The sequence below is a fragment of the Physcomitrium patens genome, chromosome 16, assembly GCF_059467195.1.
Source record: "Physcomitrium patens ecotype Gransden chromosome 16, ASM5946719v1, whole genome shotgun sequence".
Lineage (NCBI taxonomy): Eukaryota > Viridiplantae > Streptophyta > Bryopsida > Funariales > Funariaceae > Physcomitrium > Physcomitrium patens.
The window spans coordinates 6,505,046-6,575,634 of NC_143425.1; the positions used below are offsets into that span (position 1 = coordinate 6,505,046).

General features: G+C 36.1%; 7 protein-coding genes across 41 annotated transcripts; 3 read left to right on the forward strand and 4 right to left on the reverse strand.

Annotated features, from left to right (window-relative positions):
* Positions 1–12,374: 12,374 nt before the first annotated feature.
* Positions 12,375–15,906, forward strand: LOC112293513 (F-box/kelch-repeat protein At5g15710). Its single transcript, XM_024543011.3, has 2 exons — positions 12,375–13,937; positions 14,562–15,906. Exons 1-2 carry the CDS (start codon positions 13,538–13,540, stop codon positions 15,764–15,766), a joined length of 1,605 nt encoding a protein of 534 aa, XP_024398779.1. The 5' UTR covers positions 12,375–13,537; the 3' UTR covers positions 15,767–15,906.
* A 419-nt stretch (positions 15,907–16,325) lies between these two features.
* Positions 16,326–17,558, reverse strand: LOC112293515 (uncharacterized). Its single transcript, XM_024543015.2, has 3 exons — positions 17,316–17,558; positions 16,809–16,914; positions 16,326–16,662 (listed from the first exon to the last, which is right to left on the reverse strand). The coding sequence occupies exons 1-3, from the start codon at positions 17,389–17,391 to the stop codon at positions 16,590–16,592; spliced, it is 255 nt and encodes an 84-aa protein (XP_024398783.1). The 5' UTR covers positions 17,392–17,558; the 3' UTR covers positions 16,326–16,589.
* Positions 17,559–17,781: 223 nt separating this feature from the next.
* Positions 17,782–21,002, forward strand: LOC112293514 (uncharacterized). Of its 6 annotated transcripts, XR_002973048.3 has the most exons (4): positions 17,782–19,318; positions 19,411–19,547; positions 19,722–19,836; positions 20,621–21,002. XR_002973048.3 is itself a non-coding variant. In XM_073539669.2 (3 exons), exons 1-3 carry the CDS (start codon positions 19,126–19,128, stop codon positions 20,663–20,665), a joined length of 375 nt encoding a protein of 124 aa, XP_073395770.1. In that variant the 5' UTR covers positions 17,782–19,125; the 3' UTR covers positions 20,666–21,002. The 6 variants fall into 6 exon arrangements, 5 of the variants coding, with proteins under 5 accessions (XP_073395770.1, XP_073395771.1, XP_024398782.1 ...); XM_073539669.2 differs by lacking the exon at positions 19,722–19,836; XM_073539670.2 differs by lacking the exon at positions 19,722–19,836 and having other exon boundaries at positions 19,423–19,547.
* Positions 21,003–33,966: 12,964 nt separating this feature from the next.
* On the reverse strand, positions 33,967–36,955 carry LOC112293185 (ribosome biogenesis protein BRX1 homolog 1). Its single transcript, XM_024542352.3, has 8 exons — positions 36,635–36,955; positions 36,326–36,467; positions 35,929–36,007; positions 35,456–35,580; positions 35,167–35,268; positions 34,860–34,931; positions 34,597–34,695; positions 33,967–34,408 (listed from the first exon to the last, which is right to left on the reverse strand). Exons 1-8 carry the CDS (start codon positions 36,865–36,867, stop codon positions 34,271–34,273), a joined length of 990 nt encoding a protein of 329 aa, XP_024398120.1. The 5' UTR covers positions 36,868–36,955; the 3' UTR covers positions 33,967–34,270.
* A 2,733-nt stretch (positions 36,956–39,688) lies between these two features.
* On the reverse strand, positions 39,689–46,603 carry LOC112293579 (mediator of RNA polymerase II transcription subunit 33A). Of its 12 annotated transcripts, none has more exons than XM_024543186.3 (15): positions 46,498–46,603; positions 46,075–46,121; positions 45,619–45,907; positions 45,336–45,446; positions 44,924–45,253; positions 44,601–44,818; positions 44,404–44,508; positions 44,210–44,301; positions 43,591–43,933; positions 43,078–43,282; positions 42,775–42,889; positions 42,345–42,509; positions 41,526–42,147; positions 41,221–41,424; positions 39,689–40,993 (listed from the first exon to the last, which is right to left on the reverse strand). In XM_024543186.3, the coding sequence occupies exons 3-15, from the start codon at positions 45,888–45,890 to the stop codon at positions 39,879–39,881; spliced, it is 3,897 nt and encodes a 1,298-aa protein (XP_024398954.1). In that variant the 5' UTR covers positions 45,891–45,907; positions 46,075–46,121; positions 46,498–46,603; the 3' UTR covers positions 39,689–39,878. The 12 variants fall into 12 exon arrangements, with proteins under 12 accessions (XP_024398954.1, XP_024398958.1, XP_073395570.1 ...); XM_024543190.3 differs by having other exon boundaries at positions 45,619–45,920; XM_073539469.2 differs by lacking the exon at positions 46,498–46,603 and adding an exon at positions 46,270–46,407 and having other exon boundaries at positions 44,924–45,235.
* LOC112293582 (geranylgeranyl transferase type-1 subunit beta) lies at positions 46,320–50,543 on the forward strand. Of its 19 annotated transcripts, XM_090256830.1 has the most exons (8): positions 46,681–46,851; positions 47,500–47,587; positions 47,826–47,878; positions 48,094–48,238; positions 48,605–48,681; positions 48,830–48,875; positions 49,183–49,229; positions 49,654–49,795. In XM_090256830.1, exons 4-8 carry the CDS (start codon positions 48,214–48,216, stop codon positions 49,687–49,689), a joined length of 231 nt encoding a protein of 76 aa, XP_090112956.1. In that variant the 5' UTR covers positions 46,681–46,851; positions 47,500–47,587; positions 47,826–47,878; positions 48,094–48,213; the 3' UTR covers positions 49,690–49,795. The 19 variants fall into 19 exon arrangements, 15 of the variants coding, with proteins under 15 accessions (XP_024398968.1, XP_090112951.1, XP_090112949.1 ...); XR_016506984.1 differs by lacking the exons at positions 46,681–46,851; positions 47,826–47,878 and adding an exon at positions 46,326–46,455 and having other exon boundaries at positions 49,087–49,229; positions 49,654–50,543; XR_016506985.1 differs by lacking the exons at positions 46,681–46,851; positions 47,826–47,878 and adding an exon at positions 46,326–46,455.
* A 758-nt stretch (positions 50,544–51,301) lies between these two features.
* On the reverse strand, positions 51,302–52,814 carry LOC112293581 (uncharacterized). The gene is made up of 2 exons (XM_024543193.3): positions 52,275–52,814; positions 51,302–52,124 (listed from the first exon to the last, which is right to left on the reverse strand). Exons 1-2 carry the CDS (start codon positions 52,468–52,470, stop codon positions 51,790–51,792), a joined length of 531 nt encoding a protein of 176 aa, XP_024398961.1. The 5' UTR covers positions 52,471–52,814; the 3' UTR covers positions 51,302–51,789.
* Between the last annotated feature and the right edge of the window lie 17,775 nt (positions 52,815–70,589).

A 70,589-nucleotide genomic window follows, 5' to 3' on the forward strand; every position in this document is an offset into this window, starting at 1 on the left:
CGGATATTAGCAGATCGGATTGTTTGGGGTTCTTTGTAACGTCTAGAGACCTACCGGCTGGGGCAAAAAAGATTTTGGCGAGCAATCGAAGGACATCCGTATAGATTTACGATATATTCTTGCAATCGTTTGTATTCCAACAGTCAAAAAACCGATAGATTGCTTGAATATTAGCGAATCTCTATACTACCTTCTACATCCAGATGCCCGGTGCGTTCTCGAGTAGGAAAGTACATAATACGACACAAGTGGTGAACCCGACGTGAAAGCGTGAAATGAAAGGTTTTAGATTTTGTTTGATTTTATTTTTATTTTTATGGAAAACAAAAATAAAAATTTTGAAGGATCTTTGGGAGGAGTTTCTAGTAGAGGGTCTTCTAAAGGACAAGGTATGCACATGAATCCGTCTATTGCTACTATGTTTCAAGCCTTCTCATTATCAATGCAGCAACAGCAAAGCAATGATCGAAAGGAAGCTTTGGCAACCAAAGTATTGCAAGCAGTGGTCAATAAAATTGATCAATTTGATGGAAGGAATATTTCAAGGTATTTAAGATGTTATGTTCATGAAATGGAATTAAATCGAGTTTCTGAGAAGAGAATGGTTGAATTATTTGGACTTGCCACGATACCGGAGATAAGAGACTACATTACATCGATTATGGATCATTATCGGAATTCATGGGAGGTTTTTTTACATGCATTGAAAGACGAATATTTCTTGGAAGATGCAAATCACGTTACTAAGAAGCTGTTTTAGGAATGGATTGAACGGCCTAATAAGAATTTGCAAGCAACAGAGCTACTAAGGGAATTTGAGAGGCAGTACTCTCAATTGTCGAAGGTAGAAAAATTGACATTGGAGCCGAACAAAGTTGATCTATTTCTTCAAGCTGCTGATAGAAAATTGCAAGGAAAATTAGAATTCCTTCTTGAAGACAAAGAAGAAGATGAAGGATTGACAACAAAGTGGAAGAACGTTGAAGATGCGGTGGGGTTGCTTACAAAAAGAGAAAGGAGGAAGGATAGGAGCAATATTCCGAAAACAGTACAAGCACCCAAAGCTCCAGTACGTACAACACCACCAACAATGCCTACAATTCAACCTTCGACATCCTTATCAAAGAAAGCAGATATGGGGATGGAAGAAATTATACGAGGAATGCAAGATCTTCAAATCAAATTGGCAAGACTTGAAGAGAATACTTCTATAAATAATTCGAAGAATGTTTCAAAACAAGGATATGTACAAAGATGCATTTGGTGTAATGATGCTTCACACACTAGAAAAGATTGCAATGAATTTAATAATATGATACCGCAGGGAATTATTTGCTGGAAAGATGGGAAGATAGCATTGAAAGATAGGGATGATCTTCTTCAAATCAATTTTGGCAAGGGAGGAATGAGAGTATTGGTTCAAGATTATCTAAAAGAGCATGAAACAGCAGCACGAGAAAGTGCAAGTTATGGTGCTAGAGTAGACGATGAAATTGGTGGAAGTACGGAAACTAGTGAGTTTTGGGCTTCTGCCATTTCTACAATGCAAGAAGGAAAATTACCTCGAGAAGCATTATTGAGGACTGCAGCTACAATACGAGGTAGAACAGGTTGGGAGGATCCTGTCGAGTCTCTTTCAGTTCATGCATATATTGCTAAGAGCCAACATGAAGCTTTGATGGAAGAAAAGAGACGAGGAAATTTTGATGATACGAGAGAAGGAAATTCTTCTAAGAGGCAAACTCGAGGAGACAAGGCTCGGGATGCAGCTTCACAAGAATTACCTATAAAGGATACCTCAGCATCATTGGAAGAAAAAACAAAGGAGACAAAAGATAAAGGCAAATCAATTGCTTATAAGCTACTTTCTAACATTGAAGCGGCAACAAATTTGAAAGGGATGTTGGAAGAACGTATATTAAACGCTAAGGTGGAATTCACATTGAAAGAAGTCTTAGAAATTACAAAGAAGGAATTTCATGATGTTATCATTGACAGCATTAAGCGAAAGAGGCAATTAATAGGCGAAACTGGACTGAGTCATGCTATTGATGCAAGAATATATAAAGATGAAGAAGAGGTTGATATTGGTTTCAAGCAACCAACAAATGAAAAGAATGGGTATAATTAATGAGTACGTTTCGAAGATTATAGTGATAAGGAAATGGAAACTTTGAGCCATTATACTCGAAAGCATTGGGCAAGGGCAACTACTGAGGTATTGGTGAAAGTAGGAGATATAGAAGAACCAATTGTTGCTTTAGTCGACCATGGTTCTAAAATAAATCTCATGTCTAAAGATCTTTATAAGAAGCAAAAATGGCCAATTGATATGGAACATGGATGGGCAATACAAGCAGCTAATAACACACAAGGCAAATTATATGGAGCTTGTCCAGATGTCCAAATTCGGATTGGGGATGTTGCGACGGAGCAACATTTCTTCATTCAAGATACAACGTCTTATCCGTTGATTTTAGGACAACCTCATATTACGGCAACACGGATGAAAACAAAAGTACTTGACGATGGTTCTGCTTATGCAAGGGTACGGAGCGAGGATGGGAGGAAAGTTGTACAATTTCTAACAGTACCTCCTAACCATGAACGGAATCGAGATAGGTTGAGGGAGAAACCATTGCCAAAGATTGTTGAAGGATTTAAGGATTTTGGGGAGGTACCACTCTAAAGCAAGATTATGGAGGTACAAAAGAGGAGGTACTCTCGCGAGATGAAGGTGCCTTTGATGCGAGTTTTATTGGTATATTGGAGAATGGAAATATTATGTATAAGAAAGTTGATGATTTTAAAAGAAAAGAAAGAAAAGAGATTATATAATATTGAAGGAGAATTATGCAAGTTAGGTACACAGCAAGAAGATGAAAGTGATTTGGATAATAAAGGTGACGAAGACAAACTAGACAAAGACGTAGAGAATATATTATAAATCAAACAGTAATTGGGTAAATTGGTACATACCGGAGGATGCACAGGTTGAGAGGGGTGGATGTCGTGTTGTAACACGAGTATATCGTGAAAATATAAAGAAAGGGGACTTTTAATAATGTTCAGTTACCTCGAATATTGGGAGCAACGATCAATTCCAGTGCAAATACTGAGAGGCCAGGTTCAGTCACCCCGTTACAGTCAGTCGGGGCATACTGAAATGCTCCATTCAATTCCAATAACGGGAGTCAGCAGAAAGGAAAAGGACCAATTCAACGACGGGTGAGCCTGGTTCAAAGAGCCAATTAGATCTAATTTCAAGACATCCAATCCAGGTCCTATTACGGGCTTCTTACCCAATATGAGACGTGACTTGGTTGGGCAACCCAATGCGGTCCAATTATGGAAACATCTTGGTCTTACTACAGGCCTCTTAGCCAATATGAGACTTGAATTGGTCGGTCGACTCAATGTGGTCCCGATTACGGGGCTTCGATTCCGTTTCAGGCTGTTCCGTCCTTTGTGCCATTCCGAGAATGTGCTTTCGGTAAAAGGATCTCTTAAAGATAAAAACGGAGGAGAAAGCTCTGACGGCGGAGCCAATTCCAGATCCAAGACGGAAGATTGAAGAAATTCAGAGGCTACGGTTTGAAAGAGGGAAGAATTAAGGTTAAAGAGGAAGATAGGTTAAGAAAAAGAGGGAAGAGAATAAGTTTTTTAAAGGTCCGAGAACTAACTTCATGCTTCGGGAGGGAGAAAAAAGACAGAGAATTGAGATTTTTTTTCATAGGATTTTGGGAAGACTTCTAGCGATCAATGCCGAATAGTCGATGTATTGTACTGGTGAATTGGGATTTTAATGAAGTGGGTGTGATTACTCTTGATTGTTTTGTGAAATCAAAGTTACGTCTGTGATTGAAGAATTAAAAGGGTGTCTATAGGATTGAGTATGCGAATTGAATGAAATTTATTGGGTTAATCTAACGAGACAGTCAATGGATACAAGGTCGTGAGTATAAAGCGATATCGGAGATTAGTAGATCGGGTTGTTTGGGGTTCTTTGTAACGTCTAGAGACCTACCGGCTAGTGCAAAAAAGATTTTCGCGAGTAGTCGAAGAACATTCGTATAGATTTACGATATATTCTTACAATCATTTATATTCCAACAGTCAAAAAACCGATAGATTGCTTGAATATTAGCGAATCTTCATACTACCTTCTACAGCCAGACGCCCGATGCGTTCTCGAGCAGAAAAGTACGTAATCCGACACCGTGTATACAAATCATAAGAGTCTCGAATATTTTATGTCAGCACGCATATTAAATCGTCGCCAAGTTCGTTGTAGCATGGCTTTATCAAGATTCGAGTTCATCATCACTTATTGGCCAGGAAAACAACAAGGTTTGTTCGATGCCTTGTCTAGACATTCTTATCTTGCACCAAAAGAAGGAGATGCAGCTTTTGAGCAACAAAGAACGGTACTCTTGAAGCCGGAGCTATTTCATCTTCGAGCAATAAAATCAACATTGACTGTTGATTTAACTTTTCTTAAGCAAGTATAGTTAAGTATGTCTTGAGATCCTCTTGTTCATGATATCAAGAATAATTCTTCTAAATTTCATGATCCCTCTAAATTTGAATTCAAGAACAACCTACTCTATTTTGAAGGACGCCTATATGTTCCAGAAGGAGAAGCACGTTTACGTGTTCTTCAAGCTCGTCACAACTTCCTAGCAGCAGAAAATTTTGGATATAATAAGACTTTGGAGCTGATATTTAGGGATTTTTGGTGGCCTCAAATGTGGAAGGCAGTTAAAGATTTTGTACTATCATGTGATGTTTGCTCAAGATTAAAAACTCCTCGTCATCGACCTTTTGGACTTCTTCAGCCATTACCCATTCCAGAACAACCATGGTCTTCTGTTTCGATGGACTTCATCATGGATCTTCCAATCTTAGGTTCTTATGACTCTATATTCATGATAGTAGATCGTTTTACTAAGATGGCACATTTTGTACCATGTACAAAATCTATCACAGGTGAAGAAACAGCTAAGCTCTTTCTTGGCAATGTCTATCGCTATTATGGATTACCCAAGGATATTATATCACATAGGAGAACTCAATTTATATTAAGATTTTGGCGGACTCTTTTTAAGATTCTTAAAGTGGATATAAAACTATCTTCTGCATTCCATCCTCAAATTGATGGACAAACAGAGCGTGTTAATCAAGTTTTGGAGCAATATTTAAGATGTACCATTAATTACCAACGAGATGATTGGACAACTCTTTTGCCATTGGCAGAGTTTACTTACAATAACATGGTACATTCTTCAACAAAACAAACACCTTTCTTTGCTAATTATGGTTATCATCCATGACTTGATACTTTTGACTTTTCAAAAGTTGATAATCTTGCTACGAAAGATTTGGCAATTCATTTATCAGAGCTACATGCAACGATGAAGGCCCACTTAAATAAGGCTCAAGAACAACAAAAGGTCAATGTGGATGTCTATCGAAAGGAACAACCATCATTCGTCTTGGGTGATAAGGTATGGCTACTTCGTCACAATATCAAGACCACTCGTCCTTGTGACAAGTTGGATTATCGAAGGCTGGGACCATTTTCTATTTCTGTACAAATCAATCCAGTTGCATATCGTTTACATCTACCAGAGTCAATGAAAATCCATCCAGTATTCCACGTGTCTCTTTTTGAACCATACAAGATAGTAGACATACCAAGAAGACGACAAGCTCCACCTCCTCCTATAGAAATAGACAATAATGAAGAGTTTGAAGTAGAAGAAGTCTTAGATTCAAGGCGGCGTCAAAATAAATTAGAATATCTTGTCCATTGGTGCGGATATGGTATTAGTGAATGCACATGGGAGCCAATAAAGAATCTTACAAATGCAGCAAAGGCAATGGAGGCTTTTCATCGATGACATCCATCAAAATCAAGATGAAAACCTTCTTTATAAAAGAAACAACATCTAGGCAAGATAACATTTTACTTTCAATTCTTGTTCATAGCTTCTTTGTAGTAGTGACGCTCAGGAGATGGAGAACCAACAACCAGTAGATTCGACTCAAGAGCCTTTATTTGCTGACCTGCCGGATGAGACATTATGATTATCACAACCTTCAAGATGACGTAATCGAGATGAAGATCTTCAAGAACGACATGTTATTTCTTGAATAGATGGCGAGATACAACGCGTTTGGTATCACGATTTGGGAAGGAACTCCCGATGTTTGGTGATTCTGCTAGAGGTAGGAACAACTCCTGATGGTGTTCCAAATATTCTATTTGAAGGAAGTTACGAAGGCCTCAACAATGATCAAATAATTGGGTGGTCTTCTTACCCTGGTATGGGACACTACCGATGGTTGAGAGGTCCTATCAATCATCTTCGAAGAGAACAAAGATCAGAGTATGTGGCAAATATAATTTGTCGCATCATAGATTTCCACGACATATGATGACTGCTCCTCATGGAACTCATCCCTAGAAAGGGGGGATAATGTCACGGACATAATCATATGTCATGGACATAATCATATGTCAATGTAAGCTAGTAATTACATATACAAATAGATAGAAGTAAATAAAAATAGATAAAAGTAAGTAAATTCTATAGTATTTAATATAGAAGCTTCCTAGAAGCTTCATAGATACTGTTTTGACTTCATAGGTGTCTTTAATTGACTTTTTGGATTAGAAACGTGATCAACAAGTTGGCCATGTGCCACACATGTTGTTAGCTTGAAGATCAAGCTAACTATGTGGCCCACACGTAGAAGAACTTGCCTTATAAGTCAAGGCATGTATCCTACAAAGTCAACACATATTGGAGGTCCTATAGAATGTCGCCACATAGCTCCTAGTTAGATAGTATATATAGAGACAAGAGTGAAGGCTTCTTCACTCTTGTCAAGTCCTTTCTTGCTTCTAGTCTAGTTTCAAGGGTCTCTAGTTTTCTTGTCTTTTGGCAATAGCCATTCCAGTTTCTCTTTCAATATATATACTTGTTTATATATTTTTTTTACCTCTCTTTGAGTGAAGGCTCACTTGTCTGAATTATTTTTTTATCGAGTTCTTGTCCTTGACAAGATGTAGCATCCATAATCTTTTCTTCCATAGGCAACTCAAACAAATCCAAAAAGTTAAATTAGAGGAGGGTAATCCACAATCTCTAATAAAAATTTCCACAAAGAAGGATAGTCTACTTTCTTTAAAAAAAGATCACAGTTAAAAAATAAGATTTTTTTTGTTTAAAAGGTGGATAGTCCGCAACCTTCAAAATACAATAATGGAAGTAGAATAATCCACTTGCTTCTAAAACAAAACAAAAATAATATGTAAGCACTCTTCTCAAACTATCAGGGATATGAATCTCAAAGAAAGAGAATCTTCGATATACTCTTGTGTCATTGAAGAGAACTAAGAAGTCACTCAAAAGGTAATGTAATATTAACTAGAATGGCTATTGCCAAAAACAAGAAGACTCAAAAGTCTTAGACTTAGAACAACATTAACAAAAGTGAAAAAGGCTTCATTTTTGCCTCTATGTATATTCTTAACTAAGAGCTATGTGGCGATGTCTTACAGGACCTCTAAAATATGTTGACTTTACTAGCCACATGTCTTAACTTGCAAGGCAAGTTATCTATATATGCACCACATGGTTAGCTTATTTCACAAGCTATTAAGTAGAATTAACTTGTTCCATAAGCTACCAACATGTGATTAACTTGTTGGCCAAGTTTCTGACCTATAAACACATCTAAAGTCAAACTACGTCTACAAAGCTTCTAAGAAGCTTTACTAAAAAAAATTATGAAATTAATCTATATTTATCTACTTCTAACTAATTATATAAGTAATTATTGAAGTAAATGTATATATATGTGATACTTAGAAAATAACAAGGTTTCTCAAATATTCTTTTTAAATGCTCTTATCTTGTACCAAAAGAAGGAGACATATCTTTTGATCAACAACGAACAATCTTGTTGAATTTGAAGCATTTTCATCTTCAAGAAATGCAATCAATAATGATTGTTAATTTGATCTTTATCAAATAAATTCAATCAAGTATGTCTTCTAATCCTCTTCTTCATAATATCAAGAATCTTCCTTCTAAGTTTTATAATGGTTCAAAGTTTGAATTCAAGAACAACCTACTCTATTTTAAATTTTGCCTATATGTTCCATAAGAAGAAGTACATTTACGTTTTTTTCGAGAATGTCACAACTTTCTAACAACAGAACATTTTAGATACAATAAGACTTTATAGCTGTGAGATTTTTAGTGGCACAAATGTCGGAGGTAGTAAAAGACTTTGTATAATCATGTGACATTTGTTCAAGATCAAAAACTCCTTACCATTGACCTTATAGACTTCTCCAACTATTACTTATACCTGAACAATCATGGTCTTCCATTTCTATGGATTTTATTACAAATCTTCTAAGTTCAAGTTCATATGACTTTATATTTATAATTATAGATTTTTTCACCAAAATCACTTATTTTATACTATGTATAAAATCTATTTTAAGTAAAGAAATAACTAAGCTTTTTATTGAAAATATCTATTGCTATCATGGATTGCCAAAGAATATTTTATCAAATAAGGAGACTCAATTTGTATCAAGATTTTAGAAAATTCTATTTAAGATTTTCAAGGTGGATATAAAGCTCTCTTCAACTTTTAATCTTCAAATTGATGGACAAAAAAAATAAGTGAATTAAGTTTTGGAGCAGTATTTGAGGTATACCATCAATTATTATCAAGATGATTAGATAACTCTTTTGCTATTAGCAGAGTTTGCATATAATAATTCAATACATTCTTGTATTAAATAAATATCTTTTTTTCCAATTATAGTTATCATCTATGACTTGATACTTTTGAATTTTTAAAAGTTGATAATCCTACAGCAAAAGATTTTGTAAATTATTTATCAAAGCTACATGTAATAATAAAGTTACAATTAAAAGAAGCTCAAGAACAACAAAAGAAAAATGCAGATGCCTATCACAAGAAGCAACTATAATTTAATGTGGGTGATAAGATAAGATTATTTTGTAGCAATATCAAGACTACTTGTCCTTGTGATAAATTGAACTATTATAGGTTGTGATCTTTATATATTTGTAAACAAATCAATCATGTTGCTTATCAATCATATCTACCAAAGTCTATAAAGATCTACTTTATATTTCACATATCTCTTCTTGAGCCATATAAGATAGTGAATATATTTTGGAAAGAAAACAATTGTCATATCTTCTTATAGAAGTGAATAATGATCAAGAGTTCAAGATGGAAGAAGTCTTAGATTCAAGGTAGCTCCAAAATAGCTTAGAATATCTTGTTCATTAGCGTAGATATGATATTAGTGAATATACATAGGAATCAATAAAGAATCTTATAAATATAGCAAAGAGAGTTGAAACTTTTCATCGACAAGATCTATCAAAATCAAGATGAAGAATAGCAAATCTTTGTTATAAAAGAAACAAGATCAAAGAAAGATATCATTCTACTTTCTATCTTTTTTTTGTAGCTATTGTTTATTTATAATGATAAGGAGATGGAGAACCAATAATGTGAAGACTCAACTCAAGAGTTTTTTATTTGCGGACTTATCAGATGAGACATTGCAATTGTAACAACCTTCAAGATGACAAAATTAAAATGAATATCCTCAAGAACCACATGTCCTTCTTCAAATCGATGGCAAGTTATAATGTGTTTGGTATCCCAACCTTAGAAGAAAGTCCCAATATTTGATAATTTTATTAGAGGTAGAAACAACTTCTGATGGTGTTCTAAATGTTTTATTTAAAGGAAGTTATGAAGGCATCAACAATGATCAAATAACAAGTTTTTCTTCTTGCCCTGATATGAGACACTATTGATGGTTGCAAAGACCTATCAACTAATTTCAAAGAGAACAAATATTAGAGTATGTAGCAAATACAATTTGTCACATCTTAGATTTTCTTAATATATGAAGCCCGCTCTTCGTAGAACTTATTTCTAAAAAGAAGGATAATATCATGGATATATATATATATATATATATATATATATATATTTTAGTAAATATCTATATAATTAGATAGAAGTAGGTAAAAATAGATAAAAGTAGGTTAATTTAATAAAACCTTATAAAAAAGCTTCTTAAAAGCTTTATAGATGCTGATTTGAATTTATATATGTTTATAGTTGATTGATAGGTTAGAAACTTGGTCAAAAAGTTAACCATGTGTTGGTAGCTTACGGAACAAGTTAATTATATAGCATGCATATAAAAAAATTACCTTGCAAAATCAACTTATTTTAGAGGTCATGTATGACATTCCTACATAGTTCATAGTTAAGAGTATATATGGAGGTAAGAGTGAAGTCTTTTTCACTTTTGTCAATACCTTTCTAATCATTAGTCTTGTTCCAAGAATTTCTAGTTTTTTTGTTTTTGGCAATAGCCATTTTAGTTTAATATTATATCATCTTTGAGTGACCTTCCAATTCCTTTCAATGATACAAGAGTGTATTAAGGATTTTCTTTCTTTAAAATTCATATCCTTAACATTAGAGTGGAGATGCAAATGATAAAAGATCAACAACAAGATATGTGTTCTTTATTGGAATAGGAGCTATCTCATGGAATTTCAAGAAACAACCAACAATTTCAAAATTATCAATGGAGGTGGAGTACATGGCAGCAAGCAATGATGCAATGGAGGCAATATGGCTAAGATAATTTTTAGAAGACATTGGAGTATTTCAAATGAAAGTAATTCGAATGAAGTATGAAAATTAAGAATGTCTAGTATTTTCAAAAAATCCAAAGCATTATTTAAGGACCAAGCACATTGACATTCAACATCACTTTATAAAAAAAAAATATTGAAATGAGAGTGATTGATATGAAGTATTGTGCAACAAAAGATATGCTTGTTGATTTATTGACAAAAATACTAATAAAAGATAGATATCACATGTTGATAAAGGCATTAGGATTGGAAGCCTTTGATCAATAGCAAAGTAAGAGTGTTAAAGTATATAAGTAAATGTAAAAGTATAATAAGTAACATTGTAGAGGGTATTATTTTAGGTAAGTTGCTATTGGTTAAAGAGTTGGCTCTTAGTACATAAGAAGGTCAAGAGATAATATAAATAAATGGACTAAAGATCTTAAGAGTATAGAAAATATGCTAAAAGCATATTTATATAGTAGATAAGATAACAATAGACAGTCTTGGTAGAATATTGGATGGATATATTCATCAAAGGATGGAAGTTATCCATTAAGATAGTTGCCACCACCTATAAATAATGGATGTTGGAAGTAAGAGATATCTTACTTCATACTCTTTTTATGTGCAATCTTGCTAATGCTAAGTATTATAACTTCATAGTGCTTGTTCTTCAATATTTCCATCTCTTATCATTGTAAATGGCAACAAAAATCTTAAACATAGTTATTTTTTTATAAATTTTTTTTATAAATAAAATATTATTAATTTTATATTATTATTATTATTAAAAAATATTCCTCTTATTTTAATTTAAATATTATTAGATTATTTCATTATATTTTATATACATTTATAATCTAAATTTTTTGAAATAAAATTTATGATATATAAGTCTTTTAAAATAGACATTTTGTGAAAAATTTGTAGTTGAAAAGAATTATATATCATAAATTTGTAGTTAAAATGAAGATTGGAATGAGAGTTAGAAACAAAGAAAGAAGAATAGAGGGAATTGAGATGAAGAAGGCTGAAAATGGAAGTGGGGGCTAGAAGTAAGGGTGTTAGGATGAGGGCTATGATTGTAATAATGCTTTTTGGAGATGATTCATTTTTCAAATAATGGTTACTATAAGGTGGGTAGATTTAGTAAATGGATGGGTTATTTTAATATTTTCTTGTACATATTCATATAAAAACATAATATTGTTTATTATCATTGTTACTAAATAATTTCTACTTTTTCTTCAACATGTCATAACAAGTGCTTTCATTTAAGTACAAATCCACTAATAATTTTATTCTTTTTTCATTTATCATATACAGTACACCATATCAAATCTCCAACCAACAATTACATTCTCCAATACACCCAACACATATATGAAATAAATACAAACATTGTCAAATACACCCTTGAATAAACCACCTTTCCACACACACTCCCAATGGCAAACCAACACTCAAACCATTATAACAGAAAATGCAGAGCATAGGAAGAAGAAAGAAAGAAGAAGAAGCAGAATCAAAAAGTAAAGGCAAGGGAAAGAAAGCGCGAGGACTGCACACAAGCGCCATGTCATCAAACCAGTCAGCCAGAGTGGGTGTAGGGAACCATTTGAAATACCCCTCCCGCGTCCCCATGACCCCAGTGGACTCAGCCTCGGGAGTAGCGAGGGAGCACAGACACCATCATCATCGTCCCCTTCTTCCCCTCTCCCTTGACTTCGTCCTCCTCCGACTCTCCCCCCCCCCTCGTCGTCTTCGGCGATGCATGCCAACGCCGCTGCTAGATTCAAGGAGCGCGCGATCGTATTTTTGGAAGAGGGCGCTGAGGTTGCGCATTTCTTTTCGTACCGCGCCTGCACACTCCTCCTCCTCCTCCTCGCGACGATAATGACAACATCAGCAGCAGCTTGCGGGGGGAGATTTTAGGGTCCCCCCGGCATAGTAGCAGCCTCCTCATCGTCATCGTTCCTCCGCCCTCACCACTCCCGGTGTCTCCTCCTCCTCATGTGTTGTCGTCTCCTCGTTTCCGTTTCTGTCACCACCCTCTCTCATCGGCGTGCTCTGCCGCTTCTACGTACCCCCACCCTCCACCAGTGGAAGTAAGCAAGCAAGGAAGGAATCGAGGATGGTTACGGTGTTCGATCGAGAGAGCTAGGGTCGCGAGTGATCCGGTGTGAGTGACTCAGGAAACGGGCAAGGTTGGGGGCGTTGCGTGTGACCGCCTCAGCTCTCGTGTGCTTCAAGAGTGGCAGATTTGGGAGGTTTTGGTTTGTGCGTGGAGATCGAGCTTCGCGGAATTCGAGCATGTGGACGGCCGCGTGCTTGTTATTTTTTTTCTTTTCTTTTCGCATTGCGTGTTCTGATAGAGAGTGTTGAGTGTGTTGACTTAGGAGTGTACGCTCATGACGCGTTTTGGTGAGGATCGGGATATACTGGGACGAGAGCCTGCTTTGGGTAGTATAGGGGTTTGACGTTAGCGACGTGACGATCTTGGTTTGATTTGCGGCAGCTGTGCGGCGTTTGCCGGCAGCCTTCTAGTCATCTCGACTTCTGTGAGGGTCACCGTTAAGTGGCGGGCTTGTTGCGGCGGATCGCCGCAAACCTAGGACAAGAGGAGCGTGTTGGAGGCATTTCTTCATTCTGGTGGGCTATGTGACTGAGCGTACCCACAGATTCCAGCTGCACAAGTCCGTGGAGATAACGTTTCAGGGATTTCAGGGGTCGGCATTTTTAGAATGGGAGGAGGATGTGGGAGCAGGGTCCTTCGAGAAGAGCCTTGGTGATTTTGCAAAGGAATGTTGCATTGGAGCTCTTTTGAAGCGCATAGAGAAGGGTTTCTTTTTCTTCCTACTTCGAGGGTGGGAACGATTAGCCGACATCATCAGTTGACGCTTATCTCGCAGAAGATTTGCCAATTCACGATGGAGGACGACTCTATGGACTCCGCGCCTTCTTCCTCTGATTTTTCCACCAACAATGTGTACAATGCAAGGTTAGAAGATATACTACGAGGATTCGCTAAGGATCCCAAAGCTCTAGCTCATAAACTTGGGGATTTTACAGTGCGGACATTAGTTGGGATGAACGAGGAGGAGTACCAAAAATTGTTTGAGTTGCTGCGATCGGACTTGTCGGTAGCTGATTTTTTCGCAATCAAAGTGGCAGTTAGAGAGGCCAAGAAGCGGTTCAATGCAGGTACGTAAGTTTTGGTACGTAGCGGCCAGCTGCATTTCCTACAAGCCAGAGCAACTGTTTAATGTCAATATCCCCCATCGCCTTTAATAAACGTGACACATTTTCTTAGCGTTTCCCAACATTTCGTTTGTTTTTACTGTGTGCTTGATTGGTTGGAATCAGTAACTTATAATACTCAACTTAGTATTTCCCCAAACAAATTTCCGGGATGATCATGACTTGTGATATTCTATAAGGAATTCTCATCTCATGCTGAAATAATAACGCTAGGGTCATGCCAATGCTCTTTCCATTCTTCTTTTTCTTTTTCTTTTCCTGGCTTTTCCCTTCCCATAATGCGAACTGATTGAACGCGGCGTTTGAAAAGACGAACAATCAACTTCAGTGTCGCCAAAGTTTGAGAGAAACAGGATTTGCTGCTTAAAACGCTTGTTCAACGAAGAAAACCCTCACTCCGATTATCATAGTATTCGGCAAGAGCCAGATGATATGAATCCCTTTCACGCTGTTCACTACTTTCACACTATGGACCGCATACCTTGAAATATTGAGTGTCCGTTGCAATCCTTGAATATTTAACAGCAATTGTTGTAACCAGACGCACTGTGTGGATTGCATGTTCAGAGAGTACTTCCCCGCGCAGTGCGCACTCTACCCCGCGTGCAGGCAGTGCTTCAGGGGTAACACGCCCCACCGTCGATATAGCCTCCTCCAGCCGCGTCGATGTCGAGAGACCTCTGCCCAGACTCCCAGAGCACGTGATCCACATGGTGCTCGCCCGTCTCCCCGTCCCCTCCTTCCTTCGAATGCGAGCAGTTTGCAAAGACTGGTGGCACCTCATGTACGCCACAAGCTTCCTGGAAATCTGTTCGAAACGATCCTCCGAGCGATCATGCTTCGTTTTCTACGAACGGGGGAAAATGGTGGCCAACGGTGAGGGTGCTATTTACATCCCCTCATCCAACAAGTGGCTCAAGCTGAGCCTAAGCTTCCTTCCTTGCAATTTGAAGGAGCCTGTATTAGTGACAGGCGGAGGCGGTTTGCTCTGCTTCGTCTGCAACAAATCAGAGAGTGGTAGTGTGATTGTGGTTTGCAATCCAGTCACGAAATCTTGGCGTGAGCTCCCTCCTCTGGATGTGGAAGACCCAGAGGATTTCATGTGGTACTTAGCGATGGTAAGCATCGTCGTGGACGAGCATTCCAATAGCTACAAGGTTATTTTAGTAAGTCAAACTAGCTACGAGCCATACAATGCCAGTTGGAGAACCCTAGTATATAGTAGTCTAACTAAGGATTGGTCAAGGCCTCATTCTCATTACCTCGGTGCCGACGTCCACAACGATACGTGTGAAATGTGGACTCCTGTCGAGTGCAACGGCGTCCTCTTCGAGAATTTCGGCACCGAGTATGTCTGGACCTACGACTTGCTCAGAGGAACCTGGCGGCACATTGAGCTACCGATCCCTTCTGACTCCGCTGAGGAGAGAGGCCTGGTGGAAATTCATGGACATCTCTTCCGGGTGCTGCAGACAGAAGACGACGACATGAAGAATATCCAAATCTGGGAGCTCAACCCCACCGACTTGTCGTGTTTGAATGTGGAGTTCATGCCGGTTGAGTTGGCGGTGACCTTTTTGGATGTTTCCTTTACTGTGCTTGGGATCCACAGCATTGCTGGCAACGATGCGCTCTGTTTTCTTTCGCTTAAAGGCCAATCCGCCCTGCTCTATGATTTGAGTGAGAGGTCTTGGAATTGGATGCCGAAGTTCCCCTTATTCAAAGGGTCGAATAGTTGCTGTTTGAATCTGAGGCTTGACATCTCTGCTTGACGATTGCCCAAGGCGTCTTGGATAGCAGCGATGGAGAGTAAGATTAGATCACCTTCGATGCTGCTGTGGAGGCGACCTGTACAGCTGGATGGGTGTCGTCAAATTAACCTGTTTAACTTGACTGGTCAGTATTGTGTAAATTTATGTTCCGAATGTGGTGATGCGCCTTATTGTGTCAACTCAGAAAAATTGTGATTGAAGTGGAGATCCTTTGCCATTAGAATGTTTAACAATTATACCGTTTTCAAAAGGTCAAAGTTTGCACTTATATCATGTTTGTGAGTGGGACAATAGATCGTTTGGAATGTTGTATTCATTTTTGTGCTTTCATACCAAATATTTTTCATACATGCAAATTATGACTTGTGCATTATTTCACGGTTGAGATGAAAGTTGTATCAACAGGTCCTGGCAAGTCCCTAGCGTGGCCTGTCCAGCTAAATATCGTAGACCATCAAGATCGCCCTGTGTACGTTAAAATTATTGTTATACAACATTAATTTTGTCCTAAATATTACTTAGTGAAAACATAAAGTATGGAAATAAACCTTACAAGAGGTTGTAAAGAAAATGTTATTGATTATTAATTGCTGGCCAAAGCATTGTTTTGTACTCGGCAGTGCTAGAACTTAAAAGAGTCTATACAGAAGAGTACCCTGTAATCCTCATCACAAAAGCCAAAAGCATGAGGCTGCGGTGAATCAAAAATTCATCATCGTTCCTTTAAATCTATGGTAGGACGAGTCATGATGGTGAGCTTAGGAAACGGGATTTTAATTATGTTGAATCCGGGGCTGCTTCTTGTGGAGGAAGTCTTCTCGATCTAACACCCGAGAAAGATTTCAGGATCACAGCAGCATTCATCCACTAGGCAACAACAACAGAGCGCGGCAAGGCTGCAATTTCCACATATAAAAAATTCGTCAGATGGATGGTAATGTTACGAAGAATCTAGAGTTCCCTCATAATGAGTATAATTTCATTGCAAGAACAGAAGGCGTAACGACGATACTGTGATCCATGATATAATAAAGAACCTTACCATCCTTTCAAAAAGCCACCCTCACGTCTCCGCTGATATCCTTGAGGAGGTCCCATGACTGGGGGACCTTGGTAATAACCTTGTTGAGGATACCCTTGAGGATACCCTGCAAACAGAATACCATATTACAATCAGCAAACCTAATCACTTGTCATGGTAGAAACACCAGAAAAACAACGAAAAATAAAAACAAAAATAAAAAATCTGTGTACCGAAACCCTATCCGTTGATTTGGTCCTCTTCAGGAATATTTCCAGAGGAGCAAACTCAAGCCAAGAATGATCTACCGAAACTACAATGATGTTTACACTTCGTGTTTTCTAAAATGAAAGAAAACAAGAGGACCAAAATATTGTAACGTTGACAAGTTTATAATCGCTCTCAGGTAATATCAAAATATCAACCATCTAGGTCCTACAGCAACTCCAAGAATTTAAACACCAAATAAAACGTAAGCATCGTGGAAAAATTATGAGGCAGTAACGAATCGCATGCAAAGTAACGCACCTTCAGGTGGGTAGCCGTAGGGCACTCCCCCCTGCTGAGGATATCCGTGTTTGTGTCCGTGCTTGCCCTTCCCCATCTCAACTAGAAAACTGAGCAAATATCAGGTATCAACTTCAACGCCAATTGCAATCTTCTTCACCCACAAATTGCAATCAACAGTACACCTGATCCTCGCGTGCAAAACTATACAAATATACAACTCTAAACTCTTTTCCAATCGGGCAGAATTGTTTTCTAAGTCTAAACCAGCGACATGAGACTTGATGGGTCGAGAGGTGATGTTATAGCGAGTTGGGTACTCGTGATGGACGGCAGGGTAGGAAATATCAAGGAAGAAGGGAAGAACCGGATTATACAAAAAATATCCCGGATTCGTGAGCTCCGTCAGAACGTGTCAAGCAGTTTTCTTCTGTTGCAGAAGACGTGTACAGCGTATGTGTCGAGCAATCCATCAGGCACGTGGGACCCTTCGATAAGCCCTAGGATGCGACAAACTATCGTCGGTTGCCGTGTTCAAGGCGTGCACTGGAAGCGTGCCTGATGGGTGACGATTTTTCCACTTGTTTAGGTGCCACCAAATCTTGTTTGAAACATTACATCCTTCTCTAACCCCAGCACCTGTTACTAAGTACCTACTTAGGTCACATGCGGCAAGTGGCGTTTGGAAATGGAAGTAGCTACGTCTGTGGTTTTGAAGAACATTTGGCAAAATTGTTGTGATTATCGACACGGATGTCAAGCTCCCATCTCAAATGTGTTGCTCTAACAAACCTTGGGAGAATAGCCACCAGCCGCTTGTCTTGCTTAGTGAGTGATTTGGTGGCACCCAGTTTTTTCATTTTGCCTCATTGCTCCGCTACTCTGGAGCTGCATTCGCATCTACGTCTGGTCGGTGGTTTCTCTTCTCTCTTTCATTTCCTACAGCGAGCTTCCAGCAAAATTTAAGCACTTTCATTAAAACCTAGCACAAAAGAAGTGGGTCTCATTCCCAACCCATGGCTGAAGACTCGATTCCAGGAACTCCCGGCATCTGAAGCATTCGGCTCCGACTCTGCACGAAAAAACACAGCATCTCGTGAGTGGTGGGTGTAGAATCACCAAACATTCTAGAAACAAAGTGCTCCGACGTGGAAATAGCTGCCGAAATCCTGCTCTTCCTGCTGCTGCTCCTCCTCCTGCTCCCATTATCCCATAACCAACAATGCCTTGATAAAAAAATCAGCAGCAGCAAACATGCTCAATCACTCACTCTCATTTCTACAACAAGTTGGAAGTTGTTGTTTTGTGAATGTTTCTTTGTCTCCCACATCGTTCATTTCCTCCTTTCCTACCTCCTCACCATCATCTTCATTGTGTTGTCGTTTTTGTTGAAGTGGCCATTGTAATATATTGGCACAACTTGGTTTCTCCAAATGGGTTGTAGCCACAATCAATATTTTACTTTTTATGGAAGAAGTGCTCTTTTTGGGGTTTTGATTTTAATTTCGAAAAAGTTTTCATAGATTTTCAGAAGATTTATTGATTCATCATAAATAAAGAGGAATGACAAAGTGATCCATCCTTTTACTAAATCGACCCACCCTCTCTTCCATCATCCCAACCCCCCTCGTTCCCGGCCCACGCTCGTTCCCAGCCCACGCGGACTAGCATTTGCAATGGCAGCGCAATCGCAGTATCCGGCAAACGTCGTTCTTCCCGATGGAAACAACAGGTCCAGACAGATCTCCTTCGACTTCTACATTCTGGGCGGCTTTCGCCACAACGGGCGTGGAAACTCAACTCTCATTGTGGCTGTTGGTAGTCTTTTTTCATGCAGAGGGGCTTGTTCCAAATGATCAAGCTGATTGTGTGCTCTGATTTGGATCAGGTCCAGAGCTGCTGGGGAAATGAAGATCACCGCACCTTCTTGGAGGCGGAGCTCAATCAGAGCTCATATTTCGGGAAGTTCCAGAATCCGTCTCCTGGAGTGACCAGATCGAAGCATTATCGCCTATTCAACCAATGTGAGATTTTAGACAAACTCTTTGAATTTACCTGCCCCGAATCAGCTTCCTCCAGATTGGCCCCGGATCTGTGGTTAACCCTCAATCTACAGGTGTTTCGACAGGTTTGCAGCTTACCTTCGAGGATGATCGGCTGCGCTCTACTTCGCCAGTTTCCACAAGCGGGAGAGTCGCTGCACCTTTGCAGCAAGATAGAGACGATGAAATTGAGCAACTTTTAAAGATTCAGGTAATCATCCCACAGTCACAGTCATGTTGCACTCCACCCAGCAGCGCGACGTACAATAATTTTGGGCTGTGGATTAGGGCTGTAGATAAGCTGACCCACATGGAGCGCCAGATTCACTTTGTGCATTAGAATCTTCTCGCTTGTCATGGTCGTTGTTGTCTTCCTCTTCTACAGCTTCAGATTCTTCATTTGGTTGAGTGGTCCTGAGCTGGCGACTTCTCGCGCTCCACGACATGAGGCTGCTTGAGATTGTTTCGCGTCGCGGGACTCGGATTGCCAGGATTTCGTGGTAGGTTAGTTGTTTTGGTCAGCAAATTGGGGTTTTCTCTTTTTGGACAGATATCTTGTCTTTCATGTTTTTGGGGTATAGTGATTATGCTTCTGCGGCCGGCGTGGAAAGGGTTTGAAAGGACGAGGTGGGTTCTTGCGCACGAGTTTGCTGTGGGTTCATTTGTAAGGGTGTTTTGTGTTGCGGTGTTTGAGAAAATGTTAGAGTTGTTAGAGCTGGGAAACGAAGGAGGGTGGGTCGATTTAATATTCCACTAAATAAAAAATATATATATATATATATATATATCAAATAAATATAAATATAAATATATTTTTAATATAAATAGAAAATTTAAAATTATAAAATAATTAAAAATTAAATTTGTAATAATACAAATTCAATATATATATATATATATATATATATATTTTTGTGTGTGTGTGTGTGTGTGTATGTGTGTATTAAGAATATAGTGTTGTACATTGATAAAAGAGAACAATAATATTGGTGTAATAATTTGATGAAATATGAATCTTATATAATTTATTCTTTTTTTTTTAACATATAAAAGAAAAATAAAAATAAAATCACTTTTAAATCCATCATTTAAATATCAATCTTTATGATTATACTTCACTTCTTTAAAATATTAATTATTTTAATAATAGATATCTTATAAGTATTGCCTTTGCTATGGAAGAGCAAAAGTTTGATAAAGTAAGTAGTCTTGTATGTTCAAATAGCTCATGTGAAAGTTCTCAGGAGGAAATCATTGATGTAGATTCTTGTGATGTTTTGCTAGGGTCATCATCAAATTACTGTGATTATTCTCAAGATGTTAATGTAGGATTCTTGTAACATGATATAAATAAGATACTTGTATAGATAGTTAAAACCATGGAAGTTTCTAAAATTGAGGTTAGGTTAGTGGATCAGATAGGATCCACTATGGAACATTCTAGAAAGAATTTAGGGCAGTCATTTAAATAGGGCCTATTATGGAGCCTTTTAAAAAAAGAGTTTAAGGTAGTTATTTAGGTGAAATCCACCACCTAGAAATATTCTAGAAAGTCTAGGGTAGTAGAACAAGGTATAAATAGGACTAGCCAAGGCCTTTTGGAGCATCTGATCAGATATGGCTTTGGATCTTTTCTCTTAATAAAATTTGGTTTTGCATCTTTCAATTCAATTTTATTTTGTTCTGTTTTTATTTACTTAGTTTTATCTTTCATGTCCTATTTTGTTTAATTCCATTTAGTTTTGATTTAGATCTATTTTATCTTATTTTGTAATGAGGCTTTATGTTCTTAAAGATTAGAAGGGTCTTGGCTTTTTGAGATAGTTTGATCTTGTTTCATTGATATCATAGTGAGTTTTAAGATTGTTTACTTTTGATAGCATGTCAATAGTCATTATCTAGTCTAAGTTCAATTGTTATAGTCACATAAGATATTGTATTGAGGTTGCCATGAGCTACTCTTAAAAAGTCAATCGGGTGGTGAAAAGACATTACAATAGTGGAGTCCAGCAGAAAAATTACAATATGAGAGATATAATGGAACAATCTCAAATGAAGGCTCAAATACAATATTTCTTAGGCCAAATAACTACTTTGTAAGGACAAATAGAGGCCTTGAAGATAAGAGAGTCGACATTTGTTGTTAGGGTCCATATACAAGACAAGGATTCAAGACCAAGAAATAGAGTTAGCTTAACATTAGAACAACAACTAGATACAAGGCAAGATGGTTCTAGCTAGACCAGAAAAAGTGAGTTGTTGAGACTGAGGATCCTCTCAATCTCGACTCTTATATATATTAGGTCCTAAGAAGCTCCTTGAAAAGTTTCTATGAGGCTTGAAAACAAAGCAAGCCTAAGATCCTTCTTTAGCAACTTCTTAAATCATGTAAAGCCTCCTAGAACCTTCTAGAATCTCCTATGATCTTCTAGAACTTTCTTATAATCTATTAGAACCTTTTGAAACCTTCTGGAACCTCCTAGAATCTTCAAGAGCCTTCTTAGAACCTATTAGTATCTTCTAAAACTTTTTAGAAACTTCTGAAACTTTCTTTAGTTGTATGTCTGTGACATCACTTCCTCTTTCAGCTTCGAGGTTTCCAAGAAGCAATATTGCAACAAGCTAATTTACGTGCAAGAAGTTGAAGATCTGTCACATAATATCTCCTATATATTCTAATTATTTTTTACAAGATAAATGGTTCATAGGCCCTAGTAGCCATTGATAGTGTCTCAAGCCTTCTACTTGTGACTAAGCATAAACTTCCACTAATTTGAAGATGGAAGGAAGAAAAAAGGTTGATCTCAATCTTAAGAATCTTGAAAAGTACCTTTCAAAACCTTGATACAAATTGTGGCCTACAATTTGATACAATGTCATTTGACAACCCATGGTAATGATAGACATTGTGAATAAAGAGTCTTGTAGTCTCTTCACCAATAATTGATTTCTTATAAGGTATAAAATGTGCCATCTTGGTCAATTGATCAAAAACTACAAAGATGGTATCAAATGAGTTTGATGGTCGAAGATTTGTAATAAAATCCATAGAAATATATAACCATGGTTGTCTTGGAACATGAAGGGATTGAAGAAGTCCATATGGCTGATGTCAAAGGTTCTTTGACCTTGAATAAGTATCATATGATAGTACGAATTTCTTAATATTCTTCTACATTTTAGGCCACCAAAAGTCTCTAAATAGAAATTCCAAGATCTTATTGAATCTGAAATGTCCAATTATAAGGAAGTTATGGCATATTTGAAGAACACGCAAGCGAGTTGGTCCTTCTGAAGTGAACAAACATTCTTCAAAGAACAAGAAATTCTCTTCATACTTGAATTTAGAAGATTCTTCACGAAGGTTGTTGGCAAGTTACTTGATATTAAGAATAAGAAGGTCGATGTTTGAGGCTTTACAAACTTGATCAAAAAATGATAAATTTGCAGGCATTGATACATTAGTTGCTCAAAAATAAAATTACTCAAGTTTTAATAAGGTTGCCTATTGTTGATCATATGTTGCCTTGCTTTCTTCTGGTTCAAGGTAGGAATGTCTTGATTATGCATTTGATAACCCTTGTTAGTTCTCAAATTGATATGTAATGCAAAAATCAAATTGTGATAAAGATATATTCTAACGTGCTTGGTGACAATTCAATACTTGGGCTGACATGAAATATTTAAGATTCTTGTGATCTGTATATACAATTACTTGATGAGAGACACCTTCAAGAAAGTAGCTCCATTTTTGGAAAAAATCTATGATAGTAAGTAGCTCTTTATTATGAATTTTATAGTTAATTTTTACCATTGAGAATTTTATTAAATAGAATGCTATTGGATGAAGTTTGCCATCTTTTCCATATTATGACAAAACTGCTCCCAATGCAAAGTCTGAGGCATCAGTCTCCATAAAATAAGGCTTGTTGAAATCTGGATGTATCAAAATTAGAGCTGTTGTAAAAGTATTTTTTAAGCGTTGAAAAACTTTTTTTGCTTTGAGACTCTAGTCTAGTTTGTCTTTGCATATCAACTGTATAAGTGGAGTAGCAATCTTGGAGTAATTCTTAATGAAAATCTTATAGAAGTTTGTAAATCCAAAAAAGTATTGGATATCCCATACAATTTATGGCTTTGCTCAATTGATGATTGCTTGTACCTTCTTTGCATCCATAAAAAGGCATTTGTTGGAAATAATATATTCAACAAACTCGACTTGAGGTGCATAAAATATATACTTTTTTAGTTTTGTATATAGCCCATCACTTCTTTGATTTTCCATCACAAGGTAGAGATGTTTTTTGTGGTCTTCTGGATTCTTAGAAAAGATCATAATATCATCTAAATAAATCACAACAAAGTCATTGAGATACTTACAAAATATGTCATTCATTAAATATTAAAATATGGTTGGAGCATTGATAAGTCCAAAAGGCATGACATTGTATTCAAAAAGTCTAGTCTTTGATTCATCTCCCTCTTTAATGCGTATCAAGTTATATGTGACTCGTAGATCAATCTTCGTAAAGATCTTTGCTTAACCAAGTTGATCAAGAAGTTTGGATATCAATGGCAATGGATATCGATTCTTTATTGTGACTTTATTAAGACTGTGATAATCGACACATATTTATAAGGATCCATCTTTTTTCTTCACAAATTATATCAGAGTACCAGCTGGTGACTTAGAATGTTGAATAAAATTTTTAGCCAAATTTTTTTCAATGTATTCTTTTAAAGTCACAAGCTCATTCTAGGATAAATTATAGATGACTCCAAATGGTGGTTGAGCACATTCTTGAAGGTCAATCGCACAATTGTAAGGACAATGCTTTGGCAAGATATCCGCATTTTTCTTTTCAAATACATCTACAAAATCCTTACATGCCTTTGGAATTATTGTTGTAGCAACCACAAGTGTTAATTGTAGAATTGCATAAAAAATAAACGTAATACCTAATTTGGCCGCCCTCACAAATATTCTAGCTCTAATAAATAAATGCTGTTTAAGTTTTGGCTTCTCAGGTGTTAGAAGCTTTTTTATAAATCTGGGGGTTCTATGATCTATTAGAAGAAAATCTAACTTTTGTAATACCCAATCTATTTGTAGATTATATTTTCCAAGCCATGAGAGTCATAAAATAATTACACTTGATGATAATCTAATGACATTGAATACTACTTGGTTGCTATAGTTGTCAAAGGTTATTTCTAATAGAATTGTTTCATAAGTGACATCTCTAGAGGATAAAGGTCGACCATCTATTACTTCTATATATACGGCTTTGGATTTTTTGACCATATAGATTTTTTATGATTTAAAAAATTCTTTGTCAATAAAACATGCAGAGGCTCCTGAGTGAGGTAATGCATGACAATCTAGTTTTATGACTCTTAACCACACAAATATAGTAAAACAACAAAAAGGGCTAGTAGAGAGTAGAGGATCTTTTTTGGTTTGTGATAGTGAAAAATCAAGCCACATGGTTTCTACTATAGTTGGACACCCTCGTTTTCCTACAACTCTTTTGATGATGTGGCTGCACTCCTCATTCAATATACATATTGGCATTTCTTTGAACAATTATTAATCTTATGGCCAGATTTTCCACAATATAAGCATAGGTCAAGTTTCCTTTGATGCTTTTTTTCTTACTCAGAAAGAGGTTTAAAGTGAATTGCATTAATTTGCATATCTTTTGCTTTCAATTGCTCATTAGAATTGGGTGGTGAAGCAGCTGCAAAATAATTGGTGTATACATGTGGTATAATTGAAGAATGTTTATCTTGTCGTTATTGAAATAAATCATTATCACACTTCACAGCTTGACTAATGGCTTCATTAAGTGTTAGAGGATCTGGCATAAACAACAATAAGTCCTTAACATCATCTCTGAATTTCCAATGAAATTGGCTCATTAATGCATCTTTTCTCCAATTTATATCACATACTAATTGTCAAAAATTTGAGGCATATGTTGATGCAAAGCATGTTCCTTCTCAAAGGCTTTGAATTTTAGTTGTTGAAGAACAAACCTTATCATGTTCACTAAATGCTTCCACAAATAGTACCAAAAATGATTCAAAATTATACAATATAAGAGAATTATTTTCAAATAATGAAGTGAACTAGAATAAAGCTTGACTCAAGAGCAAGGTTTCAACCAAACTAACATGAGATGCTTCAGTAGAATATCATTGAGGTTGAAGCAAGGTAATTAGTTATACTTGGTTTAAAAAGCCACAAAATTTTAAGCGAGTGCTATTGAATATTTTTTGAAAGGTTGATCTTTGGTTTCTTTTGTTGTTATTGTTGTTAGATCATTGCTTTAAGTGGATGCACCTCCCATGTTTGAAGTAGACATAGTCGTTTGAGAATTTTGAATCTCTATTGTAATTTCATGTAGTGGTTGAGGTACTCTAGGTCTTTTACCATTATGTATGTTCATATATAGTTCTTCATTTTGCTCTGACAAAGTCTCTATCCTAATCCTGAATGCTTTAAGAGTATTAATAATAGAATCTAATTTGATCTCTTTTATTTCTGTCAAATTGATTTTTCCACCTTCTACCATAAAAAATCAGAAAAATACATGCCTTCAAAAGAGAAAAAATATGATCTATGATATAAAGAAAAGAAATCAAAAGAATATTAAGAAAAGAACAATATTATTTTAGAAGAAGGTAATCTACAACCTCTAGAATCCTATAGTACTTCCAAGAAGAGGGATAATCCACTCTCTATCAAGAGAGACTAAGCTCCTAATATTGTTTTATAGCAGTTTTGACAAATTGTTAGGAATCATATACAAAACAAGGATTCAAGACAAAGAAATAAAATTAGCTTGATATTAGAACAATAATTGGATACAAGGTAAGAAGATCTTAGCTAGACCACAAGAAGTGAATTGTCGAGACTAAGGATTCTCTCAACCTCAGCTCCTATATATACTATGTCCTAGGAAGCTTCTTGAGGAGTTTCTATGAGGCTTGAGAACAAAGCAAGCCTAAGATCCTTCTTTAGCAACTTCCTAAATCATCTAAAGCCTCCTAGAATCTTCTAAGACCTCCTATGGTCTTAGTGAATTTTCTTAGAATCTACTAGAACCTTTCGCAACCTTTTGGAACCTCCTAGAACCTTCAAGAGCATTCTTAGAACCTATTGGTACCTTCTAAAATCTTTTAGAATATTTTAGAATCTTTTAAAATCTTCTAGAATCTTCTAGAACCTTCTTTAGTTGTATGTCTATGACATTTGCTAGCTTGAAATTCAATAAGCCTAGTACATACTCTATGACTTCAAGATAAGAAGATGTATGTCAATGGCTCTTTAACATACAACAATACCTCTAACTATGTATAACAAATATCACTAAAAGAATTATATATAGAGTCAACTATTTGAAAGATGCAACAGCCATTTTGTAGCAACATCGAGTTCAAAGCTATGAAATTCAAGGTAGATTTTGTGATCAAGAGGAATTTGACACTAAGTTTAAGAATCAATTTTGGCCCATCAATGCAGAGAAGATAGCATGCGATCAAATCACAAATCTTATATAATCTAGGTCAGTGCAAGATTATGTCTTTTGATTCAAGTCCCTATATATCTAAATTGGTAATATTTTGGAAGTCGAGATGATGGAACGATTCCTACGAGATTTGAAACTTGAGATCCATCGAGAAGTGGAGCTAAAGAATCGAAAAATATTTGAAGAGTCCATTTGGATTGCAGAGAGGGTCGATGCTATAGATTTCAAAAATTATAGAGCTTGACCTATAATACAAAGTCCTATGTCGCTATCTAAGACTATGGCACAATAATCAACTTCAATAGAAATTATTGCTCTACAACGACCATTGACACTACAAAGACGACAAATATTAGTACAAAAGAGATTGTATTTTTATTATTGAGAGTCAAGCCATTATATTAGAGGTTGTCTAAAACATTAAAATTCAAGCACTAATAAGACAAGGCAGGTTCACAATCTCAAAACTCACTAAGTTGATAATGAGTCAGAGCAAGAAAATGGAGCTCTCCAATAAAGGCATCGAGGGCCAATACTAGGAATAGCTACTATCTCTTAGAAAAAAATGGTATGGCCTTGAAAAATTATAAAAAGAATCGATTGGTGTATCTAATAGGGCTACCAAGATGACAACTATGTCGAGTGCTTTTAGATTGTGGCTCTATAGAAAATTACATCTCAATTAAAATTATTAATCGACTTAGAATTAAAATTAAAACAATCAAGGGAAGAAGCATATACCTTACAGGTGATCGAGAAAACATATTGAGTGAGATGTGTAAAGAAGAAACCTTCAAATTGACAAATGTCTACATCTTAAGAAAGAGATTCAAAGTGATAAAGCTAAAGTATGATATTATCCTTGGTATGGTATGGCTAGAGATGGAAAATAAGCAAGTTGATTGGCTAGCAAAGACAATTTCTTTTAAAGATGGAAGATGCAAGGTGATTCTTCATACTTGTGCATCAAGTGAAGAGAAAAGATAATCTACAACCAAAGACTTATTTATAGAGACAACCTTTATAAAGAAGCAAATACAGCATGAGAAATTGATATATATATGGTAGTTTCAAACCTTGCATCAAATGTAGAAAAGACAATTGAAGGGATAGAATAAGCAAAGCAACTCATAAAAAAATATCAAAATATCTTTCTAATCAATCTACTTAGTGGTGTACCTCTTCATCGAGGTGCCTCTTTTCAAATAGAACTATTGCTTAGAGCCAAACTAGCAGCTTGACCAATTTATCACCTAACATTAAAAAAAAAAAACTTGAAGATCTACGGAAGACATTAGATAAACTCTTAGAAAAAGGCCCCATTTGAAAAAGCACATTACTATGGGGAGCACTTATATTCTTTGCATCTAAGTAAGATGGTGGATTTTACCTTTGCATTGACTATCGAGGCTTCAATAAGCAGATTGTTAAAAATGCATATCCACTTTTACGTGTAGATGATCATTTTGACTAACTTTAAGATGTGACCATCTTTAGTAAATTAGATCTTTGGAGCAACTATTGACAAACACCTATTGCAAGAAACGATGTATAAAAGACAGTATTTTGTATACAATATGGATATTTTAAATGGTTGGTTTTATCCTTTGGCCTCACCAATATTCGAGCTTCTTTTATGAATCACATGAACAGATTATTTTGAGACCTTTTAGTCAAGTATGTAGTTGTCTTCATTGATGATATCCTCGTATATAATAAAATCCTTGAAAAGCATAAGCAATACCTATAATAAGTATTGTGTTGGCTGCAAGATAGTTGTTTCTATTACAAGGAATCAAAATATGAACTTTGAAAATTAAAAGTCATCTTTTAGAGGTATGTAGTGTCTTCCAAAGGCATGCATATAGAGCAAGATAAGGTGAAAGTAGTGAAGGATTGGCCAACCTCCAAGGATACTTTTGAAGTTTGTTCATTTTTAGGCCTTCCTAGATACTATTACTATTTTTTTTGACGATTTGCTTACATTGTTGCCTCATTAACAAACATATTGGAGAAAGGTGCCCCATTTGAATGAAAACTGGAGAAAAAAATGCCTTTGATAAGTTGAAGGAAGCACTCATTACTACTCCAATATTGCAACCATATGATCCTAATCTTCTTTGTACACTTGATATCAATGCTTTCGACTTTGCTATTAGATGAGTCTTTCAACAAGATTTTGGTAGGGGCCTTCAACCTATGGCATATGAATCATACAAGCTCAGAAGAGTAGAATACAATTACTCTATATATAATCTAGAGCAATTAGCGATTATACACACCACAAAGATGTAGCAACACTATCTATTAGAGAAACTAGTGGTTGTTTGGACTCACCATCAATCCTTGCTATATGATTTGCATCTAGAAAATATAAAATTGTGGCATCATTGTTGAGAAGAACAATTACAACTTTTTGATATCTAGCTTGAATATAAGCAAGGGTGACAACATATTGTGCTAGATATTTTATTGCGGAGACCATACTTAAGAGTTGAATTGACAAACAAGGCAAAAGTTCCTACCATTAATAGTGTCATTTCAAATCTAACTAAAGAGATAGAATGGAAGAAAGTTATACATTGGGATACTTATTTCAAGATGATTAGCGATCTATAGAAGGTAGGCAATATATAATATCATGATTACATTCTTAGTGATGGCTTTTTTTATTTTTAAAAGAAAATTTATATACTCGACAATGCTAAAATCCAAACGCGCATATTTTAAGAAGAACATGAAATCTCAATATTTGAACATCTAAGATAAGAGAAGATTCTAGAACAAATTTCAAGGATATGGTTTTGGATAGATTTGTATTATGATGTTTGAACCTTTATATGTTCCTGCAAATCATGTCAATATAACAAAGCATACAACATAGCATCTCCTAAACTATTGCAGCCAATTTTGCTACCTACGACAAGTTGAGAGTAAATGACTATAGATTTTATTATGTGTTTATCGTAATTGTCTCATAATCATATCTCAATTTTTGTCATTGTGAATTGACTCTTAAAGAAACTTCACTTAGCCATGGTACGCTTGGATATTGATGCTCCAATGCTTGTATGAATCTTTCTTGATACCATCTTTTGTCACCATGGATTTCTTCATATTATTACTTCAGATCAGGATCCATGCTTCACACAAAGTTTTTAAAAAACTTTGTTTAAGCTATTAGGTATATGACTTGTCATGTCTACAACCTTCCATTCTTAAACAGATGGACAAACAAAGCATGCAAATTGGACCTTTATACAACAAAATTTATACAATAGCTTACAATGGCCTTACAAGAGGTACGACATCACTTCTTTATAGCACAGAATCAACTAAAGCAGTTTACAGATAACCATCAATAATACAAGACTTTTTTGAGAGGGTGATCAAATATTACTCTTTAATGCCAACTTGTCACTTGCTACATCAATCCAAATCCATAAATTAACACCTCGATGGCTTGGATCTTTTTACATTTATGTAGTGATTTTTGATGTCGTATATCACCTTAAGCTTCCACCACATATTTGGACCCATCTAGTCTTTTATATTTTGTAACTGAAGGAATTTCATACCGAGTCAAAGCACTTTCCGGATTGACACCAACCACCACTACCACCACCAATTGTAGTTGATGACCAATAAGAATATAAGATGGACAGTATTTTGGAGCATCACTACCTTTGTCATGGCAATGGATGTTTACAACTTCAGTACAAAGTTCTTTAGAAAGGTTATCCTATTCACAATGCAACATGGGAACTTACACAAAACCTCACTCATTACCAAGAGACAATTCAGAGATACCATAGGGAGCAAAATGAAGATGTTCCGCATTACTAGAAAGAAATTAACTATAACAAGGTATAGATAAGATAATTGTATAGATAGTTAAAACCATGGAAGTTTCTAGAATTGGGTTTAGGTTAGTGGATTAGATAGGATCTACCATGGAACATTCTAGAAAGAGTTTAGGATGGTTATTTAGATGGGGTCTATCATAGAATCTTCTAAAAAGAGAGTTTAAGGGAGTTTAAGGGAGTTATCTAGGTGGAATCCACCACCTAGGAACATTCTAGAAAGTCTAAGGTGGTAGGACAAGGTATAAATTGGACTAACCAGGGCCTTTTGGAGCATTTGATTAGATATGATTTTGGACCCTTTTTCTTAGTAAAATTTGATTTTGCATCTTTTTGTTCAATTCGATTTTGTTATATTTCCATTTGCTTAGTTTTGTCTTTCATGTCCTACTCTGTTTAATTCTGTTCACTTTTGGTTCAAGTTTTTTTTTGTCTTATTTTGTGATGAGGCTTTATGTTGTTGTAAATTAGAAGGATCTTAGATTTTTGAGATAGTTTGGTCTTGTTTCAGTTCTTGAGGTTGATAGGGTATGTATGTGTATTGTAGTGCTAATATTGTATATTTACTAGAGTATGGAAAAGTGGCAAACATAATTTGTTGAAGTCTATGGACTTTTGTGAGTAATAGTTTCTACATGACCAGTTTTAGAGTAGGAGAAGAAGATGAAGATAAAGGATTGAAGGAGAAAATTGAAAAAGAAATAATGGTGTTCATGGCAAAGGAGTAGATACTATTAGACGTGTTTAGAGAATTGTAAGAAGCAACCAAGTTTTTGATTTACGTACTAGAGGTGTTGGCAGCAAAATTTGTGATTTCTAAGGTATTGAGAGAATTGAAGGCATATGATGACATTCTAACAATATTGTACCTATTGCAAGCAATGTGTGGAGATTGAAAAAGGATGTTGGCTAAGGAGACTAATAATAATATGATTAAAGAGAAAAAAAAATTAAAAATAGTAGAAATTATTTACAAATATGTTACTTTGATTGAAGCATTTTGATTTCATCTACAAGTAGATATAGAACAACTTGCAAAAAATAAGGATCTTAGTGATTTTCTAAGGAATTAAGAATGATTGGTGAAATAGTGCAGATTTTGAGATTTGAAATGTAGAGCTTTATAGTAGAATATAAGATTCTATTTTTCTCTCTGTTTTTTGAAAAGGCCTTTTTTTGAAGGCTTTTGTGAAAATATTAGTAATTTGTTGTAGTGAAGGAACATGTTTGATTACAATTTTGCTCCATTGTATTTTTCTCCTATAAAATAGTGATGAACATTAATATATTTTATTCTAGGTTAATATCAAGATTTATTGCAAACAAATGTTGTCTTTATTGTTGTAGGAAATAGAAATAATTTTAGTGATTTGAAGGCCAAAACCTTAGATGGGCTTGGCTAACCAAGCAACTTCTTTAGAAGCAATGGATAATTCTATAAAATCTTTTAATTTGTTATTTCAAAAGTTCTATTGTCTCACAAAAATAAGTACTTAAATGAATACAAAACAACTTTGTGGAATAGATGAATTGGCTACTTCAACTACCACATAAAAAATAAAAAATAAAATATAAAATATGATAGAGCACTAGAACTTTTTAGGCAATAACATAGAATAATTTTTTAAAAGAGATTTTCTTATCTAATTTATTTAAAATCTATGGAAGTTATAACTTACCTATTTGTCTTGTGTAGATAAACTGCATATCATATAGATTTTATAATTTTATTATTTTTATAAATACCTTAAATAAAATATTTATGTAGAGAAATTTTTGAAAATTTTAACACAAGACACCAATGATACAATTAATATGTGACCAAATTATATTTTAATCTTAACATACAAAATTATTGAAATTAAAAACTTGTCATTGTATTAATCTTATATGTAAATAATTTTTTTATAACTAGATCTACTACTATAAGTATTGATGCATTTAAGTTGTTAAAAGAAGACAATATTATTTAATTTTGCCAAACAAACTAGACTAAACAAACTACTATAATACAAAATACCACAAATTTACTAATTTATATATAATACTTTTGGAATTGCTATGCCTACAAAAAAATTAAGATATATATATATATATATATATATATATATAATAAAATAAAAAATACATATATAATGATGTGTCATTTCATCTTAAGATTCTTGTAACATTTAATTTATCTTTGAATGCTTGTAATATTTTATTAAAATAATAATTGTAATTTTTCTCAAATTTGTCAATAAATAAATATATACACAATTCATAATAATTTTATCATAATGCATCTCAATATATATATATATAGTTATATGTCTTCTTTAATTAATGATATTCCAAAGGAAGAAAACTGCAAATTACAAGAATATGCTAATGCAAATTATTTTAAGAATCTTTATGACAAAATATTTGATAATACCTTTTCATACTTAATGGTAATATTATCATGTTAGATGGAATAGTAAATATTGACCAAAGAGACATTCAAGGCAATATATCTATAACAGTTGAAAATCAAACTTAGACATGTACAACATGCAGTAATTAAAATTTGATGTGACAACTAAAGCACTGTTGAATTCTCAAAAAAAATCAATATTTCATAAAAAACTAAATATTTTGAAATAGATTGGCACTTTGTGCAATAGAAATACTTCAATAAACTAATTGTAGAAAAACATTATTAAATTTTAGTTAAGTTCCTAGACAAACCAAAATTCTAAACATAATATGTTAAAAAATACCTCAACTTCAAAGACGTTAGGTTAAATTAGTCAATGAAAAAGTAAGAAAGAGCTAAGGCGTCAATTGGTTGAGCCAACACGTACTAAACAAACCAAGATTATCCAACTCCAACACAAGCTTAGGCCAAATATGAAAACAAATCAAATTGTTTTGACAAGCTTGAAATCAAGGGAATAATAGGAACCTGAGACACTGGCCTCAACTCCAAACCATCGTGGACAGCAAGCTCTGTAGGTCCTAGAGTTTCAACGGTAGTAACAAATGTCATCCCATTGTCTCCTCGACATGTATATAACCATGCTTCGTCTTCGTTCCATACGCTATGCTCGAGTGTTTTTCATTTTTCACAGGACCGAGAGAATAGAGTTATCGTTTTCAAATTAACTTCCCCATATGTACCACCCCACATGTTCGAAAGTAAACTGTGTCACGTACAATCCAGAATAATGTAAGCTGTACACTGTAAGAAAGATTACTCGTCGAGACTAGCTTTGAGGAAAATCGGTCTGGTGACAAATCTTTATATGGCCAATTTGATTCCTTTAAGAACTACGTAGTTACAAATACTCATCCAAACTCTATTTGAGCCTACCATGGTCAAAATAAAACACTTAGATCTTACAGAGAATCTTACTTGTCAGTTTCCATCTCAGCATGAATATGCAAGTGCCCAAAAACCTGACATCAAGGAATTCCTGAGTTTCCTTGCAGCGTAAGGTAGTTGTAGATCCTCTGAGATGCTATGATGGCAGAAATGAATGAAGTGATACGCTAGGTGAACTACAAAACTCAAATCAATCCTCCCCATCCCAAACATCGGCGAGCTCGCTGGGCTCAAGCTGATTTGCTGATTCCCAAGTCTTACGCCTCTGTTTAGCTTTGACCTTCTTCTGATATTTTCCTGCTTTCTTTCTTTTTTCAAGAGATCGTTCCTATAAAAACAAGAACATGAAAAAAATCAAAAATAAGAAAAGGTATCAGTCAGAGAGCAATAGTTATATTCCTTTGTTAGCCTTACATATTTCGTCCCATGCAATAACGAAATGATTGTAACTACCTTACTAGGACCAATCACCTCACATCTCAAAATGAAAATGAACCGAAAGAATGTTATCATTACCGCATTTGGTGAAACATAGAATGGATTCTCGTACAGGGTCTGTCCACCGAAACTAGCACTGAAAATTTTGATAGGGTTCATGGCAAACCTTGGACCAACCTGTGCAATTTGTGATAAGGATGAGGTTACAGTCTGACAAATAGTTCGTACAAATAACTTGTAAGAAAGAAGCAAACAACCAACAACATCCCATACACAGCCCACATCGACAAAGAGACAATGCAAGAGATATTTTCAAGTCAAAAAACTTAAGATAAATGTACCTCAACAAGGGTCATCTTCTCTAAGGCAACCCGGTCTACCTTATTAGTAGCACTTTGAAATGGCACCGATATCTGTATACAAGCAAACCAAGATGCATCATTAACAAATAATCCGAAACCAGCGAACACAGAGCATTCTCAGCTATTGGAAACTCTAATACAAAAGTAAACTGAAAGAGAAAGAAAATGCAGCTCTACATTGTCTTTCGATGCAGCCAAGCAACCCAAGGACAGCATACGAAACAAGTAACTTGGTACAACTGAGCGAGCATATTTTCAGGATGTAAAGATAAATAGCTTCACTGACCTGATAATTGCGAAACCAAATATGATTATCGAGAAAAGAAAATGTGAAGACATGGTCAAAGAATGGTTTTGATTTCCGATGGTCCTTAGGAGTGCAGAAAACCTGCACAACATCACCAAAAAGTAAACTAAGAAAATGTTTCACATCCGAACCATCGCTTTCATCCCAATTGGAAGCATCAACTAGAAGACAATCAAATCAGAAAACAGGCGCGCCAAGTACAAATAGGTGCTAATCACAGAGAGGATCCATGTACTAGATACTCTTAATGAAAGCACATCTATCCTACCTGTTGAAGAAGTTCCTTGAGGAGCTGTAGATGTGGGTGCTTGTCAAATTCGCTAGAAAAGGACAAGATAGGCCTAGACCCTTTCAAATGATTTCCGGTCAGCTTTAATTCTTCCGTTGTATGAACTGTAATTCAACACAAGCATAATATTAATGGTGCATTCAAGTTAAAGATTAAACCAGCCAATGTGTGGAAGGCGTACCTCTACAAAATCAAGGAATAGTCGACTGAAACAAATCCGATTCATATGCCAATATAACGTTGTTTCAGACCTTTGGAATCGTTTCAAGTGGTACCAACAGACCAGTGAAAGCACGTAAATTATGATTTTATGATACACTGCAATACAACACAGATGTCCTGCTCGCACAAACAACACGACTTACTTGTATCTCATGCTCATTATTTTCCTGTAATCTAATTAAATGAAAAATACCAATGTTGACAGTACCATACTAAAAGTCCAAAAGTACCTGCTTTGAGCAAAAACTTAGCAGACGGTCCACCAGTAGTTTTAGACAGCCACATGTACAAATCCTTCTTCTTTCTGCACTGCAACATAGACAGCACCCAAACGAACAATTTAGCTGCTTCAGCACCGAACTAAATGATTCATATCCCCAGTAATTGTGATACTACAAAGCTCCAGAGAAGATGGCACAAATTCTTTTTGGCTGTACTGTAACCACAAATTACTAATGTATAACATTATACCTTAATTATACGAGACAACTACTATGTTAGCGACTACCTCTAACCGATCCGACCACAATTATGAAAAACAAACCCTTTTGGTCAATACTCATACGTGCGCCCCAAATCTCAGAGTCGACTACTCAAGAAGAAAGAGAAACATCAAGGGGGAAATACCTCAAAAAGAAGGCAGCTAGAACAGTTTTTCAAATCTGCAAGCTCATTAAGAGTGTCGGCTTTGTTATCTTTCGCCTGGACCTTTACATCCTTCTTACTATGAGGTAGAAGAGCCATAATATCCATCATCAAGTGCCTATACCTAAAACACCCGCAACGAAAAAAGAAAAGCAAAAAAAATTCCTAATCAGTCCCAGTACAAAAATAAAATAAAAAATAAAAACTAAAAGAAATTTCACAAGAAATCCCTGAAAAAAAACCCATGTGTTCATCCGAAACGGAAACAAAAGCTGCTGTCACCCAACTTACCTGAACGTAATGCGTCGAGAGCAGAGAATGAGAGTCTTCTCTTTGTTTCGAAACGGGACCGCGACCTCCAGAGAGGGCTCCGTACCATTAGACCCGTTCACCTTGACCTCCTCCTTGGCTTCGGGCTGGGGTTTGAGGCCCAGCAAGGTGCGCTTGCGCGGAGGTTCGGCCTCCACTACAGGCGCAGCAGCGGGCACGGGGGCGACCTGCTGCGACTTCCTCTTTTTGCCCATCGCTTCTTCTACAATGCCAAAACTCAAGCGCAAAATTCCACACTAAATCAGCTCGCAACCTCGAAAAAACTAGCTGCGCGTCTGTGTCGCGTCTTGTCTATGGGGCGACTTCAGGTATGTGAAGGGTTTAGGGTTTTAGGGCCCTCATCTCAACGAATGAGTTTCTCCGGGCCACGATCTCTCATCCGTCTTCATCCATCTGCGAGGCATCGCAAGACAAACTTAAGCTTTGGTAAAATAAAATTAAAATAAGGAGGCATGTGAAAAAAAATGTATTTGGGCTTTTGGCTTTATGGGTGATTTTTGAATAACTAGATTCCTTTTTAATTTTTTTAGTAACTTGATTTGAAATTGAAAAAGATGAAACAAACATTGTTTCATTACTGTATTAAGATGTTGAAATAATTAATTATTCCAAAAAGTAATTAATCTTAAAAGGTTTTCTAATACATTTTTGAGAATTGTAAGAAATCTCAATCAATTTTTTATTAATAATATGTTATTATTTTAAGTCTTATTAAAAATTACGCCTAGAATGACAAAAAAACATGTGTTTTCTTATTCAACACTTTTTATTCTTTTTACTGGTTTATCTTTAAATGAATTTTAGTATTTCTCAATTCAAAAAAATTATATATATATATATATATATAATTTTAATAACAGATATGAAATAAATAAATAAATAAATAAATAAATGAGTACCAGTTGCGTATTCACAAAATCAGTTTTACGATACTAAATTCTAAAAACTTGTAATATAGAAGTACATAATTTTCATACTGGAAAGGATATTTGGATAATGGAAAAATTTGCAGTACGTAACAAAAAGTTAATAAAAACACAAAAAATCAAAATTCAAAGTCAAAAAAAAAAAATCAAAAAATCAAAAAATCAAAAAAAGAAGATAATAATATGGAAAAATTAATATACAATAAGAATTCAAAAGCTAGTATAAAGTTCTAGTACATAACAATACTAATAAGTTGACTTTGGTTTTTTATTCATTTTTAATATTTTTAAATCTTTATCATATGCAGTAATTAATAAACAAGTAGGAATTCATAATTTTTCATAATTTTAAATTTTATGGTAAAAAAAAAGAAATCATGTTTTGTATTGTATTACACATATCATAGATTTTGAAAAACTATTTAAAACTATAAAATTCTTATTTTAAAAATTGCAAGTGACATCCAAACCAGCCATATCATATTTTTTGGTCAATAAATCAATTTATTATAATTTGAGAATTACTAGTTTGATATATTTTTATGATAAAACATCTTCAATATTAGCACAAACCCTAGTATTGAATGTCTAAAAGTTATTATAATCCATCTTTTTTATTTATTAAAACAAGATGTTTAAAAAAAGAAATAAAATTCAAATAATTTATTTTGTTGTTATTTATTTGGTTTAGGATTCTTAATTTCTAGGTAAATACAAATATGAAATATAGCATTTAGAACTAAAAAACTCCTTACATAATTTGGATTGTATATATATATATATACATATTTAGAGAGAGAGAGAGAGAGAGAGAGAGAGAGAGAACCAAATAATGCTTCTCAATTTTAGCCAATTAAAATTTGAAAAAAATAAAATAATATAAAAAATTGTGACCTTTAACCTTGTCTTCTACAGACCTCATTGAACAATTGGAAGAAAAGATGAGTCGGCATGCTTTTGGATGTGAAGTTTGAAGACAATGTTCAGGATTTGATTTCTCGTCTGCGGATAAAGACATATTTTCTACAACTAATGTCAAAAAGGTTTCAGAATGCTGAGAAAGCGTTAGTTGAGTCAGTCATGGTGAACGCAAACCGAACAGGTGAAGCAGATTTTCCACGTCTTAATATTTGAATGCGTACAATCCAGTAGTAGTTCCAAACTTCTGCGCGCATTTCATAGTGGACAATATGAGACGTGGGTCTGATGTTGAAGGAGACTGAGCAAAGGATAACTCCTGTGATAGCAACTCTAAACAACCCCATGCAGGAGGCTGAGGAGCTTGCCAACACTATCAGGGTTCCAGAATTGTGCTCACTGTGGAGCACCAGAAACTGCGTCAAGCAATTGTTTGAACGCCATGGACTCTACACAACAACATAGATGAGACCACTTTTGAGCTTGTGGTTACGGTGGAGGGGTCCAGTCAGAGTTTTCACCTCTGGAAACAGTACAATTAAGTCGGTTGCATTCGCAGCTTTAGCGAGTGCTACAATCTCTTCACTTGTATCTATGTCGGGTAAACTGATTTGAAATTTTTAGCCGTTGTCGTTACAAATAACACTGGCCTCTAAAATACAGCCTACACATTTCATTTATCAGACCAAGCAAATATGCAGTCACAAAGATACTTTCAAGATAATTTCCTCTGATAATAGAAGGTATCTAGGAAAGAACAGAAAAAAGAAAGAAAAAAAAAAAAAAAAAAAAAAAAAAAAACTTCTGAATACCAAGAGAGAAAATTGAAAATGCTAAGGATATGACATGTTCTGTCTATGCGTTGCAGTCGCGTGTACAAAAGCATAAGCTGTTTGTCATTGACAGGCATAACATTATCAGAGGAAAGTTCTAATCAGCACCGAGGCAAAAAGAGTTAGTTTCTAGCCTTCTACATACTTACTCTTAAGTGCTGCATCTCCTAACATGGCAATTCGAAAACGCTTTATCCAGCATCAAAGTTCAGAGTGGAGAACTGTCTCATTGGAAGACCGACCACCCAAGTGGCCACCAAGCTTGCATATTCATTGCAGTTATGTAACTTCCCACGGACTCTTTTGCTAAGTTTTCAGTACTCAGTCAGCAACACTGCTAAAATTAAAGTTGGCATCTGCCTCTTATTCAAACTACCTCTTACATTGATTGGGAAAATACCCACAGCGGAGTAATATACAAACAAATATCATGACCCAGACATTCACAAAACCACCACCAAGAACGAAAACCAAGTGCAAAATACTGTACAAAAGAAAACAATACGATTTACACTAATCTTCCACCTCCTAACCTAGAGTAAGTTCTGCTGCTGCTCCCATAGCCGACGGCCCCCCTCTCTCCAACAAAGCCACAGCCAAGTCATGCTCATGCCAAAACCTCAACCCTGTTGCAAGCTTCCTTAACGTCTCAATTTTGAGCTCCAATATCCACGTAGGCGTACACGTAACCATTAGCGCCAGAAACCCCACCACATACGACCTCCATAGAGTTTGCTCACAGCTCACCGCCAGATCACCTCCCAGTCCTGATGCCAGAAACTCCATGTGAGAGCCCAGCACATGGTGCCTTCGCATCAAGACCGGAACTCCCGAGTCTACAGATAATCCTGCATTAGAGCCAGAGACACCCCATGCGAGAGCCCCTGACAAGAGAGCAAAGTGGGCTATAGCATAACCCTCTAGAATCAAGCCGCCAGGTGCTTGGCTGCCTTTGGAGCCACTGTTGGCGAGGAACCAAGTCGGAATGCTCTCAGTGAAGAGCTTAGTTACGAGCGTGGTTCCCCCGGAGACATATAGCAGAGAGGCTCCTAGAGAGGAAGCTTGGATTACTCTCGACATGGAGGTGGACATGGAGCCTTGGACGCACCGTAGACGATTTGCATGACCGAGCAACTCTCCTTCAGTAACATGACCTCCTAATTCTCCGACTGCTTCAGCGACGAGAACCAAGGTTTCGTCGCTTAGAAACATGATGTCATGGAGTGTAGAGTATGATCGGAGGTATAGGATTCCTGGAGCGTATGGGGAACATGCTGCGTGGCCAAGAAGAGCCCCTACACCACCATGAGATTGGAGCTTGGAACCGAGAGCTCCTGAGGTGGAAAGGGTGACGGCGAAGCAGCTTTTGAGGAGTTGCAAGAGGGCGGGCTTGCTTTGTTTGAATATGTGGCATGAACCAGCAAAAACGATATAGTCGTGCCATCTCTTAACTTTCTGGGCCCAGAGAGCTGCAACTACTTGCATGCTGAACCAAGGGCCTGCACCAGAGCAGCTCTCTAGGGCAGGACCTGCAACGCTTAGCACCGTGTCGCCGAACTTGTCCAGCTTGAACGTGATGGTTAAACCTATAAGAGCTGCAAGCGGTAGAGGTATTGACACGGGCGCATTCCCTCCCCCCGTACCTGTTGCATATGCAGCTGGTTGAGTACACATAACTTCAAGGCGTACAACAACAGCAATAAAAAAGTGCACCTAGACAAAAGTAGATTTTTTTCTTTTTTCTTTTGGATGCTCGTATTTGAGCAGATGCATACTCATCAGAGAACTTAGACTGAGGGCTTGTTGTGTATTAAAAGAACAGCCCATCAAAATAAAAATGGCCATGTAATCAGTCATTGCAATTGATTACCAGATGGACTTGAAGTGTGAACACCAGCAGCTGCCAGAATATCCTTCACCTCGCCTTGTATGCTTAGAAGATTAGCGGCAGGGCTGGGCCAGTCCTGTCCGTTCATTGAAGCATACTTCCACAGACCCCTGGTGCACTCTGCGGAGCAGTAGCTAACAATAGTCGCAATAGTAGCTGGAAGATAATCGACCAGATCCCGAAGTCCTGAGCACAAATAAACATCCACTTACAATTTAAATCAACTTACCTCAAGAAATGCATACTACTCTTCTCGCAAACTTTAGTAGTATAAGCAGCAACCATACCTGTGGTTAAATCGCGAGGGGGGAGCGTGCCATGAGAGCACGCTGTCAGTGCATACTCCAATACAATTGGTGCAGCTGCAATAATATCCCACGCACACAAAACTGGTCTGCCAGCAACGTCCTCATTTGGTGTTGAAGGAGCGGAGCTTGATTTGTTCACCTTCTTGAACATCATAGCAAGCAAGCGATCTCCCACTGAATGCACAGGGTTGTTGCGAACCAAGCCTGTGACTGTTGAAGAGATACACGCTTGGTGCTGCATATACCAAATCCGAAGCCGCGGGAAAGAGTCTAACGTAATGACTGCAGAATTTGGTGGAGACGTGTAAGTTGACCCAAGCACTTGCATGCGCTGCTTGGCTGGAGAGGCCAGTTGCATGTTACGTAGCTGGAGTAGATACTCAAGGCTCAAGTCTGCACCGAGACCAGCTCCGCTGCCCAGCAAGCAATGTTCCAAAGGAGGTCGGTGGAACTTCCACAACTTGACAAGTTGTAGGAAGGCCACAGTGAAGACCATATGAGCTGAAAGCTCCTCCCCATTACTTGTTGCGACCGGCTTTGCGTTGGTGATCGATCCAAATACCTCGCAGATGGGTAAAAGAGATGCTGCCATTTCTGGGAACTGTGGCCACAACAGTTGGTTAAAGTGCTGACATGGTTCTCTTCCGAGTTTTAGTGAAGAAAAACCTTTGGTGAAGTAATAATCTCCAGATGGACAATAGAAAAGAAGACTATCCTGTGCTTGAAAAATCACTACATTAATGAGACGCTACGGAAGTCAGTGGAAAGGACAAGTGTAAAGTAGGGTTCTTTTAGTACCATGCCAAATAAGGAGAGTACATTGAGCGCATCAGCATTATTCATGCCTTGAAGTGCAGCATACAACATAGGCGCATGGCCAATTAGTGCGTTACCACTGTTCCCACCCCAGTTGTCACCAACCGGTGGAGACAAAAGTTGCACTGCAAAATGCACTGCAAGTTCCTGCCACAAGTACCCTTCCGTTACAAAGTCTGACAGTGATATCTGTGGAAACACACGACTCAAAAGCAGAAACCTAGCTCGTAGATACCACGCACATCAACTACACGCATAGACTCGCACTACAAGACTGGAAGAGCAATAGTGATGAAACAACCAGAAATAATAATAACATTAACAACAACGACAACTATTATTACTGCAAACGCCAAAATTATTTGTACTACTTTTCTCATTTCCTAGTCTAAAGCAGTAACAAAAGCCAGACCTGTACTGTCCAGCTGCGGACGAGGGATGCCCCACAAAGGATGCTCGCTGCTGCTGCCCTTTCCTCTTCGGGACCAAGAATGGCTGTCTTATAGACCTTTTCCAACTCTGCAACACTTTCAATCATACCACATAATCCTGAGCCAGCAAACTACACATCAACTTGGAGATAAACATATATATCCAGGGCATTGGGCATATAATAATTTCAGCAATTAATGTGATGGAAATAGTTGATCTCTCATGTTATTCATTAACGCGCGTTGCAGTTAAACTGATCAAAAACAATTATTATCTAGTATACCTTCCAGCAGGACTTGACATTAGTGCAGCCCGTAAGGAACCGGTGAGGGGAGCTCCCTCCATGAATGCTGACCAAGGAGACGGTTGGGAAGGAGATGCAGGAACATTTGTAAGCGAACCTCCGGATCCAAGCCAGAAGTACGCCGTTTTGTCCATCAAACCTCTGGCTATACACGCATCCACGATCAAGTGCCGCATATTTCCAACTGAAGCACACATCCGAATATCACATATAGAGTAAGAGCACCGATTGTTTGATGCGTACCAGATCAATGTGCATAAATGACCTCAGTATTAAGGTGCATGTGTACAAAAGATTGGTCACCCCATTACAACGCATTATACTACAATGATTTGATCACGCGTTTCTCATTCGAAGCTTTAAAGAGCCCTACAAGCAATTCTCAAACGTTATGATAAGGTATGCAATACGCTTCTATGGAGGATAATATAAGATACCCCGAAAGGGCTGATCTGTCCAAAAAACGCAGCAGTTTCATATATACCAACAGACCTGCAGACTTTCCAGAATTGCTGACATCTGCAGCCAAATTTTGCACGCCAGAGCTCAGAAAAGCAGCCACCTTCGCAGCCACCTGGTTAGCTGCAGTAACTGCAACGGCTGGAGGTATCAAAAGAGACTCAAACTGGCCAAGAACCTTGAGGCATGTCTCCAACGCAGCACGTCGACCTCCTACAACTTTTCTTTCTTTGTCATCTCCAGATATATTCTCAGGGTGTAATTGCCCTTTCTCTTCTTCCTCAATCACGATGCCCGATGCAATTGGTAAAATAGATAACAGCATACACAAGCGTGATTCCACGTGTGGATTAGGCCCTTCAAAAGATTCACGATCCTGCACCACACGACCATGAACCGAATTTAACTGAACAATCGTCACAGAGACTTATGTATACAAGTCATGGATATTAGAAAATTGCTCCTTTCTTTGACAAAACTCATGGTACCTGTAACTGGTGTAATACTACAGTGGCAGTATCTTGAATGAAATTGTACAACATTACAACATTACATAATATTGAGGTTGGTAAACCATTCCTCGTAATTTGAGGCACCAAGAAATACGATACTCAATCGCATCCTTCAAGTTAGGTTTATAATAAAAACATACCCTTTTGACTAATCTCAAAGCTGCTGTCCAAAGACCCAAAAATAAATCCACCCAATTCGCAGCATGTACGGATTGCATAGCTTTCATCGCATCTGCAAGCCAGTCCCGAATATGAATGTCACTCTCATAATGAAAAAAATAGATTACCAAGCATTCTCACCAAACAAGCATAAGGTATAGGTATAGGAGCTAACCAGCCAATATCTCTGAATTGGAACTTGTAGAAAGGCGACGTCCCTCCATAGCAGCTTCCATATAAATATCAAATGGAAGCCATAATGAGCTCTGGCCCAGCCCACCTGCCACATATGACAGCTTAAAGGTGATACCACAAATCCTTAAAATTCTAAAGTTAATATGAAAACCCTAGAACGCATGGCAAAAAAAGTACCTGCATTGCCGAAGGACCAAGACCGAGAGTGGGTGGGCAGCAACGATCGGATGACTGGCAGCTGCGACGGGCGCCATTCTGGACGAAGGCCTTGTTGAATAGCATTTGCTAATAGTCCCAACGCCTCTACAGTCTCTTTGGGTGCCATGGATGAAGGATCATTGGTCAACGACTCCACCATTTGCAACCTTTGCACAAATAATGCCCACTGGTCTTGCCTGCTCAACCGAGCCCAGTTACGTTACCAATTTGCAAAAGCGTCATCATTTAAATTGTTAGTCAAACTCTAATAAAACGATTAAAATAGGTTTCGTGTTTCTCACAAATTCCGGCGAGCGATGCGAAGAATTCCTGCAGTGCGCTTGTTGTGCATGATTCTAGCCATAAGGTGCACTGCTGCCAAGCTATTAGTCCTCTTCAGCTGTTCTATCCCCATTTCACCCTTCTCTTCATGTCCAGGGTGCATCATCTGACCATGCATAACTCCTTTATTTGATTTCCAATCTTCATACACGGCCTCCGCCAGTCGCGCCACCAGGGTGAAAAGAAAATGCACAATCACTACCCCTACTTCCGTAATAGGAGCCTCCGGCGACTTAGACAACTGTAAGGATTCGTCTACGGCCTTTACAACCCTGTGCCAAATGACATACCTGTGAAATTTCTGTTCATTCTGCATTTAAATAAAGAAGTTCACTTATGAAGTGTAAATGGAGGAAAGAAAGTGCTTATCACCTGTCTCGACATGGCATGAGCTTGGTGGATGAGAAGGAAAATACATAGGTGCCTGTGAGATCCAAATACACTTTGTACATTTCAGGTTGCTGTTGACGAGTTGGTATGATCCTGTATGTGGAGATACACATCGTCAACAAAGTTTATACAGGACACCAATACGAACAAGGAGGTCGTCATATCTTGGCAAAATCAGATGCACTCCTGTGTTTCAAAAGCATGTGAAACAGGGAGAATTGATCGCGAAGCCCAGAAAGAAGGATTGAGAGAATAATAAATGCACCTGCTTGTGAGAAGAGCAATCATGTGGAGAGCGGAGACCATGTGACAGGACAAGGCGTGCTGGATATAGCTCCACATGGTAGCAAAGTTCGGGCCATTAGAGGCGCCTCTCAAGAGGCAACGTAATAGAATAGGAGAAAGCTCAACACTAGGCAATCCAGTGCCTTGCTCATGGATGCAGGTGGCTACATCCGCACCCCATACCAGAGGAGGATCATTCTGCGCCAACGCCGTCTTCGTCACCTCCAGCACTGCCTTCCATGACGATTGCATCTCTGCCCGCACACAACCTGGAATACTCCGCTACACCGAAAAAATTCTACATCACAATGAAACCCAACAGCAATCCTTCGAATGCATCTCCTACAGACACAAAGTTGCTGGTCAAACACGAACCCCCCATCACCACCCACCTAAAATCTCTCTACCAAATGCTGCAAGAAAAGCGCGCGCTAACCTCAACAACTGTCCTCCGATGTCAATAACCCCTGTTTAGCTCAATGCCTGCAAATGAATGCACCGGCTCAGTCATAATGATCGCCTCCCTCTCACGGACATGAAAGACACTTCCCACGAGCAAGTTGAGCACGATCGGAAGACTTAGACAATCAATGACAAAGCTTCTGAGTAATTTTACTAGCAGAGTACTCACAACAGAGTCTCATCATTCAGTTTCTCCGCATGCTACACTGCGAATCCCAACTTATATACCAATTCAAGCATTGTGATTGTGACCTATTTGGTGCACCGGTCTAGAGCGATGGGTGTACAGGTCATCTTTACATCGACATGCAGGTTTATGTTCAGTTGGAAACCTAGACTTCTAAAATGCGGAAAGGTGACCGCCAATCTATTCTAGGGTATTTGAACTTGTGCAGACCTTCTCGAAGCTCTAAGTTGACCCCACCATTGACTTCAAGTCATAGCCTTGGGAATTCCTTTGATGCCTTTGAATAATCCATCAAAGCCGCTTGTCTTGTCTTATTGTCTGGAGTCTTGTTGGACTTCGGTGATGAGCATAATGTGCCGAAGCACTTGAGAAGAGCCTCAAGTGCTCATTTGGGGTTGGTGGATATCGTCACTGGCGCGATCGATTCCTTCTAGAACCACTATAACAGCGATTAAGGATTAATTTAGTTATCATAAGGACACATATCTATCTTTTACTAAGTGGACAATTGCCGGGGCATTTTGGATTATTATATTTTGAAGCTTGTCGGCACGAAAGGAAATTGTGAGTGAGAATATTTTTAAGGTTTGTATTCGTGGTTATGGTGGAAGTTGTTGTGCGTAGAGAAACAAAGAGAGAATGATTGACGGAATTTAGTTATGTGCGTTCGATTTGAAGTGTTGGTGGAAGTCAAACTGGCCAGAACAGAGTTTGCGCACCGAACCCATCTGTTTCACTTCCGAGATTTGCTTCTTAAGCAGCTCTCGTCCCACTACGAATCCAACGATGTTTACCGCCTCACTCTTGCCTATGTCGCAGTCTTTGTGCTGGTGTCTTGAATGTCCTTGATTAGGTTTGTTCGGCGATGATGAAAGCAGTCTGTTGTTGCCGGGAACCTGAATCTTGTCGAGCACTTGATGCCCATGAATTGTCCTCTTGACCAGCCTTTCTAGCATTATCTGTTGCAATTTTGCAGGGATTATCGTGAAATTCCTGCGGACCTGGGTTTCTTTCTCACAGTTCCCTCTGAATTGAAAATTATTCGTTGCTTTACACGCTGCGAAGATGCAATCGTCTTTCTCATATCTTTTGGCGTAGAAACCGAGGGTGATTCATCTTGCACTCAACAAGCAACGTAGGGCTTGCTTTTCCAATTTCTCCGAAATTTGTAACTAATCACAAATGTATGTCCCTGAAATGTTTTGTGTGCAGATCCCAGCAGTAAATATCATTGAATGGATATGTTCACTTCAGGTGCTTCCTCTTGCGGCAGATCATCCAAGCAGCTCTGTAAACAAGAGTATGTTACTAACGTTATGTCTAGTTACACCTGACTAGAATGAATGGGAAACATTTACTGCATTTAGTATGCAGTTTGGGTGCTTAAGGTGGTCCTACCCCTAGCATGCAACACTACAATATTCCTGTTCTGCGACAAAATGGGTATCGACTTGCTAGATGATTGCTTGCAACAAGTTGCATGGATGGCAGATCAAGCAGTCATATTACTTACTGTAATTTGCTGATGATACAACCAGTTTTTGGATTTCGAGGCTCGCTTTCTATCGGTATTTCTTTCTGCAAGAATGGAGTACGTCCTAATACCAAATATTAGAAACACCTTGTGGTTGACTGGATTGGCATCCCCTTTGCTGGGTTCTCTTTTTGGAAGCCATGATTCAGTCTTTTACTCTAACCTTTATCGACTGCATAAACTTTGGTAACCCTACACTGTGTTTTGTTATTTCTCGGCTCAGCCAGTGGCAATAAGAGAACAGTAACATTTACGTAAAGTATTGTGTGCAGTCCCCTCCAATTTTTATGATGAGGGCCACTCGGCATCGACTTATTTGGCACAATGCATTTTACGAATTTTAGGAGACAACCTGTCTTGTGTGGAGGCTGAAGCTATTCTCAGCACTGTCCATGACCCTCAGCAGCCAGATGGCAGGTCAGTAAAGTAATTCGATATTGTTCGAACTTAACTCCATCATCATCATGGCACCTTTTGGCAGCATAATATTATTTCTTCTATTATAGATTCTGAGATTTGCTACTATATCAACAATTACTGCTCAGAGCAGCTTTGTGCAGAGAGGGATTTGAGGTTCACCTACTGTGCAGGTGGGGTGGGTTCCTTATTGCAATGGCTTTAGCTTATTTGACATGTGTGATTCTGCTACTTTATCCTGGGTCTGTTTGCTTCTTGTGACCTCTTTGTTGTCGGTTTGCTACATTTCAGTGTTTTTGTTGCACTCTATCCTTAAGAATGTTCATGACGCTGCTGAGGGATTTGTTTGGGTTTATGTAAAGGTAGCAACTATCTGTTCACTGTTGAATGGTTGGAGAGGAATGATCGTGGAAAAGTCAGTATCTCACATCCTCAGCTGCCAGGTAGTGTCACTTATAATGCTTGAGTGTAATTATTCCGAGCACTAATGGTTTATTCAACTGGCCTCTGTTGAGTCTATCTTGAATCTGCTGTCATTTGATTCCTGACCTTAGGAAAGACTTAAGATTAATTCTTCTTCGTTGTGTGCAGTCCTACGAGGATGCTTTTGGCTTATATCCAGATCTTGAGGCTCATGGTGCGTTTATCAACCTCTTTTCTGTGAAATGTCCGTATCTAGATGACTGTCGTCATATCCTAACTTGATTTCTATTTTTAACCATGATATTCTTTCGTTATGTATCAAATTTGATTCGAGGAGAAGTTAACTGGCATTCTGCGATGAATTAATGCTTTAGCTTATTTGGCCTGCTATTGCTGTTCTCACTATATATTGGGGATACGTGAAGAATTTTGCTCGGATTTGATTTTTGGAACTGGGGGCGGAACGTACTGTCCTTGCTAGTTTGAAGCTAACGGGCAGGTTTGACATAGTCTGGGTCCAGTGGCAGCCCCCTTGGACAGGCTAGGTCTTGTTGGATGGTGCGTTCGGGTAAGTTGACTTTTTCTACTTTCATTTCATCATTATCTCAGCCGCTTGTGAATATCCATAAATGATTTTCATTGAGATCCTCTTAAAATACCTTTCGCAGTGAACATAAAAAGAGAGAATAAACAAAATTAATGCTCAGATTTTATGTCTTTTTATGAATTGCATGGTTGGGTTTGCTTTTTTGAGGGCAGAGACATACCAACTCTGGAGCTTTTCAAGAGTAAATAAGCTTGCAAAGACTTGCTATGCATTTTGATAAATTCCCTTGTGCTCACATGATTTCAGTTTCTTTTTTTAATGTCCTGAAGTTTTCCCCTTCTATAAGGTAATTGAAAGCAATAGTCATTCAGGCTGGAAGAAACTAATGAAATGATATTGCATAACGAAATGCTTTCCAGTAGTTATCCGGACATTGTTTGTCCAGGGTGGGAAGCTCATTGAAAATGAGTGGTGCATTTGATTTGTGCAACACTGCGGAATTCCGATCTTTTCTTCTCACTTGTCAAGCACCTGTAAGTTTTCATGCTGCTATTTTATTTTGTCTTTTCCTTGTTTTTTGAAGTTTCTATATGGGTATATTGTCTTTCTTGCAGTAACAAATTGCCGAAACCATCATGCTCCTTTATACCTATAAATTCTTTCAGCTTTCAGCCAAGTTTTTTAGATAAGATCACATTCAAAATAAAAGTATGTAAATTTCTCTCGTTACCAACTTTCTTTCTTGATCAGAGTTGGTCGATTTTCCTCATACACCGTCTGTATTAAAGAGTTGACGTGATAATTTGCGTACAAAATGGTGGCTCTGGTAAACTGCTATAAAAGTATCCAGATCTTTTTTACTCCTATTAAGGCATATGTGCATCGAGTTTCCTAGAAGGACCAGGACTTCAATCCTTGTGCAGTGGGTCTAAAATCGCTGTAGGTTCTACGTGGTTTGAATCAAGAGTGAAACTAGTGTTATGTTAACCCAATTAATCAAATTCGGTTAGAGTGGAAGCTTCAGATATTGGATCTCTCTTGCTGGTTGCTAATACATCTAGTATAGCTACAAGGTATGCACTTTGTATAAAAAGTTATCCTGTCGTGAAAAGTATAACGTTTTTACAAAACTCAAGTTTCTATTCTAAGTGAATAGTTGTAATACATTTACTGGTTATTTAGGGGCAGTTGAAAGGAAGAAAGAATCAGTAAACCATCGCAAATGTGAACACAGCTTATTAAGTCCTACTGTCAAATCTCGTTTCCATCATGTTGTAAAACAATAGTGCTTGAGAAACATCTTCCAAATAAACAAAAAGATCTTGACTTTGTCTACACTTTTTGTGTTACTCTTTGCATTATTGAAATATGTTTACAAGAATTATTTTGACGTATTTCATTGTTTCTGGGCATTCATACACTTGCTTGTTTACAACTGTTAGATGTGGTGCACGGTCGATTGAGTGTTTATTGACGATGTACTTATGGGTTGAGAAATAAATTCTGCATAGAACATGATCATTGCTCAAATTTAAAGAAGATTATAACTAGATTTTGTACAAGATTTATCCGTATCATTTTCGTCTAGATATTTTTTTTCCTCTACTGGGACAAAAGTGGTTCTTCGAATCTCACATTATCATTTCCGATCAGTACAAAGTATACATTTTGGTATTCAAAACAATAAATAAATAAAAATACAAAGAAATATATTTTAAAAAGGTGTACATAGAGTATTGAATTTATCTGTAATTTTTTTAAAAAATAAGTTTTCATTTTCATTATAAATATCTTCTGACATCTAAAAAGGCAGGGTAAGACTCCCACTTGATAGATATACTCCCATGTGATAGTCACATGCAAAACTGTCAGCTGATTCACGACCATCAGTAACAATCCCCACCTCGAGCCTTTCAATTAAAGCTTTCTGTCTCAACTCAGCTCGACGACCAACTCGACAAAGAAAACACAGTACAAGATCAAACAGACAGATAAGACCGAGTAAGAAAACACCAAACAACCCACCATCCAAACAATGATGCAGACATGCAGGCATGCAAACACGCCTTGGTCCCTCATAGGTAGGCTAGATATCAAGTAAGTGATGGGTGGTTATAACTTCCCAGCATTGCATGTGCATGATTTCACGGGAGCTCCCTATTCTATTTCCTCTATGATTCTACGTCAAATTTGTGCATCTCAGGAGTTCTGACAAGATACGAAGCTCCCGCAGACAAACCGCCGAAGTCATCTGTAATGCGGTGTCTTCGATCATCTCGTGAGCCCCAGTGACCGATGCTTACATACTACACACCTGCAGACGCTGGTGCCCTCTGCAGGGGCATATTCAGACACATCCGTGCTCGTCCGAATTAATATATAAATATACACCCACCTCGACACCAATTGGTGTCCTCTCAAAGTGTCATTCGTCACAATCTGCTACCCCTGGAAACTTCGCTCAGGGTACTACTCTAAAATAGATTTGATAAGTATGAGAGACAGAAGGGAGTCTTATAAACAAGTGATGGGTGACGGTCCCTACTCTCCATGTATAGATGAATTACAGAAGGTTAGTATGTCAGTTCAGTTGGTGAAGCGTAGCGCCCAATTCTAGCAAAGAGCAGTGGAGTGACCACAGCTGCGTGCCCACAGCGGAGACGAATAAGATGGACATGACAGGAAGGACAGCCATGAGGATTGATACGATGGACAGGGCCATGCCCGGGCGCATCGTCAGCAGCTGGCTTTGCATAGTGCTGAGCAAGAGGCAGACGTCGGCACGGTAGCTGGAGTATGCATTGCGCTCCCACTCCGACCAGTCCGCGGGCGTGTCGTAGATCGACTCTTGGATGCGGATGTGCTGGATGCGCTTGCGCAGGACCATCATGTTGGAGTCCACTACATTAGAGCCACCTGCACAACAATCCAAGTAAAATTTACTCACACGAACAGTATTGAAGACCAAGCGGTGTGCGGAGATTATGATGAAAATTATGAGAACAATTCTAGTTGAGCTTGGATTATTTTAATACAGATGGGTAGCTGTTGAAGGGGGAGATTTACCAGCTCCAGCTGACTCGGGCTCAGCCATGTCAGATGCTCTCGCTATACCAGCCCTCCGACGCCGTGTGCACCGCAATGGCTTCCTCAAGCCTCCCAATGGCATCATCTTCATGGATCGGCTCCCCGAAGAAATCAATGTAGAGGGAAGAGAAGCGAAGACCGCAAGCTGGGGTGTCATGTTCGCCTTGAGAGCCATTCTTGCTCGATTGATAATGACACAATGAGGGGATAAGCACCCTTCCTAGACCGCTTGCCAACGACCTCGTAAACTCCGGCCTCCAGCTGCTCCCACCGTTCCGAAAATTTGCAGATTACTGCTGATCTACAACAGCTCCTGCAAAATTCCAAATATTCTTCCACGAAGAAAACTCCCAGCCTCTCTCTCTCTCTCTGGCTGAAAAGTGTCGACAAATTAAGAAGATCGGCAATTACACCAACTCCACCACAGAGTATTTCCTCTGTAGCCTGCAGCCTGGGACGGCACAGTGACCCTCTCTGCTTCAGACTCTACTCCCTTCAAAGTAGACTCCGGGTGCTCAAGCAGAGGGCTTTGACCCTCCTGCATACGCAAGTGATGATTAAATAGAGGCCAGTGAGATTGAAGAGCGGATCGCGGGGCACGATCAGCTCCGAGTGCGTCGCGGGGGATCCGAGGAAAGCAACATCAAAACGAAGGTAGCGAAGCTCTCGACCTAAGCAAACAGAGCGGCCCTACAAGAGCATTCTAAAGAGACGAACCCTGGATGAATGCCGGATTAACGAACACGGCAATCGCAAGTGGATAGCGACCTTTTGGGAAGATCGTCGTAGACAGAGGCTTGAATTTACTCCCTCTTCCCGCAGCATTTGGCCTTACATAGCTCTTCGTAGAATACCCTTTTAATCAACGTCATTATCCAACACCCTTACGATACTTTCCCGTCCACTTTTGGAATCTGGATCCCTCGCTTCAAAGCTGGATTTTATCTGCAACTTGGTTCCCAATATTCCATCTTGTTGTCGTGGGTGCAGTGAAGAATACTGCATCAATTACAGCCCCTAAACGGGAGTCCTTTTTGGTACCAAGTGACCCTTGCAAATGGACGCAAAATTACCTGCATCGGCATAGTCAAATTCAAACATTCGGCGCCTCTTTTGACTTGAGCGATGAAAACTAACGACCGAGACCTTATATATTAATTTCTTTAATATATTAATTTGTATAATTTACCTTCATATTAGAATGGGGGAGTTTACTGGCGGTGAATTCAATTCTACCAAACGAATTCACATCCCTGTGTGAGCATGCACAACGGGGGATGAGATTTACAGGGCAAGGGTGTTCTAAGGGAGAGGCGGCGATGGAGATGGGGATGGAGATGGAGGGTACAGATTGTGCATCACTCTCTTACACTCAGTCATGCCTGGCACGGGGGCATCAAAAATCTGAGGATAACTTCGATCCGCGGCCACAACTTTTGGGAGCACGCTCAGCCTGAGCCCTGCTTTGGAATCATCGCCCCTGCGCTCATTTGCGCATTTGAGCTTGGGATTGGATCTGGAGTGTGAAAAAGCACCCCCCACCACCATAATCTCTCATCAACCACTCATCTGCCCACTTCGTTTCGCTCCGATGGATATGTTTCCAGCGTCGCCATTCGGCTTGAAAATCTACTCGTCACGTGAGCGGTGCGCCAGAGGAATGCCTCACCCTGTCAAGTGCATGAAAGTAAACACAAAAATTAGAAGAATTGGGATCTGCTGTTTTGTTTCGGGAGTAAAGTGTTATGATTAGTTATCGAGGTGTAATGAAGTGCTGTACAATGTAGGTGACATACTATAGATCTCTAAACATATGAATAGATGAAATACATAGACGTATACCGCTTCATCATATATAACCATGTGCTTCTACCTCTCAAGAAACGGTGAACACAAGAAAGATGGAGATAAGAATAGTCAAGTAAAGAATTTAACTAGTTGTTAGATAGATAAACAACTAAATATATGCATGGATATATACAACACAGGTATAGTTTTAAAGATGGATGAAAAAAATACAAAAAAAAAAAAAAAAAAAAAAAAAAACACACACACACACACATCCACACACTACCTTAAATATGGAATCATTAAATTTTTTAAGGATGTGTTATTTGAATTTCTAAATTTCATCAATTCTAATATGAAGGTAAATTATACAAATTAATATATTAAAGAAATGTATTTATATTATCTATAAAAAAATTAAATTATATTAAATTATTCTACTATTAATAATTTAATTATCAACCAATATTTCTTTAATTATTCATTACAATATTATTTCTAACGCATTACATTAAATATGCAATATAAGATGATTGTACTAAAACTAATTCTTTGTATATTTTTTTATTTACTAGCTAGTAATCTATTATTATTATAATTATTATATTTTAGAAAATTTTATTTATTTTTATTTGAAGCTTGATATTATAGTATTTTACTTTTTGTATATTCTTCCAATTTTTTTAAAATAAAAATTATTTTTTACAACATTCTATTTAATTTTTAAATAATAAAAATATTTTAAACTTAAGTTATATATAATTTAATTTTAAATCTATTAAATAATATTAAAAATTTAAAAATTAATATATGTATGTAGTTATAAATTAAAATTAAAATTACACTTATGTTCTTTAGAAGAAATAAGAAATATTTGTATATAATATTGAGCATTGATTTATTCTAATTTTAGTAACTTATTTTGTATATTTTGTAAGAATTTTTTATTTTTTATTTTCTTTAGCAATAATTCTAAAATATGACTGATCTAAAGTATTCATTTGTGCACCTCTTTGGTTAATATTTTTATGTGTATATATATATATATATATATATATATATTTTTGTAATTTTTTTTTCATAATCTAATAAGTTTTTTGTGGTATAAAGTGGGACTTAGGATTATAATTAGTATTCTAGCATGGATAGGATAAGGATCTCTTGAAAAAGTCAACAGATGAGAGTAGCCATAGTAATGTCAAAAATCAACACATTACAATGCATTGCAAATAGAATTTATTATACAATGATATGACTCTAGCCCTTAATGCAAAAAGCTAAGATTTTAATTCATACCACAATTTTTCTTGCAAAAATATTAATCTTAGTTTATCAATTTCAAGCTTTAAGGTGCCTTTACTAGAAAGCATTATATTCCTATTACTTTGCTCTATTTAATGCAAGGATGTCAATAGACTAGATGTAGGGATTTCAAGAAACAAAATATAGAAATAAAATAAATTCTTAGTTTTTCTTAGTTAAAAAGTTAACTAATTATGTTTTTAATTTAATAGAGAATCAAAATTTTCAGACACGTCTTTAAAGCAACAATTTTTAATTTAAATTAATAACATTATATATTAAAAAAATTACTAAGTTTTATAAATTGGTTAAAGAAATATAAAAAATTACATCACTTTACTTATTTATTATTCTTTTATGTTATATGATTTAGATTTTATTTCTAGTATGTAATTATATTTTAAAAATAATAACCATATAACTGTATATATTTTGGTAATATTTACAAATTTTCATTCTATATAGTTATAAAAAAAATTCTACAATCTAAACTCTGTTTTATTTTTAGGATTTAAATTTTTAACGAATTTAATTATTTTAGTATATATTTTAAATTTAAATATAAAATTTTGAAAATATTTTTATTTAAAATAAAATAAAATCTAAAATAAAATACTATTAACAAAATATTTTTTAAAATATATTAGGCACATTAAAGATCTAATAACATAATATTAAAACATTAAAAAATTATGGTTCTTCATCTTTAACTCCAATTACTTTGAAGAAATTTAATTGCAAAGAAATTTGTAGTTTATGTATAATTTTTTCTAAATGTAAAAATAAGAATATTTTAGATTAAATCCATATATATGATATAAGTATAATTCACTTATTATATTCCACTTGCAATATATTTTCTTTGTTAGGTATATTAACCATGTGCATTGGAAAAAAAATAAAAATTTAATTTTTTCAAAACTTAAAAATAAAATTTTAATTCTTAAAATTTGATTTTTTTCATATTTTTTTGGATATTTTTTATATTTATAAATACCATAATTTTTTTTTAAAAAAAATATTTATTTTTTTTATAAACTAGTAGGTTTTTTTAGAATATTTAAGAAATTTAACAAATATGTCGTTTAGATAGTTTTAGAATCAACTATATTAGGCAATGTATTTGAGAAGCTTTTAAAATAGCTTAAGTATCAGACTAAATTAAGAGGTTGTATAAGAAGTTTCTAGAATAGCATAGACACTGAGCATCATTAAAAGTTTTTTAAAAGGTTTTTTATAATTTATGTGGCAAAATATTAAAGAATAGTTAATAATCCTTTGGCCATACAAATAGCATAAGTAGATACAAGATCAAGGCAATCCTTAATCTAATCAATTTATTTCTTGAGTTATTTTTTTATGGCTTTTAAGCCCTTATGTTTCTTCAAAATAACCACTTTAATAATAATTATTTTATTTATTTTTTATTTATTTTTTACACACTTTAGTCTTTTTTGATTGAAATCATTTTTTTTTAACAAAGTTATAAGAATGTTTGTGATTGTCATTTTATTTATCCTATAATTTTTTTCAGAATAAACATGTAAAGGAGGATTCAAATACAATGAAAGACTAACCGCATGAGCTTATACGTTAGGGTCACACAATTAATAGTATTTTGAACAAATAAAAACACCAAAGAATACTACAATACTTTCTCTTATTAACAATACTCCTTCATCAACTATTAACAACAAAGTGCAACCCGGCACTCTCAAAAGACCACTCAAAATACATAAGTTCCATCCAATACCAAAAATAACAGACTTCCATTCCAATCAATCTGGCTTCATACAATTTTTGTAATTAAAGACTTCTTTTATTGAAACATACACAACTCTCAATAAAAAAAAATCATAATCTTCCATCCATGAACAATCTTCCACAAAATCTGATAAAAAAACTCCCAATATCTTCTCATAATAATTCAATCACATAGTACTCCAATTACATACTCAATATCTTATAAAACAATCTTTGATTTATTCCACAAATTCACTTTACAATGATCAAAACCTAAAACAACAAAATAAACAAGAAACAAGAGATAGCACCAAGCTTATTCCTGCTCATGACTATTATAGTCTGGCCCCTCTAATATCTTCTTCAAGTGCTACATACTTACCCATGAAATTCCAGATTTTAATTTTCATTTCCTACTTAACTATTTTTTCATAACTAATTCAATCATCTAACCTATTGAATTGACTACCTTAGGAATGATTAATCTACTTTACCAATATCTTATAAAAATAAATTTCTATCCATTCTATATAGCTCCACTCTTAACTGTGCGGCATCTTTTCAAACATAGAATTGATACATATCTAAAAAAAAACTACTTAACAAAACTCTACAATATTGCTATCCTCCTGGCCCATCCAATTAATCAACTTCCGCATTATCCATTGTTGGTTCTACTGATTTTGGTTCCAAAGGCAAACTTTCATCTTCTTCTAATCGTTTCATCGATTCTTCCTCAATTGGGCTGAAAAATCTTCATTGTACTCTTCCAATTCATGGACTTGAGCTTCTAATTTTAAAATCTAGGCATCTCTCAATTCCAACTGGTGCTCATACTAACTTATCCATTCTGAAGCTTCAAAAACTTGTATCATCAATACTTGAAACTGACCAATATTAACTAAATTATGTGCTAATATTGTTACTTCAACATTCAAGGTGTCAATTTTAGGCCTCAACCTCTCCATTGCACATCTGTATTGATCACTTAATATCACTTTTTTTTGCTTTAATAACTCTATCTTTTTTCGTTCCACTTGCAAGAGACACTTGACTTTCCCTCGTTCCAAATCCCATATTCAATGATTCTAGAGTAATTCTTTCCGTTGACCTTCCACGATCCATAAAATGTGTTCTTTTTCTTTCTTCCAAGCTTCTTGTTTCTGAAAAAACCTCCTCTCGAATGTCAATTTGGACTTTGCATTCTCTTAGATAATTCGTTCTTTCTCTGTAATTCTTCGATTTTGCTTTGATATCATGTTTTTGCTTACCTCCAATTCTTATTTGACATTGCCTTTTGCATCCAATGCTTGTATCATGCAATATATTTACAAAATGTACTTCAGTAAAGCATTCTTAAGATATATGCCTTTCGGTGGTCGGCCTTGTGGAAATGCCAACTGATTGATATCTTATGAAATGAGGACTTCATTCTCTTCTTCCACCGTCGAATAAATTGGGGCCGATTCTTATGCAACTTTTGGACTTGCCTCCTAAGCCAATATACGATTGGATTCTCTAATTTTATGTACTATATCCCCTGAATTGGCAGGCAGTGTTAATAAATTCTGTTCACCTTGTTGAAGTACTAGCAAGGATATATTTCTCTTCGCTATTGGTATTCCTTAATTCAATGTAAATGCAATTACGGCATATACATAGTTGGAACAGAGCAACGTTATAAACTTTCTTATATTGTGCTTGGCTCCCATTTTCACATGAATACGGATTGCTACATAAGCTGTTCAATTAAATACCATCTCGTCAAGCATCCCTACCACTGCAAATAATAATTATCTTGGCATATATGTGTTGTATCGATACAAGCCTAAATGCCTCAGCATAAAGCGCAATCATTTCATGAGCTCTAATATAATTACTTCAACCGTCCGCCAACCTTAGTTCTTCTCAAATGATGACATTTCACCTTTGAAAAATTCTCTTGGGCTAAAATCACTTAAGTCAAGCGCTCTCACTACAAGCTCTCTAGTTTGAAGATATAACACTTTTTTTAGGATCTTCTCATCAATATTGATAATATGTCCTTGTACTATGCTTGATCCATCCTCTGGGTCATAGTTTACGATGTATTCTTCTACTAATACCACATTAATTAATGGCAAGCTATCTCACCTTTGTAAAAACTGAAACATTTGCGTATTTCAAAAATCTCATATTTTTCTTGACGTCTAACAAATCTCCCATTTCATAGGCTATATATTGATAATAATTACTACGGATGGTGGTCCCAAATTATATTTAGCTTTCACATTTTTGCCACTTTCTTCTATGTCTGTAGCTCTCTTTGCACTCTCAATCGCCATGACATACACTTTTTCAAGCTCTAACCGTCAATGCTACTCTCTAATATTTCTAAAATACAAGAAATTATAATACAAAAAAATAACAATAAAATGCGATACCATAGAATGATCTTAAATAGGTGCCCCATTCCTATTCTTTTACCTAGTGGTGTTAGGGACATAGTCCTTAGACCTTTCTAGAGACCAGTTTCTAGAACCTTCTAGAAAGAAGTCTCTAGAAACTTCCAGAAGATTCCTTGAATATTCTCTTAGAATATTCTTCAAAGATTCCCTAAATATTCTTTGAAGATTCACTAAAGATTCCCTTAGAAGGCTCTAGAAGATTCTTAGAATATTCTAGTAGATTCTAGGAAGTTACTTGAGAAGCTTCCTAGCTCTTGGGTAGTTGCTCGAGAAGCTTCATAGTTCTTGGGAAGCTTCTTGATGCGCTTCCTTAGAACCATAGGCCAGTAGTATATATAGGAGTCGAGGCTGAAGAGTTCTTCAGTCTCGACAACACATCTCTTGGAGTTCTAGCTCACCTTTCTGGTGTTGTTCTTGTACTCATCTGTTTAATCTAGTTCTGCCACTTCTTCTTGAACTTCTTGTTAGATTTCAAGTCTGTATTTTGTGTCCGTGACAAGTGGTTATAAAAACAACATATTACCCATATTTTTTGTTTCTCCCACCGTCCCATCTAACCTACTACTAATTACATCTCTAACTATTCTTTCAGTTGCCTCTACACCCTAGTCCACTTATACGAATAATTAATCTCAAAGAAAAATTGAAACTCGTCTCAGGTTTTAAGTATAATACAGCCATAATTGGTTCTCATTGATACATGTATTGAATTGATGGTCCATAAAATCTTCGAATTGGACTGACCCAATGGAAAATTCTTCAATCGCTTGATAGAGACCATGCCATCGGACTTCAAAATTTTCTTGAAAAATTATTAAAATGACTATCATATAACAAGACCAAATCATTGGACATAAAGTTCTTAAGTTGTGGTTTACTATCTTAATAACTCTTTTGTCATTTTTGATTAGCTTCCATCCTTAAAAGAGCAGCAGCCCAAATTTCATCCAATTCTTCTAATTTTGCCAACTACTATTGTATGGACTCTTTATTACTCAATCGTTTATCTATTGCGATCTGTAAACTCTGGACTTCCAATTTGATTAGTAAGATTACCTCTAGCACGTAAACTAATTTGAACAAGGTAGAATTGATTGTCACTTTATACATTGTACAATATGTCCATAAGGCCATAAATAATTTGGTATCTCAATCTGTGCCCACCCTAAAAATAGTCTTAGTTATGATTTTGCATAAAATATCATAGATCTTTTCTATTTGTCTATTAGCTCTAGGATGATATAGAGTTGTTTTCTTATACTTAATCTCGTACATGTCCGTCAAAGCTGCAATTATAGAATTAATAAAATGGATTCCTTGATCACTAACTAATTCTTTAGGACACCCAAATCGAGTGATAATATTCTCAAATAGAAAAGTAGCGACAATATTTGTATTATTATGTCGAGTTGCAATAGTCTCTGCTTATTTTGTTATATAGTCTGTAGTGACTAAAATATACCACTTCTATCCATGTCTTGACATTGGTGCAATTGGTCTAACAAAATCAATTCTCTATTTTTCAAACGATAGTTGGGCCAAAATTGGTACTAACGGCATGGCAGAAGTGTCAGTTGGTCGACTAATTCTTTGACATGGATCACATCGGCAAATATATTGATGTGTATCTAAAAATATTGTTGGCCACCAATATCCGGCCATTAAAACTTTTTGACTAGTACTATCACTAACAAAATGTCCACCATGACTATCTAAGTGGCAACCATCCAATATCGACTATATTTCACTTTGAAAGATGCATTGTTGTAAAATGCCATCTTTTCTTTGCTTAGACAAAGGATTCCCCATCATTGTATATGGTGCACTTTTCAAAATTAAGTGTTTCACGTTAAATGTAGGTAGAAATGTTTGAAATGTTAGAAACTGAATTATTTCACTATACTCTAGTGAAATCACATCTATAAGAAATAAATCAGTATTAAGAAGTATATGAGCGACAAGTTCATTGCCTAGGATATTGGACAATTGGGATAATAGTCAGCATTCGCATGGTTCTTTCTAAGTCTAACAATAGTAATAAAATTAAATTCTTATAGTAGCAATGTCCATCTGAAAATGCGTCCACTCAACTGAGACTTATTAATCATGTATTTTAGGGCATCATGATCTATATAAAACATAAATGGATAACTTAGTAAATAATGCCAAAATTTCTAAACCAAATATATCAAGCTCAAAGCTTCCCGTTCAATAGTAGTGTAATTTTGTTTGATAGCCACTTATCACAGACATACTCATGTAAGCCAATAATTACATATATAAATAAGTAGAAGTAAGTAAAAGTAAGTAACAGTAAGTTAATTCTATAGTATTTGATATGGAAGCTTCCTAGAAGCTTCATAGATAATGCTTTGACTTCATAGGTGTCTTTAATTGATTTTTTGGATTAGAAACGTGATCAATAAGTTGGCCATGTGCCACACATGTTATTAACTTGAAGACCAAGCTAACTATGTGGCCCACACATAGAAAAATTTGCCTTGTAAGTCAAGGCATGTATCCTACAAAGTCAACACATATTGAAGGTCCTATAGAATGTCGCCACGTAGCCCCTAGTTAGATAGTATATATAGAGACAAGAGTGAAGCCTTCTTCACTCTTGTCAACTCTTTTCTTACTTCTAGTCTAGTTTCAAGGATCTCTACTTTTCTTGTCTTTTGGCAATAGCCATTCCAATTTCTTTTTCAATATACATACTTGTTTATTTATATTTTGTCAGCTTTTTTTGAGTGAAGGCTCACTTGTATGAATTGCTTTTTCATCAAGTTCTTGTCCTTAACAGATTGATAAGAGTACACTTACAATATTAGAGCTTTGTTTAATCTTGATTAAGAGTGGATTATCTTTTTTTCTTGATAAGATATAAGCATATTAGAAGTTACAAAATACCCTCTTCTAAATTGATATTGTCTTTAGTATTTTCTTGGTTCTCAAGTCCTCTCTTCTATTTGTCTTGAGCGATATTAAACATCTTCTCTTTTCTAAGTGTTATCATAACAGAACTTGCTGAAATGAAGAGTGCAATGGCACAAATGCAAGAGAAATTGAGAGAGTTAATGCTTTCCATGCATCAACTCAATTTACCACCACAAAGGACAACGAGATTGGTAGGAAGTGAAGATATAGAAGTGATTGGAGATGCTTCAACATCTACACCAAATTATGTCCCTTCTCTTATGGTGGAACGCCCTGCCAATGTTAGAGAACCAAGAATCACCCTACTTTAGAAGTTTCATGGCACCAAATCAAATTTTAGAGGATTTATCAATCAAGTACAACTTGTGATTGAACTTCAACTCCAAAGCTATCCAACTCCACAATCGCAAGTTAGATTTATTGATACGTTCCTTTCAAGTTCAGCATTATCATAATTTTCATCTTTTTTTGAATGACGAAATCCAATATTGGATAATCTAGAGGCTTTTTTGGCAGAATTTTGATCTATATATGGAGAACATGATGCAATTTATATTACAACCAATAAGATCTGTATTTTACGACAACGCAATCAATTAATAACATTATATGCTTCATAATTTTGACAACTTGCAACTGATATCTAGTGGGATGATGCTGCACTTATTAGCCAATTTCTCTATAGATTACAATATGAGATAAAAAAATTAATGTTCAACTTACTTGATCCTCAAACATTGAATCAAGCAATTGACTTTGCTGTGAACTACGACAATCATCTTTTTGAATTTTGATCTGAAAATCGTACAAGTGAACCTCAACATAACTATAATTCAATAACAGTACCAACATCTCTCCAATACATATATTTGGAAGTAGTAGATATACAAATTGATGCAGTATGTTTCAAACCTCTTACTGAGTAAGAAAAGACTTGTTGTTGTCAAGAAAGATTATGTTTATATTATGGAGAATCAAAACACTCTACTCAACAATGTTCAAAGAAGTGATGCAAATACAAAATAAGGATTATGGATGTCAAAGAAGTCAATATGTCAGAAAACGAGTTTGTCCAACTATGATAGGGACCGTGCAGTTGGAACCTTATACAATATCTAGTAAAGGTCCTATTCTCTCCTCAGAACCCTCTCCTTGTTTTACATTAAATGTTATTTTAGGACCTAAACATTATAAAGCCTCTACCTTGTTAGATTCACGAGCCTCAACGTGTTTTTTAGATGAAGAATTTACAAAAAGACATAGCATATCTTTAGTAAAGAAAACTGAACCTGTTCATGTAGAAGTCATAGATGATCGTCCATTGTCTTCTAGGGATATTACTCACGAAATCCTTCCTATAGAAATAACAATCAATGGTCATAATAGCTTTGTAGTATTTAATATCATTAGATCTCCCTCTAATCTAGTCATTTTAGGTTTATCGTGGTAAGAAAAATACAACCCTCAAATAGAATGGATTTTTTAAATTCTTACTTTCTCTAAAAGTATAACTAGCAATATAATTAATCAAGTAGAGAGTCAGAAGTCTAGTTCAATTAAATCCATATTTATAGGTGCAAAAGCTTTCTTGCATGTTGCTATGAAAGAATCACCATATATTATTTATGCCACACCCGTTTCTAACAGTGCAAAGACTTCACGTGGCATTCCAAGCCAATATCAAGAATTTCAAGATGTATTTGAAAAAAAAATGCAGATACACTCCCGGAACATCATCCCTATGATTGCTCAATTGACCTTCAAAAAGGAGCACAACTGCCATTCAGACCAATCTACAGTTTATCACAAAATGAGTTGACTGAACTCAAGGAGTATATTGAAGAAAATCTAGCCAAGAATTTCATACGCTGTCGTGATGTAATATGACTAGTAGGTGAAAGGATGAAGAAATATATCATATTTTGAGGATCTCACTTCAAAAATATTGTAGCAAAATATCTAAGAAAAATAGATATTAGTAAAAGGGTAGAAAAATTAAAGGTGCTAATGCTGCCTTTTTACAAATTATGCTTCTATTTACTTTGTAAGGCCATAAATAAGGCAAAACAAGATAGATTAGAAAAATAAAGGATATAAACATATGTAAGGAGGAGTTAGGAGTGCAAATTAGTAAAAATTACCTCAAGGAGACGAAAGTTGATATCCAGAGAGGGCCGGTTATGAACTAGGGTCGAAATCAGACCCTGAGGCACAAAACTGAGTCTCGACGACGACTCCAGGATTCTTTGGCAGATCGGAGAAAGGAGTTTGATAGAAGATTGGATAGGGTTTCTATAGGCGTTGATTTTGGGTGATTTAGAGTTGATATGACTTTGTAAAAGCTTTGCAAAGTGGAGGTTTGTTTCAGATGACTTGGGTTTTATGAAATAAAATAGGATTTATGTTTTAAGTGATTTTGAGAGTTTTGTTGCAGATCTATGGGTGAAATTTTTTGGATTCATGATTATAGTTGTGTTAAATACATGTTGTGAATTTCAGCTCCATCTAACAGTTGAAGTAAGAAATATTGAGGTTTAAGCAGGTCAAGGTCTCAAAAAGTAGAATTTTAGGTCCAATGAGGGTTTTTAAGATTTCATGTAACCTATTAGTTGGATTGGAGTAAAACTTAAGTGAGAGGGTATTAAACTTGTTTTTCTATATCCATGAGAAATTCGAAATGAATCGAACGGCGCAAAGAAGAGAAATTAGCTCTGGAAGGTAGGCATTAAGATTGGAGAAGGAGGCCGCCTAAAACCTGAACACATTTTTGAGGTTTTCATCAATTTGGTAACTCCAATCCTTTTCAAATTATTTTGTACTTATTTTAAACTTGATTTTTAAGAAATATGCAAGTTTTGAATTGAGATCAACGGTTTATTCATTAGATATTGAAGTTTAAATCTGTCATAGGAATTATTAGGATTTGGATTAGGGTTTGGCTAGGGTTCGATTTAGGATTTGATTTAGAGTTTAGGGTTTGGATTAGGGTTTGGTTAGGATTTGATTTAGGATTTGGATTAGGGTTTGGATTAGGGTTTAGAGTTTGGTTAGGATTTGGATTAGGATTTGGTTAGGGTTTGATTTAGGGTTTGGATTAGAGTTTGGATTAAGATTTAAGATTTGGTTAGGATTTAGGGTTTGGATTAGGGTTTGGATTAGGATTTAGGATTTGGTTAGGATTTAGGGTTGGATTAAGGTTTAGATTAGGATTTAGGATTTGATTTAGGATTTGAATTAGGATTTGGATTAGGATTTAGGATTTCATTAGGATTTGATTTAAGGTTTGATTTAGGGTTTAGGATTGGATTAGAGTTTGGATTAGGATTTAGGGTTTGGTTTAGGATTTGATTTAGGGTTTGTTTTAGGATTTAGGATTTGAAATAGGATTTGATTTAGGGTTTAATTTAAGGTTTATTTAGGATTTGACTTAGGATTAAGGATTTATTAGGATTTAAGATTTAATTAGGTTTGGTCTGGAGTTTGAGTGAAATTCAATAGGGTTTTAATTAAAATTAAATTAAGATTGAATTGACATATATTTGATTAATATTTGTGTTCATTCTAATATTTCTTTAAGAATTTTATTGTTTGTTTGAAATTTCTTTGAGTTGTTTTGAATTTGATTACGTTTATTTACTATTATTATAGTCTAATTAGAGCATTGTTAGTATTCTATTAGAATTAGGATTTTGTTATCGTAATTTCTATTCTTCCTTCTACAGCTAGGTGCCTAGAGCATTCTCAAGCAAGGCTTCACATATTACAACAATGCCATTCTAAATCTTTGACAGGAGTTCTAATTCTATTTGTGAAGAAAAAAGTTGGATCGTTGCGGACGTGTGTTGATTATCAAGGACTCAACAAGATTACCATTAAGAACAGATATCTACTACCTTTAATATCTGGACTTCTTGATCACCTGAATCAAGCTAAGATCTATACAAAAATAGATCTCCGGGGAGCATACAATCTAGTACGCATCAAAGAAGGAGATGAATGAAAGACTACGTTTCAAACTAAGTATGGATATTTTGAATACAACGTCATGCCTTTTGGACTTACAAATGCACTAGCAGCTTTTCAACATCTAATGAATGATGTTTTTCGAGAGTTTTTGGACGATTTTGTGGTCTATTATCTAGACAACATCTTGATCTATTCTAAGAATCCAGAAGAACATGAACTTCATGTTCATCATGTGTTACAAAAATTAAGAGATGCGGGACTCTATGCCAAGATAAAAAAGTGTGTATTCCACACTAGTCAAGTTGATTTCTTAGGTTACATCATTTCAAATGATGGACTTATGATGGATTCTAAGAAAGTTCAAACTATTATAGATTGGAAGATCTCAAAAACGGTAAGAATTATCCAATGCTTTTTGGGATTTGTCAACTACTATCAGATCTTCATCAAAGACTTTTCTCGAGTTGCAGCTCCACTTATACGTTTGACTTATAAAGACAAACTCCAATAGAATTAAGTAGCAAAAGTTGCTTTTGAATCTTTGAAGATAGCGTTTATTTTAGCACTAATCTTAAATCGTGTTGATTTTTCCAAAGCATTCTTTATGGAAATAGATGCATTAGACTTTGCTCTGCGTACGGTTTTATCTCAAATGGGAACAAATGACAAACTTCATCCAATAGCCTTTTATTCAAAAAAAATTCTCAACAGCAGAAATCAATTATGAGATCCATGACAAAGAACTTCTTGCAATTGTGGATTCTTTTCAAGAATGGCATCATTATCTAGAAGGCACTTCCAGTCCAATCACCGTGTATATCGATCACAAGAACCTCAAGTATTTCATGTCAGCACGCATATTAAATCATCGTCAAGCTCGTTGGATCATGTCTTTATCAAGATTCGAGTTCATCATCACTTATCGGCTAAGAAAACAACAAGGTTTGTCCAATGCCTTATCTAGAAGTTCTTATCTTACATCAAAAGAAGGAGATGTAGCTTTTAAGCGACAAAGAACAGTTTTCTTGAAGTTGGAGTAATTTCATCTTCCAGCAATAAAATCAACATTGATTTTTGATTTAACTTTTCTCAAGCAAGTCTAGTTAAGTATGTCTTCAGATCTTCTTGTTCATGATATCAAGAATAATTCTTCTAGATCTCATGATCCTTGTAAATTCGAGTTCAAGTACAACCTACTCTATTTCGAAGGATGCCTATATGTTCCAGAAAGAAAAGCACGTTTACGTCTTCTTTAAGCTCATCACGACTTTCCAACAGCATGATATTTTGGATATAATAAGACTTTGGAGCTAATATCTAGAGATTTTTGGTGGCCTCAAATGTGGAAGGCAATTAAAGATTTTGTACAATCATGTGATGTTTGCTCAAGATTAAAAATTCCTCGTCATCGACCTTTTGGACTTCTTCAACCATTATCTATTCCAAAACAACCATGGTCTTTAGTTTCTATGGACTCCATCATGGATCTTCCAACCTCAGGTTCTTATGATTCTATATTTGTGATAGTAGATCGTTTTACCAAGATGGCATATTTTGTATCATGTACAAAATCTATCACAGGTGAAGAAATAGCTAAGCTCTTTCTTGACAATATCTATCGCTATGATGGATTACCCAAGGATATTATATCAGATAGGGGAACTCAATTTGTATCAAGATTTTGGTGGATTCTTTTCAAGATTCTAAAAGTGGATATAAAACTATCTTCGTTATTCCATCCTCATATTGATGGACAAACAGAGCGTGTTAATCAAGTTTTCGAGCAATATTTAAGATGTACCATTAACTACCAACAAGATGATTGGACAATTCTTTTGTCATTGATAGAGTTTGCTTACATAATACAATACATTCTTCTATAAAACAAACACCTTTTTTTGCTAATTATGGTTATCATCCACGACTTGATACTTTTGACTTTTCAAAAGTTGATAATCCCACTGCGAAAGATTTGACAATTTATTTGTTAGAGCTACATGCAACGATGAAGGCGCAGTTAAAAGAAGCTAAAGAACAACAAAAGGTTAATACAAATGTCTATTGAAATAAACAACCACCATTCCACTTGGGTGATAAGGTATGGCTATTTCATCGTAATATCAAGACCACTCGTCCTTGCTACAAGTTGGACTATCAAAGGCTTGGACCATTTTCTATTTCTGCACAAATCAATCTAGTTGCATATCGTTTACATCTACCGGAGTCAATGAAAATCCATCCAGTATTCCACGTGTCTCTTCTTGAACCATACAAGACATTAGACATGAAAAAGAAGACAAGCTCCACCTCCTCCTATAGAAGTGGACAATAATCAAGAGTTTGAAGTAGAAGAAGTCTCAAATTCAAGGCGACGCTAAAATAAATTAAAATATCTTGTCCATTAGCGCAGATATGATATTAGTGAATACACATGGGAGCCTGTAAAGAATCTTGCTAATAGAGCAAAGGCGGTTGAGGCTTTTCATCGACGACATCCATCAAAATCAAGATAAAAACCTTCTTTATAAAAGAAACGACATCTAGGCAAGATAACATTCTACTTTCAATCCTTGTTTGTAGCTTCTTTGTAGTTGTGACGCTTAGGAGATGGAGAACCAACAACCAGTAGATTCGACTCAAGAGCCTTCATTTGTTGACCTGTTGGACGAGACATTACGATTGTTACAACCTTCAAGACAACGCAATCAAGATGAAGATCTTCAAGAACGACATGTTCTTCCTCGAATAGATGGCGAGATACAACGCATTTGGTATCACAACTTGGGAAGGGACTCTCAATGTTTGGTGATTTTACTAGAGGTAGAAACAACTCCTGATGGTGTTCCAAATGTTCTATTCGAAGAAAGTTATGAAGTCCTCAACAATGATCAAATAACTGGGTGGTCTTTCCGCCCTAGTATGAGATACTACCGATGTTGTAATACGTGAAGTCTTGCTTGAGAATGCTCCGAACACCTGGCTGTGGAAGGAAGAATAGAAATTGTAATAAAAAAATCCTAATTCTAATAGAATATTAACAATGCTCTAATTAGACCATAATAATGTTAAACAAGCTTAATCAAATTCAAAAAAACTTCAAGAAATTTCAAACAAACAATAAGAATTCTTAAAGAAATATTAGAAGGATCACAAATATCACTCAAATACATCTCAATTCAATCTTAATTTAATTCTAGTTAAAATCCTATTGAACTTCAATCAAACTTTAGGCCAAATCTAATTAAATCTTAAATTCTAATAAAATCCTAAACCCTAAATCAAACCCTAAAGAAACCTTAAACCAAACCCTAACCAAATCCTAACCAAATCCTAAATCAAATCCTAAATCCTAAATCAAATCCTAACCAAATCTTAATCCAAATCCTAATCCTAAATCAAACCCTAATCCAAATCCTAAATAAAATCCTAACCAAATCCTAAATAAAATCCTAACCAAATCCTAAATCAAATCTTAAATCAAATCCTAAATAAACCTTAAACCAAATCCCAATACAAACCCTAAATCCTAAACCAAACCCTAACTAAACTCTAAATCAAATCCTAATTAAATCCTAAATCCTAAATAAAATCCTAACCAAATCTTAAACCAAATCCTAATCCTAAATCAAACCTAATCTAAATCCTAAATTCTAAATCAACTCCTAACCAAATCCTAAATCCTAAATCGAACTCTAATTCAAATCCTAAACTCTAAACCAAACCCTAACCAAACCCTAAACCAAACCTTAATAATTCTTATAACAGATTTAAACCTCAATAACTAATGAATAAACTGTTGATCTTAATTCAAATTTTTCACACTTCTTAAAAACTAAGTTCAAAAGAAGCACAAAAAATTTGAAAAGGATCAAAGTTACCAAATTGACGATAACTTCAAAAATATACTCGGATATTGGCTAGCCTCCTTTTTCAATCTTCTAGAGCCAATATCTCTCTTTTGCACCATTCGATTGATCTCAAAATTCTCTTACATATAAAAAAAACAAGTCTAATATCCTCTCACATATGTTTCACTCTAATCTAGTTAGTAGATTGTAAGAAATCTTAAAAATCCCTACTGGACCTAAAATTCTACTTTCTGAGACCTTAA

Bases quoted from the DNA above. Each gene is read 5' to 3' on its own strand.
- LOC112293185 (XM_024542352.3), bottom strand. From the start codon at position 36,867: ATGGGCAAAAAGAGGAAGTCGCAGCAGGTCGCCCCCGTGCCCGCTGCT. The intron at 34,932-35,166 runs GTCAGTGAAGCT...GCTTGTATACAG, and splicing joins TTTGGTTTCGCAATTATCAG to ATATCGGTGCCATTTCAAAG. The intron at 34,409-34,596 runs GTAATGATAACA...TTGTTTTTATAG, and splicing joins TCTATGTTTCACCAAATGCG to GAACGATCTCTTGAAAAAAG.
- LOC112293579 (XM_024543186.3), bottom strand. From the start codon at position 45,890: ATGCAATCGTCATGGAAGGCAGTGCTGGAGGTGACGAAGACGGCGTTG. The intron at 43,934-44,209 runs GTATGTTTTTAT...CGTGTGGTGCAG, and splicing joins CTTTGAGATTAGTCAAAAGG to GATCGTGAATCTTTTGAAGG. The intron at 42,890-43,077 runs GTATACTAGATA...TATGATTGAAAG, and splicing joins ATGTCAAGTCCTGCTGGAAG to TGTTGCAGAGTTGGAAAAGG.
- LOC112293582 (XM_090256823.1), top strand. From the start codon at position 46,378: ATGGGTGTACAGGTCATCTTTACATCGACATGCAGGTTTATGTTCAGT. The intron at 46,456-47,499 runs GTGACCGCCAAT...TTTTGTGTGCAG, and splicing joins GACTTCTAAAATGCGGAAAG to ATCCCAGCAGTAAATATCAT. The intron at 48,682-48,829 runs GTAGTGTCACTT...CGTTGTGTGCAG, and splicing joins CTCACATCCTCAGCTGCCAG to TCCTACGAGGATGCTTTTGG.
- LOC112293581 (XM_024543193.3), bottom strand. From the start codon at position 52,470: ATGGCTCTCAAGGCGAACATGACACCCCAGCTTGCGGTCTTCGCTTCT. The intron at 52,125-52,274 runs GTAAATCTCCCC...ATTGTTGTGCAG, and splicing joins GCCCGAGTCAGCTGGAGCTG to GTGGCTCTAATGTAGTGGAC.
- LOC112293514 (XM_024543012.3), top strand. From the start codon at position 19,126: ATGCAGAGGGGCTTGTTCCAAATGATCAAGCTGATTGTGTGCTCTGAT. The intron at 19,319-19,410 runs GTGAGATTTTAG...CTCAATCTACAG, and splicing joins TTATCGCCTATTCAACCAAT to GTGTTTCGACAGGTTTGCAG.
- LOC112293515 (XM_024543015.2), bottom strand. From the start codon at position 17,391: ATGGGGAAGGGCAAGCACGGACACAAACACGGATATCCTCAGCAGGGG. The intron at 16,915-17,315 runs GTGCGTTACTTT...TTCTGTTTGCAG, and splicing joins CTACGGCTACCCACCTGAAG to GGTATCCTCAAGGGTATCCT. The intron at 16,663-16,808 runs GTAAGGTTCTTT...TGGAAATTGCAG, and splicing joins GGTGGCTTTTTGAAAGGATG to CCTTGCCGCGCTCTGTTGTT.
- LOC112293513 (XM_024543011.3), top strand. From the start codon at position 13,538: ATGTTGCATTGGAGCTCTTTTGAAGCGCATAGAGAAGGGTTTCTTTTT. The intron at 13,938-14,561 runs GTACGTAAGTTT...TTGCATGTTCAG, and splicing joins CAAGAAGCGGTTCAATGCAG to AGAGTACTTCCCCGCGCAGT.